Source organism: Salvia splendens, chromosome 10 (genome assembly GCF_004379255.2).
Source record: "Salvia splendens isolate huo1 chromosome 10, SspV2, whole genome shotgun sequence".
NCBI classification, from domain to species: Eukaryota; Viridiplantae; Streptophyta; class Magnoliopsida; order Lamiales; family Lamiaceae; genus Salvia; species Salvia splendens.
Window position 1 is genome coordinate 11,131,769 of NC_056041.1, and position 70,866 is coordinate 11,202,634.

The 70,866-nt window shown below is 37.0% G+C and overlaps 5 protein-coding genes and 3 non-coding genes across 10 annotated transcripts; 5 read left to right on the top strand and 3 right to left on the bottom strand.

The window, feature by feature from the left end:
• Positions 1-3,837: 3,837 nt before the first annotated feature.
• On the bottom strand, positions 3,838-10,783 carry LOC121751257 (transcription factor GTE10-like). 2 transcript variants are annotated; one of them, XM_042145971.1, is made up of 11 exons: positions 10,682-10,783; positions 8,792-10,208; positions 8,655-8,703; positions 8,407-8,565; positions 5,923-5,981; positions 5,666-5,726; positions 5,507-5,572; positions 5,312-5,427; positions 4,796-4,856; positions 4,558-4,688; positions 3,838-4,471 (listed from the first exon to the last, which is right to left on the bottom strand). In XM_042145971.1, exons 2-11 carry the CDS (start codon positions 10,133-10,135, stop codon positions 4,196-4,198), a joined length of 2,322 nt encoding a protein of 773 aa, XP_042001905.1. In that variant the 5' UTR covers positions 10,136-10,208; positions 10,682-10,783; the 3' UTR covers positions 3,838-4,195. The 2 variants fall into 2 exon arrangements, with proteins under 2 accessions (XP_042001905.1, XP_042001906.1); XM_042145972.1 differs by lacking the exon at positions 10,682-10,783 and adding an exon at positions 10,295-10,675.
• A 3,140-nt stretch (positions 10,784-13,923) lies between these two features.
• Positions 13,924-25,739, bottom strand: LOC121751834 (serine protease SPPA, chloroplastic-like). 2 transcript variants are annotated; one of them, XM_042146627.1, is made up of 13 exons: positions 25,200-25,738; positions 24,905-25,088; positions 23,237-23,374; positions 22,508-22,678; positions 22,334-22,437; positions 21,238-21,305; positions 20,587-20,753; positions 18,664-18,733; positions 17,399-17,553; positions 16,548-16,653; positions 15,763-15,850; positions 15,494-15,637; positions 13,924-14,369 (listed from the first exon to the last, which is right to left on the bottom strand). In XM_042146627.1, the coding sequence occupies exons 1-13, from the start codon at positions 25,590-25,592 to the stop codon at positions 14,142-14,144; spliced, it is 2,016 nt and encodes a 671-aa protein (XP_042002561.1). In that variant the 5' UTR covers positions 25,593-25,738; the 3' UTR covers positions 13,924-14,141. The 2 variants fall into 2 exon arrangements, with proteins under 2 accessions (XP_042002561.1, XP_042002564.1); XM_042146630.1 differs by lacking the exon at positions 13,924-14,369 and having other exon boundaries at positions 15,496-15,637; positions 15,758-15,850; positions 25,200-25,739.
• A 1,148-nt stretch (positions 25,740-26,887) lies between these two features.
• LOC121752449 (probable aspartyl aminopeptidase) lies at positions 26,888-31,493 on the top strand. Its single transcript, XM_042147529.1, has 11 exons — positions 26,888-27,024; positions 27,537-27,672; positions 27,918-27,996; positions 28,089-28,291; positions 28,378-28,447; positions 29,432-29,548; positions 29,694-29,849; positions 30,136-30,309; positions 30,697-30,771; positions 30,856-30,996; positions 31,144-31,493. Exons 1-11 carry the CDS (start codon positions 26,955-26,957, stop codon positions 31,363-31,365), a joined length of 1,443 nt encoding a protein of 480 aa, XP_042003463.1. The 5' UTR covers positions 26,888-26,954; the 3' UTR covers positions 31,366-31,493.
• A 1,302-nt stretch (positions 31,494-32,795) lies between these two features.
• Positions 32,796-32,912, top strand: LOC121753446. Its single transcript, XR_006040423.1, has one exon. It is a non-coding gene; the product is annotated as a U5 spliceosomal RNA (small nuclear RNA).
• A 490-nt stretch (positions 32,913-33,402) lies between these two features.
• LOC121753447 lies at positions 33,403-33,518 on the top strand. Its single transcript, XR_006040424.1, has one exon. It is a non-coding gene; the product is annotated as a U5 spliceosomal RNA (small nuclear RNA).
• A 4-nt stretch (positions 33,519-33,522) lies between these two features.
• LOC121753448 lies at positions 33,523-33,644 on the top strand. Its single transcript, XR_006040425.1, has one exon. It is a non-coding gene; the product is annotated as a U5 spliceosomal RNA (small nuclear RNA).
• Positions 33,645-33,986: 342 nt separating this feature from the next.
• On the bottom strand, positions 33,987-38,513 carry LOC121750461 (adenylate kinase 4-like). Its single transcript, XM_042144996.1, has 6 exons — positions 38,235-38,513; positions 36,871-37,016; positions 36,672-36,791; positions 36,425-36,592; positions 36,083-36,172; positions 33,987-34,320 (listed from the first exon to the last, which is right to left on the bottom strand). Exons 1-6 carry the CDS (start codon positions 38,341-38,343, stop codon positions 34,222-34,224), a joined length of 732 nt encoding a protein of 243 aa, XP_042000930.1. The 5' UTR covers positions 38,344-38,513; the 3' UTR covers positions 33,987-34,221.
• Positions 38,514-40,355: 1,842 nt separating this feature from the next.
• On the top strand, positions 40,356-53,515 carry LOC121751692. Its single transcript, XM_042146492.1, has 28 exons — positions 40,356-40,507; positions 40,628-40,802; positions 40,917-41,029; positions 41,203-41,319; positions 41,676-41,822; positions 41,910-42,269; positions 42,364-42,512; positions 42,703-42,824; positions 42,926-43,017; positions 43,334-43,574; positions 43,712-43,769; positions 44,983-45,143; positions 45,231-45,301; positions 45,402-45,575; positions 45,692-45,763; positions 47,214-47,315; positions 47,396-47,485; positions 50,200-50,275; positions 50,411-50,513; positions 50,602-50,671; positions 50,792-50,971; positions 51,526-51,648; positions 51,757-51,840; positions 51,944-52,128; positions 52,241-52,379; positions 52,453-52,512; positions 52,853-52,957; positions 53,049-53,515. The coding sequence occupies exons 1-28, from the start codon at positions 40,400-40,402 to the stop codon at positions 53,160-53,162; spliced, it is 3,591 nt and encodes a 1,196-aa protein (XP_042002426.1). The 5' UTR covers positions 40,356-40,399; the 3' UTR covers positions 53,163-53,515.
• Positions 53,516-70,866: the final 17,351 nt, after the last annotated feature.

Genomic DNA, 70,866 nt, shown 5'->3' on the forward strand with positions numbered 1-70,866 from the left:
TATTTTAAAATACTAATCAATTTCATTTTATAGATAATTAAATTGACAAAAGATAGAAGAGGCGGCAAATTAAATTTCAAATTCATACCAAAACATTAAAATTACAATCAAATAAAATGTACAATGGAGAATTGAAGGGAAGATTGAGTAGTCAAATTCAATCAATATATTAACATGTTTGGTTGTCTGGGTAGGATATAGGAAGATAAATAACACGAGATAGAGAAAACGAGCAAAAGTCAGGCCATTCGCAATAGGGCCGATAAAACTGCCCTATGCGATCGGCGGTTTTATCAGCCCTATTGCATGACAACTGTCGATCGCCCCATTGCAAGATTTTTTCTAAATACCAATCCATAAAATAACATTTTTGTTCTTAGAATTTCATGAGTTATCAACCCTACCAAACATGCGCTAATCGTTAGAAAAAAAGAAAAAGGATATAAGCAAACAACTAATTAATTCACAATTCAAGTTTAGGGTCTACGTAAAACTTAAGTAATTGAGTTTAATTCGGGTTAAAATACATTATCTCCCTTGGGGTGTCATCTCATGTTCATACACTACGTCATAATCGTCAACATAAACAAAAGTGTTAAATTGTTAGGGAGCATTGATTGATATTTTCACTAAAACATAAAATAAAATATGTATACCAAATTTAGTAGAGAAACTAGATTGACTTCATCAGCTTTATGGAGAAGATTTCAAGTTGATTGGTATGGGCCGCTATAAAGCAAACTTAAATTAATTAAGTAGCAAAAATATCTGATAAAAAATTATAAAAGAAAAAAAAAAGAAATTATGTTGAAGTCATTCGTCATCTAATATCCATCGTCCACATGTCCTTCTCAATATGAGATCACGAGACTTGGGTAATCTACTAATTGTAGATTATTAAAACTACTAAACAATAGATTAAGTCGCTATATTATAGATATCATCTGTCGCCATTATACCTACTAATACTAATACATCGAATCTGGATACCATCAATAGAAACCAGGGGCGTAGTAAACATAATTGTTTTTGGTATTTGAGGCTCTATTTTTTACAAAAATGTAACCATTCAATAATCCTAGATTTATGTATGTATATAATTTTGTATAAAGAAACAAATATATGTATAAATTTTATTATTTTATATACAAACTTTGTAAAATAAAACAACCACTAATTTCCACGAAATATTTATTGTCACTATTCACAATATGTATTAGTAGTAGGAGTATCTTTTTTTCCGTTCACGTTCTCTATTTAACATTACTATGGATTTATTACTATTATAAATAGTAATATTAAATTTAAAACGACCGTGAAACTACTATACTAGTATTTACATATCACTTGGATTGTAAGTATTGATTGGTATGTAGAGAAAAAATCCTTATAGTTTCTTCTAGATGAATTTAGGTTTAGTTTCCTGATCCTTGTCGTTTCGTTTGTATTACTTGAATTAATCAAACTCAATTATTATAATCAACTATTGATTACGCTTATCTCTGTGGCAGACACAGATTATGCCCTTAAAACTCCTATAATAGAATAGTGCTCCACATAGTAATAAGCAACATTAAAATTATTGATAAATACGATTCTATCTTGATTAATGTGACTTTTGCTTTCTAAATATAGATAGCAAAATCTAACTCATTATAAAAAGATCCAGTTGAATTCGAACACGTCACTGAATAATCACATTCTTTATTATCGGCCTGGATTTAATATTAAAAGAGAGCCAATATAATAATCTTCTTTTTTGTCTCAATGCTTGTAATAATGAGTGTTTAGCTTAAGATAGAAAACGGCATCTGGGTTCGTGCCACGTGTCCATCTTGGCAGTTGAAAGCTTGGACTATTTTAGGTTAGCTGTTTTTGAGGGAGATTTAGAACTACCAACTTTGAATTATTTAATTGGCTGTCTCATACCTATAATTAGATTTCTTTCAATTTTATAATCCTGAATTAGTAACCTTAACCCTAGTTGATGATTCATGATATGCTTTCCATTGATTACTCTTATGTGTTTCGCTTTAGGCTTACACTTACTTAAAAGGTTGGGAGAAAAATATCATCAACCCATATTAGCAAGGGCCAAGTGGCTTGGTTACAACTTAAATAAATTTAAAATGGATGTCTTGATGAAAGATACTAAAATACTTCGCTTTGCTTTGAAATTCAACTAACTCGTTTTTCATATTGTAAAGTGGTAGTAGTATTTATTTATAATGACACATAGGATAGACCCTAAAAAGAAAAAAAAAATGGTGGAAATTTCCTAAATTTGACTGGAAATCAACGATAAAATCATGAAAATGTACAATGGGAGCTAAAGCTTTCGATAAGAAAATAATATATAGAGATTCTAAATCATTCCTATGCATTGACAGAGTGGGTACATAAATTGTAATGCGCAAACACATGAACTTTAATTCATTCCCAAATTTCAGTATCATGTCTCCATTATTAGGATTTTTTTTCAGTTAAACCTACCATTGAATATTAATCGAGCTAATTAGTTGAAATGATAGTAATTATGAAAGGTCCTGAGATATTCCAAAGTTTCAATACATATTACTACTATTTAGAGGTAGTATTTGGTTGAAGTCCTACTATTGCATCAATTGTATTTTCATTTTATTTGACAAGGTCTAGTTTGTACTATCTTTGTGTGTGGCTGAACTCTCAGCAAATATTAAGGTGATGGCTGATATAAAGTACGTAGATGAAATTAAGATGGGATTGAGAATATAGTGAATTATGAGAATGGATAGATGCCTAATTCAATATTCAAGAAAAAGAATAGACGTAAAAATTAGTCGTTTCTCTTAGTAATGAATTACTAATCCACAAAATTGTATCAACATCAAATTTATTTTGTTCGACGACATTATATCAGAAGTAGATATGCAAAATATACTACACCCCCACCCCATTCAAAAGTATACTAATAAATTTGTCTGAAATTAATGTAACCGTAGAAATAATATATATATGCTTGTCCCAACCACCATTATTGTATGCGAGCTAGCATCAAAAAATGCGAACTGAATTCACAGCTACGTGGCAAAATATACTCATTCCCCATCACTTATGATAGTTTATTCTGGAATAACCAATATGTGAAGAATGAGTAGTTTTGTGCATGCATATGTAAGTATCCCAACAAATTAAAATGTTGAACTTAGTAAAGAATATCGATTGCAAGAATAAGATCCTGTTACATTATTTTCTTTGAAATCCAAAGGAAATGCATCCCTTATTCTTGGGCCTATTATTTAGGCATTAATAATTTCCTATATTCTTCTTTTTGCACTCTGTGTATTACAACTCAAAAGTTTATCTGCTTGCGTTGCCCATACTTGTATATTACTGGCACTGTACTTTTTAATACCTCCTTCATTCCATCATAATTGAGACGGAACTTTTTGACATGAAGTTTTAAAAAAGAATGCATGTTGTGTTAAGTCGATAGATTAAAAAAGTAAATAAGATAAAAAAAAGTAGAGAAATAAAAAAAGCAGAAAGTGAATAAAGTAAAGTAAGAGTGAGAAAAGTGTTACTCCCTCGTCTCAAGAAAATTGAGTCACTTCTTGTTTTGCACTCATTTTTAAAAAATAGTAATAAATAGATAAAGTAGATAAATAGTAAAGTTAAAAAGCAAGAATAATATAGAAAAGACTCTTATTTACATTATTCTCATTTTTACTTTACTATTTATTACGATTTTTCAAAACGAATGCAAAAAATAAAAATACTCACCCTTCTTTGAAGAGAGAGAGTAACATATATAAAAATAACTCAACTATGAGGGAACGGAGGGAGTACACAACAATAGAAGAGATAAGGCCAAAAAATAAAAAGGAAACTGAAAATTGGTATTTACATATATTCTTGCTCAAATCGGAAGCATGACATGTCACTAAACTAGCCCCTAAAACTCTATGGGTCCGGCAAAAACATACACCCATGTGATTACCATTTCACAAGAAAATTAAAAAAAATGCCTTGCATTCGACATCAGAAACATAGAGAAAATGTGGATATCAAATCTTGTACCGTGCAAACCCAATCCACATTCCGATTCTTTTCATCGGAGACCATAAATGTTTTCATTAAACAATGAAGTTTCGTACCTTTAAAGTCCTCACATCAACATATTGAGATAAATTCCGTATAACTCGTAAATAGTCCATCAATCAATCTCTCCTTCCTCTGTATCATATGGTTCGTGCTCGATGCTTTGAGGTTGAGCTTCATCTTCTTCCTCCTCATCGTTCTTCATGTACAGCCCAAGTTTCTCTAGTGGATTACTATTTGCTGGGAATTTGAAACTACCAAGACCATTTTGAGAATTTTCTGGGCTTGCTTCGTCTATAAAGCTCTGTAAATGCTCATTTGGACCAGCTCTAAACATCTCAAGGTCTTCCATGAACTGGCTATTTTCATTAATATCGACTGTCTTCTCCATCTGTAAGGAAAGCAAAGCTAAATTATATTGAAGTGGGCAATAGGGCGACTCATGTCGGTATATACTTAGCCATTACAAGGGGAGACCTGCTGCAGAGCTTGACGTGCAGCTTCTCTCTCAAGTTCTCTTTGCCTTCTGGCTTCTGTTGCGGCTTCTGCTTCGGCCTTTCTTCTAGCCTCTTCAGCAGCTTTGGCCTCAGCTTGGAGTCTTGCTTTCTCTGATCAAAATATGAGTCCATTCCACAACCACGGGAGACTTTTTAGACAAATCTAAGTAACAGCTTAACAGTAAAATAATTTGGAACGGATTTCATTCAACTAAAACCTTCTCTTCTTCGTCTTTCAAGCTCCTCCTTCTCCAGCTTCAGTCTCTCAGAATCCGTTCCCTGCATTTGCAGATATCACGAATGATTCTGGGATTTGAATTTCAAATAGTGTTTTCCTAATAACAACATGCAAACTTAAGCAGAACTAATCAATATTGATTTTTCAATTAAAGGTTTGAGTGTGTTTTCCTAATGACAAACATACAATTAACAATTTTTTGATTAAAGATTTCCTAAGATGCACATCAACAAGCTGAAGGTACAATATACAATAGTTCTTCAAATATTATTTTCATTTCTAACACAGATGAAGGTTTCAATTATAACAAAACATATGAGTATGTGTAAACCCCAGAACATAGATACAGATATCTATTATTTAGATATGTTATCAATAAGGAATTATCCTACATTCCATGAATGAATGGAAATTGATTAATATTGGAGCATGCATTGCAAGGATAAATAACAATCAAGAAAGATAGAATTTGACTAGCCATGTCAAAGGTGCATACTTTCTCGGTTGTATTCTCTTGAGCTTTGATTATAATATCAGCAAACCGGCTCCTCAATAAAGCTGCACGGTATAGCTTGTCAGGGGAGACTTGCCTATCTGGTGGAGCACTCTCCCCTAAAATGTTACAAGCTTGTTGGTGAGATTATGCTGCACATTTAATAGCTCGCACTCTTCATTAGTTATCACTGCTTACCCTCTTGAGGACAATTAGGCTCAATGGATGACATTGGATATTGCTCAGCATTCCCATCCAAGATATCTGCATATGTTTCAGAATATTTCAGAATATATTATAAAAACAGAATTCAAAGAGCATTTACAGAAAATTCATCTTGTACTTCTAAGTTCTGACCTCCATCATTTTGATCACGTAAGTCCTTTTCCCTGGGCTCTTCTTGATCATTTGTAGCTTTCTGAAAGTTAACGAAGAAGGTAAGATACACATAGAATCGCATAGTACTTAGAATCACATACTACTGATCAAAATCCAAAAAGTGATGAATCAAAACCACACAGAAACTTAATTAAAAATAAAAGTAATATATATATATATATATAGAGAGAGAGAGAGAGAGTGTAGAGAAGAACTACAAAATGGCATATACTCACTCCTGCGGTAACTGAGATATTGGTACCATCAGCTTCACAGGCTGATGAATTTTCCGAATCTGCAAACAGAAAGGATATAATTTATAACTTATAAACACACTTTTTGGTTGCGTTAGTTCAACCTACAGATTATTATAAAATATAAATATACATATATATACAGATACCAGAAGCTAAAAAAACTATAGGCTTATTACAGAAAGAGCCAGATTGTTGAAGAGTTTATTTATACTTATAGTTAATTGTATACATCTCTAACTATTTAAATGGACTTTGCAAGGTAGATAGATCTTATTATTCTTAGGTTTAGGTTGTAACCTCATCCTTGTCCCTCTACACACGTGAGTCTTTGTACTTGTATCATACATAGCTATCTTTTCTCCAATATATGTCTTTATTTTATTCTCTTTTATAATGATTAATTCAGGAGTTATAGCAAATAGTACAAAGCCCTCTAGTAGTCCAGTTGCATGATTTCTAAGCATGTGCCTTAGATAGCAGTTTAGAGCACCTATAAGTCATATTTTCCACCCAAAAGACAACAAAGAAAACCAATGCAAAAGAGAGGCCAGAGAGAGGCAGACAAGGAAAGGTAAAACAGTCTGCTCAAAGTAACATGGTGGAAGCAATTATTAAACAACAAAGGACATGTAAGAGAATGACAATTAAGCTTAATGGACAGCTAAAGGGGCCATTCTGCTAATCTGCTGCACATGTATGTTTGAGCAAAATGTGTTTTCCTTTGGAGAGTTGGGTGTCTGTGGCAGAAAATTCAGCACACAATTTATTCGTCAACAAGACACATAAGGAAAACCACCACGGCCAACTAAAGAGTCTTGTCGGAACTTAGCCGGAATGAGGGGAGGAGGTTATTGTCAACATGACTACAAAATTTCAAGCCAGATTGCATGTGCTCATGTGAAGCAGAAAAAAAAGTACACTTGTTGAACGCAAAAATGAAATGACAACAATGCAGAAGCATTGTCATGGAGAGAATCCAACTGAAATAAGTTGACAACTCTCAGTGAAGATTGAAGAATGAAGAAAAAACTAAAAACTTCTGATTAGTACTAGAAAATCCTTGACAGGTATCTACATTTCTGAACAGTACCCTATCCGTTAGAATAAACAAATGTAATCCACAATCTAGCACGGTTCTTCCTAGTGTTCACCAACAAAATGTGCTAGCAGTCTTGGCCGGGTCAATGGAATTTACAAACTACAGCACTTTTCCGACTCTATCCTGATGAACACCACACTGGACCACGTAATCAGTGATCAACCTATCTACAGTTCAAACACTTCATCTCAGACAGCTCTTCCTATCCAGCCATTAAATTCTCAAAATCAAAGTGAAATTCCTGACATTAAATCAGGTTTTGCAAGCTGAAGTTCATATGATAACAGAATTTGGTGGCTCGCATAAAGACGAGTAGTCAACTACACAAGACATACAATGAATCATATCAAAGCACAACAAAGAATTGTACAACAGCCCCCAAATGGAAACTAAAACTGCATAACACACAGTGCTGATGTTCCCAGGTCCAAACTGACACCAAGCATGAAACAAATTTGGAATATAGCATATTGTGCCTTTAATTCACAGTACTATTTAACTATGATAGTTCTAGAAACTATTAATCATTTTCCTAAGATCCACATCAACAAGCTCAAGGTACAACATACAATGGTTCTTCAAATATTATTTTCATTTCTAACACAGATAAAAACACAGTTATGCTAATGTGTACACCATGAAGCCAATGTAGAATGGGAGCTCAACCCTATCAATGATTCAAACAACAACTATTTCACCTTTTCACACAAACAACAGTGCATTTTACATCGCTGGTACTCGTGCAACCTAGCAATAAACCTTTTACTGCATTCACTTCCAAATAACTCCATCTTTCTTTAAAGAATATATACCATTTCACACAGTCAAACAACAATACATCTTTGATCCTACACATTGGGTAATCAACCTTTTACTTCAATCACTAAATAAATCCACCAAATTCCTTTCCTTTCTGCATCTTGAAGATGCAATGTCTTACTATTATGTATTCAGTTTCAAACTTAAGGTCTCAAATCATAATAGAAAATACTAAGAACTAGTAGTTGTGAACTTGTGATAACTTCAAGTTGTTCACATCAAGGAATAATTTTAGTGAACCTTATAGGTAATTTACATCCATCGACAAATCTGCACAATTCCAATTTCAATCCAAATAAAATCTTGAAATTAGAGGCAACTTAACAAGGAGGTTCAATTTGCCACATCAATAATAGATCCAAGAGAGAACAAGTTTACCCACATGGGGCCATCAGATAAATTTTGAACTCTAGTATATTAGTATCAAGCATGGTTTTAGGGTTCAGAAAAGAGCCGTGCATTGAACTTCTACATGATAAAGAGCAGGATAAGAAGGCAAGAAACACAAAAACAGTGCATAAAAAACAGTACATAAAAACACAGACCAGTAGACGAGGAGCCTGATTCGCTACTGGAACTTCTTGAGTCACTGCAGTTACTATTCCTTTCAGCAACATCCTTATCAATCCGAATTGGAGGTGAACTGGACATAGGAGGTGGATCATTTCCACCAATATCCACATCCTCATCAGCTCGCTCATGGTCTGATTGATTTTTCAGGGGTAAGACAAAGTCAAACATGACAATGCTGCGATTAATGTCTAGGTGCAACTTCATCTGGAAAATAAAATACCTTCGCAAGGCAGGTAAGATGAATCTCTAAACCCAGATTCCCTTTGCATCTGTTAAAATTATTCATAAATGAGTACCCATTGAGAATAATTATCAGAATCTGAGAATAATGCAGATACACAAGCACTTGCAGTTTACCTCAGTATCATGGTTCTCTGATGTTGATTGACGTTTCTTCTTCTCCAATAGATAACCATCTAAAAGCTTGCGTAAAGTAAACAGTGTATCATCACTTAGTGCGTCAATGTCGATTTCAATCTCATCCTCAGTTACTTCACTACCGTGCAAAGTGCTCTCTTTCAAAAAATTTATTATGTTGTCTGGCAGCTCAGCCATTAGTTCCTCCAACTCGGTCCCCAGTTTTTGTTTTTCAACATCACTCATTGCAGGCTTATCTCTTTCATACCTTGCTCTTGGTTCCTTAGAAGCAATTTTCTGCTTCTTAGCACGAGGCATATAAGCACTTTCCGGTTCTATAATGACACTTGACTTGGAAGCCGTGGAATCATCAGCTGTAGGTGGAAGTTTCTTCTCAATTGATTTCCATCTCACTTCAAAGTATTTATTCATAATCTCAGCCATGATATGAACATCATGTTTGGGTGGGTTGAATGTCATTGCATTTTTGAAGGTGAGTCTAACATCTGCAGCAAACTCCATGGGAGTGGAATACTGATTTGACAGTAATTTACTTTTTACTGTCCCTAAATCCATTGGATGCTTGATGATATCATAATATTCTGGAACTTTATGAGCTACAACGTCAACTGGCTTGTTGAAAATCCAGGCATGAGGTTGCACCATCAACCGATTTAACAGAGTCTCACATTGTTTCATCAATATAAAAAAACTAGTATTTTGTGGAAGACCTTGCTTCACCGACTCCGTTTTCCTAGCTGCCAAAGGGCCACCTTTTGTGCGAGGTCCATTTCTTCCAGAATGACCTTTTTTCTTTCCTGGTGTCACGGCCTCATCATTGATGGTGGACATGGGCAAGCTTTCTGCCGTAGCAAGTCTCTTTGCTCCAGTTTGATGCTTATGGACACCAGTAGTGTGTGGATGCACCACTCTATCCAAGCTAAAAGAAGCTATCTTCCTGTTAAACTTACGTACTTGTTCAAGCTCACTCTTTAGCTTAATTTCTAAATCCCTTCTCTCTGAAGAGGACATCTTCAAAAGTGACAGTGTTCGAATTGGCACAACAGACCTACCAAAATCATCCGCATTCAAGCCAATGCACTTCCCACTCGGAACACATGTTTCCTGCAGAGAATTTAATCCTGCATCAGGGCGGCCCGCGTTCCCAAAACCTTCTGATTCAGCAACTGTCTCAACCGCATGTCGATAGTCAGGCACAAAACCACTAGAGTAACCCGTAGATACTTTTCGAGTTTTCCCCATCATATCCCCTAACCCCGCCTTCTTCGAAAACTTCTTCGACTCCTTGTGCCCTGTGTAATCTATCGGGATGGTTGGTGCCATAAATTTAAAGCTGAACGAGTACACATCAAATCCTCCTCATCTGAGATTTCAACTGTATGAAACACTTGAATCCCTACCACGTATAACAATTTGTTGTTCAAAAAGCATTCTTTGCAAATATTTCCACCTCTACACAACTTCAATTCACAATCTCATTACCTCTCAATACAGCTTAAATTCGATCGATATAAAAAAGACGCCATAAACAAAAGCTGAAATCTCAGGAAACCCCAATCTAGAACGGTTATGCAACACCAAACCCAAATCCCACTGAAAGAAATTTCACATCTTTGAAATAATTGGACAATTTGAGGGCGAGGCAAAAAAAACGAAACCTAATCTACGTAGAAAGAAAACATACGATCGCAATCATTTGGATCCAGAAAAGAAATTAGAAAAGAATAGTGAGAGGGTAAGAACCGGGTTACCCGAGCCCTTCCGCAAGAACCCTAAAAGCAAAAAAAGGCTGAGATTTTTTGTTGGAAATTTTCATAATCCTAGAAAAAAGATATAAATGCACATACGTGAAAGAGAGAGAGGACTTACTAGTTTGAGAATCGCAGAGGCGCTCGGGCTGCGAGGAATCACGGCATTTTAAAGACGAGAGAGAGCTGCAACAAATATTGACCGCCGATTTCGTGCCGTTTAATCTAATGGCCTAAAATATGAATCGAGTTCAGTAATTATTAGGGGCACGACTCGGCAGAAATTGAGTCACTGTGCGACGTCGTGTCAGTTACTTAAACGTGTCGATCTCAGAGTGTGAAAAACGTACGTTCACTTCTATCGTGAATTTCGAGCTTCGGCTTTTATGGGTTTTCATTTGGGCTTCTTACCTATAATTACAGGATAATTTTAGTGGTAACTTAACATACTACTCTTTTTTCTCCCTATAATTTATTAAAGAGCATTATTAGATCATCCACAATCGTGCTCTTGCTAGCGGCACGGTTGTGAGCCCGGGCGGTACTATTCATGCCTGCTCTCTGGCAAGAGCACAACACCCACAACTGTGCTCTTCCGCAAGGACGAGCACAATTAATATAAAATTCAATTAAACAATAACATTTCCATAATATTAAAATCCATTTAAAAACCATAATAAATATTACAAATTACAAATAAAATTAAAAAATACATAATTAAAATCCTAAAAATTAAAAATTACATAATTAAACTCCTTAAAATTAAAAATTACATAATTAAAATCCTAAAAATTAAAAATTACATAATTAAACTCCTAATAAGACTACGCATCCGGCGGGATCAACCCCAATTGTTTTTGGAGTCCTTTTATCATGGTCTCGTGTGTTTCAAGTTGCGTGGGGGTCATAGATGACCTATCGGCCATATTGAGTTGGCTTAAGAGCATCCACAGCGAGTTGTTCGGGGGTGGAGGTGGCACATAGGGAGCGGGAGCGGCTTCGGGAGTGGCTTCGGGAGTCGAGCCGCGACGACGGTTGGCCGCCGCCTTCTTCCTTCCTTGGGGGCGGCGTTGGGAACCGCTCGGTCCGGCGTCGGGGCTACCCAAGTTAGCTCCGGCGAGTTGGCTAGCCACTTCTTCCGAGCCGGAGTCGGATAGGGCTACCGACCTTGATCGTTTGGAGGAGCCGCTAGAGGAGGATGTTATGCCTCCCTTATACTTCGGGTGCGTCCGCGTCTCATGCCAAACGTTAAGATATTTGAAAGACTTACCGTTCATGGATTGGTAGGTGCTCAGCGCGGCGGTGATGATGTCGACCTCGCTTCGGCCGCTCCCGGCATTCCGGGGCTCCTGGATGAAATAGCCGTAGAACTTGCCAATTTCTTCGTTGGCTCGGCCGATGCAGTTGCGCACCATACTCTCGTTGCGCTCGATCGTTCCGGGCGGCCGGTTTGCATTGTACCGGCTAGAGACGCGCCACCAAAAGTGATCGCCGGATTGGTTCGTTCCAACCACCGCATCTTCGGAGATTTCCAAGTACGCCTTGAACAATCTTTCCATCTCCGCCGGTGAGTACGGTGTGCGGACACCGGCGCGAGATGGAGGAATCGGCATTTGGGAAGGGGCGCGATGCCTAGGCTCCGGTGTCCACCCGTAGCGCCCTTCGGAGGCACCTTAGTCGTCGATTGGGTATGGACGATAGCCACCCGGAACGGCCGAATCTTGGGTTTGAGGAGGGGCCGAATATTCCGTTTCCGGACTAGGAAACGGTTGTGAACCGAACCATTCGGGGTTCCAACCGTGGGAGCCCGAAGGGTTATCGTCTTGGCCGGACATAGTGATGTTGTAGGGTATGAGAGAATGAAGATGAAAATGGATATGAGAGAATGGAGATGAGAATGGATATTGGAGTATGATGATGAGAGTTGTGTAGTTTGATGTGAATTTTTGGGGTGAAATTGAGGGTATTTATAGATGAAAGTGTGTATTTTTGGGGTAAAAAAAATGAAAAATAAAAATAAAAATGTGTAAAAAATGGTTATAAACTGATATATTTTTGGGGAAGTGAATTTTTTTTTTATCGATTTTTTAATAAAAAACCGATTTTTAAAAAAAATAAATAAAAAAAAGTTTAAACACAACGGCTATGCCGTTGACGAATGGGAGCGCGACACGTGTGCGTCCGCTGGCACGGACGTGCTCGATACATCGAGCAGCGCCGTGCCAGCGGCGCGGCTGCAGCGGCGGCGGTCCTTCGCCTTGCCAACGGCGCGGACGGCGGTGGCGACTTTCGCCACCGCTGCGGATGCTCTTATGTTCACGTAAAATAATTTTATTTTTTTATTTTGATTTTCCTACTAGAATTAATTATATATATTTATAATAAAATTTCTTAATATATTTATAATAAATTTTCTTTTTTAAGTGAGGTGCATTTCAGTTTCATTAATCTCTTTTTTCTCTAAATCTCTCTTATTTTACCAATTTTATTAAAACTCGTATCATCAACTAACAAAACTATTTTTGTAGGCAAAGGCAAGTAGCAGAACTATTATCACATAGACCAATATTCTACTTTGACAATCATAAGCAAAACATATTAGAGTTCTTGAATGTATAGTGAAAACCTTTTGAGGGTTGTTTGTCTTGCTTATCATGATATCTTAGGTTATAACAACTTTTTCGATTCAGATTTATGTTTATGTTTAGATCGTATTACTTGTTGGGCTATGTGTATATGCACTAGTTGTACATCTGCACAGGCCTTTAATATGCTTCATATATTTTTTTTCTTCTAATTTTTAGTTAATTACTCCTTTAGTCAATTAACTTTCTATCATTTGGCAAATGCACGTCTCATTTCATCAAGTAGACTATTATATAATCGTAGGATACATACTCCACTAACTTTTTCACCAATTTTTTTCTATCTAAATCGTCTCAATCCATATAATTTTGTGGATTAAACATGCAATTTTAGAAAGTTATTCTATGAGATCTGTCCTCGGCATTCTGTGTCGTTTAAGTCGTAACGATACCCTGTTTTAACCTTCTTTAATAAATAGTGGTCATTAGTTCATTACTTGTTCAATCACATTTACACATAATGTTCTTTCACGGTGGATTCCAATTCGAATACACCCTGATTTTTATGTGCTACACACGCCTACACTAGGCAATATTAAGCATAAAAATTATAAACCCGGGTATGAGATAATCTCTATTGAGATTTGAGTAAATAACATGTAGTAATTAAATTCTTAAAAATACATGATTAACAATCGAAGTAAAATACACGAAACTGAAAGTGGAAAAAAAGAAAGAAGTTAAACTTAAAAAACTAATATCGTAGAACACCAACACATGAGAGAAGATCCCAAGCGATGGAAACCATAATCTCGTATATAAAGCAATTTACAATTGGTCGAAGCAAGGCAGAGTATCCTTAGGAACACATAAACCACTTACCACTACATTCTGCTCTACTAGAAATCGCATGTAACACATTTAAGGATAGGCTTGCCTATACATCTTTGAATAACGTATATGCGTGTTCCTTGATGATGAATAATCATGAAGATACTAGAGAGAACTCAAGTAATCTTTTATCACGGTGAAAATGATGTTGGTATAAGAACCTCCAAGCTGTTCCATCATGATCCCGTCCATGCGGGCTTGAATTCCACTGGACGACGCCATGACCTCAAGCAACTCTCGGATTGCTTTGTCAGCTTCGGCAATGGAGCCTCCTAATCCACCCAAGAGTTCAGGCAGAGACGTTGAAGGTCTTGACAGCTCCACAAGCGTGACCTAAGGTTTATCATGTGTCAGAATTGCCACAACTCAAGGAGAAAAGGGATTAACTATTGTAATTAAGCATGTCCATGGACATAGGAAAAAGCTACATAGTAAATAAACTCAACACCACCAGAAGTTTAGGAATTTAAAGAATAAGTTTGGATCATGTGAAGGATGTTAATCTGCGATGCACAAATTTGAAGTGAATCATTAAGCATTTAAGTTATGGGATCATTTTCAAATGTAGGTTTTTATCAGAGTCTTCAACCACAAATATCAATTAACGTACGTTACTGACTCACCACTGAAAGCATCTCTACTATTAATGAAATCTTAATTGGAGAACGAATGGACACCAATCCACTCACTGAGATTTAAATTTTTAAAAAAAGACCATGACTGCAGTTTTTCTCTTAGCATGCACTCTTTTGTCCATGGGGCCAAGTTTCAGCATTTGTGCAGATGTTGCAGTCATGACTCATGGTGCTGGGCTACACTTGGAAATCCATGTGCAGATATGCTCTAGGACATGAATAGTTAGAAAATTAAAACTTGAAGAAAATTAGTATGGACAAGAGGTCTCAGTAAATACAAACAAACTCAAACCAGGAAGTGCTTCCCTGTGCTTTCATGGAGACACAATTAAGATGAATTATCAATTTTATGTATGAGGGCAACTCCATTGGGATGATGTAGAAGTAATTTTGGGAACTTTGGGAAGCCTGATAATATTTATTAAAGCACCCGGGAAGGTTCACAAAGCCATTCGTAGAGGTGCCAGGGAAAAACTGAATTAGTTTAACTTATTTCTTGGGCTAAAGCAATTAGTTTTCTTCTAAATAGGCCGAAATATATCTATTTGTTCATCTGGATGTAAATGCCCACACTCCACACTTAATGAGGTCATACCATATTTTTATACCAACTTTTACTTTATTCTATCATAGGCATCCTAGAAATCATTGTTTGATTATATTTCTAAAAAACTTACTCACTGTATCTTCTGGAATCATGTAAAGAAGATGACTATACAGTAGATACTTGGGACATGCTTAAATCAAAACATTACTGGTTTGATATTGAGTTCTAATAGTCTGCATCATGAGAATCAATATGCAAATGATAATCAAAGTAACCTCTTCGTCCATTGGTAAATTAGCCTTTTGTTTTGCTATTGCCACAGCTCGAGATAGTCCACCAACTGCGTCAACCAGACCTCGTGAAGCCGCGTCATTTCCTGTCCAAACTCTTCCTTGAGCAACCTCCTCCATCTTGTCTATCTAAAACAAGATAATTTGAATATCAAGGAACTAGGTACTAGAATATTCTTCATCTTATGATTATGTTTCTGTTCAGAAAATATTGGCATCAGATAGTTATGTGTATGTGGTAATGAATACCATACAGTCATTGATCTTGAAGAGGCTGCCTTGTCCCGGAAACCTCTATATGCATTCTGTGCTGACTTTGCAAAGAGTTCAGCTTCATCATCCCTGAAAATAACAAATGACAATGTTCTTGAGTATCCTGTCTAAATAACAACTCATCACTAGCATCAACTATTTGAAACATAAACAGATACTTTCATAAACTACAGTAACACAAGGACCATCTTAGATCATGCTCACCTTGTTGTTTATGACTACATGTTTTATGTTTGAATTCAGCATACTTTCAGTCCATGCAGTAGAGGCAGTGATATTAAGTAAAGCCGTGTATGAGGAAGAATTGCAATAAATTAAAGAGATCTGGCAAATAAACTTTGTAAAAAGGTTCTCCGTGTCTAATTTGAACAAATAGTCAGCTATAAGACTACTTTTGATGTTATATATATTTAAACATGCACAAAGTACAATAAGAAACAAAAAATAAGTCAATAAGTAGCAAAAATCTCTAAATGTTTCTTTCAATGTCACAAATTGCTGTATTTATGTCTCTTTAAGTTACAAAATGAAGAGTTTATTAGCATAGATGTTTCCTTGTATATATAGTCTACTTATTGCAAATTAAAGTCGGTTAAAGGTTGATATTGGTGTTGGGAAGTAAGAGAGAGAAATGGAAATGGAAACTTAAGAGATTGAAAAAGAGGATATGTTGTCTCAGTATAAAATTTCTTCATGTTAGAGACTTTCAGTTAATAGGAGACACCAAATGGGCATACATATGTTTGATACTACAAATCCAATATACCTGAAGGGTCTCTGTTCAGCTGCAGTAAGCTCTGCATATCTTCCCCTAGATATGATCTCCTTGTTGAAACCAATTTTTTCATAGAGATTCCCCAAATTAAACTTTCCTAGGAGAAAAGTAATGAAGTTAGTATATTTTTTAATCACTTACTACTGAAGCAAATGAAACCCCTATACAAAGGATTAAACATACAGATGTGCGCATGAGCAGACACACTAAAAAGGCCAATAAAGAAAAACAGAGGAAAATATACTGAGAATGATACTGGTGGAATACAAATACACTGTAAATGAGAACTATGCAGTTGTGTGTGACGGTTGAGCTGGAAGTCATTCTCCGACAGTCCGACGAATGAAAAAAAATCATGAGAATATGCAATTGACAGTTTGGATATACATCACTGCTGGATAGCATTGTTAAGAAAAGTAAAAGTTTATTTTCCTGGCACAAACAGGGAAATCACGTGAAATTTGTACCAGTCTTTGGATCTGAGATTATCATAATTCCCTTTTTTTTCTTCTTTCTAATTCTCGAATTTCTCTTCGAATCATACACTTGATCTCTGCTAGTAACATGTCTCTTTAGCTTGAAAGGAATGGAAGGATATATGAGGATAGAGACAGGCATATTTGTGATGTGGTGCCCCTCCCTTAGAAACTAAAATTCTGTGAAAATTATCTTATCATATATGTTGTAGATCCTAATATTTGTGTTTGAATGGTTGAGTGTGAACAAACCATTTGCAGATGATGATATCAAAAGGTACTGGTTAAACTGCATTGAAGACCTTGTCCATTAGCAACAATTCTTATTTCTGGCAAGAAGTTAATCAAAAGTAATACAAGGCTAACCTGTCACAACTCCAATTGAACCAGTTAGAGTAAGATTTTCTGCAACTATAGTCTGCGCAGCCATGGCCATATAATATCCTCCACTAGCAGCAACATCAGCCATTGATGCAATTACAGGCTTTGAGGCAGCCAAAAGTTTGATTTCTCTCCACATTCTGTTGATACACAAGAAACCTAATCAATGAATACTAAATTCATGCTTCTCTTGCCCTTCCTTTGTTTTGTAATATGTGTTCAGAGATTCTGTTTAGGTACTTCAAACATGGAAAGGTTTTTGTCAGACATAGTACAAGAAACCAATAAAAGATCCAACATATGGGTATTATGTGTGACTTTGTACATTTGGCCTTGGTAAATAGTTGTAGTACAATAAACGAAGTGAAGTTGACCAAGCCAAACAGAAGAATAGACAAAGTGCAAGATTAATGTAGTGTTACTTTCATCAGAAGGCCACCAATTCGTTTTCTCATGAACAAGAAGGCCACCACGAATTTTAAAATGTTACGATCCCACACATTATTGTTCTGTGGCTTCTGCCTAAGTTTCACTAATGTAGTGCATGTATCAATGTTTTACACTGAATTCATTTCTTCTTGCAACATCAATAACTTTTCTAAAAGGAAAGGATGACCAACCTATGGCTAGAGCACAAGAAATGTGAGATGTCTAACTAGATGTTACCTCTTTAAGGAAGTCTAGTCTATATAGAAAACGTACAATTTATAGCAGCCTTCATCGGCTTTTTATACATAATTTGTTAAATGTGCATATTGGAAATTAGTCCTGAATATGTCAAGCGTGATAAAGAATTGGTGACAGAGAAAGTCTTCGACATTTTCCCAGAATAATTTATCTTGTAATGATAAAGCTTTAATCATGCAGTTTCTGCTACACTCTGTTCATGCAGATGCTAGAAAATCTTCTTCAGTTGTCTCCTTGGCACAGGATATATTCCCTAGTTATATATACTAATGTTTTCATGGTGACCTCATCTCATATATTTCAGCACAACAATAGAACGGTAATAAATTAGCAAATAAAATCTACTAGACAAAATGCGTGGACAAAATTTCTGCATAACAGCGATAGACAAAGATTGGCTGAACTCAACCACCCTTAAGTTAGAAAAACACTAATAATATGAAAAAAGTGAAAAAGATACATCGCAATGAATATTGAACATTTTCAGCCTATGTTAACAAGGAGTAGTAGTAAATAACTGTGAGAGGCGAATAAATAAAAGACAACTAATAAGTAACACTTACAAATCAGATGCAAGGGCATCTCCTCCAGGACTGTCAATGCGAATGACGACTGCCTTGTACTTTTTGGAATCTGCAAAAATCTTGAGAAGATAAATCAGATGAACAGAAAGTATGTCATCAGATACTATCTATAGACAAATTATTCTGCAATAATATAAAGCCATCGATTTTTCTACCAACAAGTTCTCTCCATCCATATAGTTCATCTGATCAAGCTTGAATTCCGGAGATTGAACTCATGATGGTTTCTCATTCATAGCACTTAGATGTGGTAGAGGTAATAAAATGTCCAGTTCCATCTTCTCTATTAAAGGCAGCAAGTTCTGATATGTCCGCGTAAACCAACAGGAAATCCTTAAAGAGGTCCATTTCCTTGTTTTAGATTTAAATCGACAAGACAAACTTTGTATCATAATAGGTCAAATGCTGGATCTGCAGAATCCTCCTGACTAACATGAGCAATTGAATGATGATTTTACCTTGAAGCTCTCACTCTCTCACCACCAGGCACTAACTCTTTACAGAAAGAGGGATTAACTTGAAAGTACCGCCTGGAAACTTGATGAACCACAGTATAGTATGTATTTACCCCCAAAATAATTTGCCAATACAATCAATCATATGCTTGTATTCTTGCTTTCCTTAGGTTTTGAAAATTTATGATACAGCTAGAACAGGTCGCTACCATTAATTCTGCAAGCTTTGACTATCTCTTTTCTGGACACCAAGTTCATCTCTTTTATTTACTTTATCCCTGTCGTTTTTTAGCAGTTTACTCTGTGAATGTGATTATTGGTGGCTATACATTTTAATTCAAGAATGTTGTTGGTGTAGCAAAATTAAGGATGTTTCTATATCCTGGTAGTTTTAAATCATAATGCCGTGGAAGACGTGTTTTTCTTTCTTTGGTTTACGATTATTGAATAGTAATGGGTTTTTGTTCACGAATAATCTCAGTGCTGAAGGACATGTCCTAGTCAAGATTACAGGAGAGCACTCAAAAGACCTACTAGGCCACCATCCGCAACAACCTAACTTGATCCATCAAAAGGCTGGCAGAAGCATCTAAGTTATCACTGCCTCAGCTTTACTCCTGGTGATGGTGAACCAATAGCACATTTCCAGTTTGTTCTTTTAAACTAATAGAGTTTATTATTCAGTTATTTATTTTGGGCCCTACTTGTGCTTGAGCTTCTGTTAGGCTTAGGGATTCCTTTAGTATTTAAACGAGTCTAACGTAGGTTTGAGAATTCACTCAGAAAAATACTGTTGAGTACAGCTTCTCGCTGTGGTCTCATTTGAGGATTTCCATAATTTTTTATTATATCATTACATTCATTGTTCGTCTACCACTCCACCTTGACTCTATCGTGACCTGTAGGGTAACTAGATAGACAAAGTGTGTGCACATAAGTATTGGAAAATTTTACTGGAAACTCAATGGTAAACACTGAAATCCTCAGCCATAATGCTATGCATAGCAGCAACTTCCCAGCAGAAAGTCTGCTTATATATTCAAACAATGGAATCCAAACCATACTAATCTTTAATAAAGCATCGAAAGACTACCTAACTCCCACCCCAGGCAAGGGTTCAAAACCTAATACTAACAACCTGTAAGACTTATTAGTAGAGTAAATAATTAAGAACAATAAATTTAACAATATGTGGAACTGAAACCAGTTTTCAGTATTTCGAAAATAATGGAACCCTGTATCAGATAGTTTGGCCATTTACGCTTACTAATGTACTAAAGGAAAGAAAGCTTATGCCTATATATCCTACAAATTTAGTTACTGTACTTGAAAATATAGATTATGTAGTGCTAAAGCAGTAAATGCAGTAGGTGTCAGTTTTCTGTTCTCACCAACTGCTTGCTTCTACAAGATAGAAGATAATAACACTTATTCCGCACATGCATACCTCTTACGGTGCGAATCTTTTCAATGAACTGCTCAGCAACAATTCCTGAGTTGGACGTACTGAATGCACCACGAACACGGCTAATGCTTCCAGAGGCCCTGATTATGACAATCTGATTTCTATAGCCAGTCAATCCTAAAGTCCATTTCTTGACACGGGAGTATTTCCTACAAGTGCCGGGGAAAGTTATATATTGTACCCACAAAAGGGGAACCGAGTAAATACAAAAGAAGTTACGTCTCATAAAATATAAAAATTAATATGCTGTTTCAGCCATACATGGTAGGTTTTCAGGAACTCATTCTGCTAAACCATACAGGTCAGTTTGAGTTACAAAGTACTATCCCTGAAACTTATTGAAATATGTAAACAGGTTTAACACTGAGATTTTAGCTGAGACGTAAATTTTCGGATAAATAACTTTGGCCAACTTTACTCTATACTGAAAACTCCTAACTGCAGTTGTCAAGACCGTGATTCGAGGTGATGCTCAGGTGATGATAACCATGTATACAACAGGGTGAAATGGAAATTCAATGACGAACCTCCAATATTTCTAACGGAATCCAGGAAAGTATACACAAGCTCCATGCATAATCAAAATAAACATTATTGGATCAGGTGAAAAGGTAAGTGCAACAAAAGAAGTACCTATAGTCAACTGTAGGAAGTTTTTTATCACTAGGAATATCCAGACGCTGTTTTAGAAGTGATACGACCTGAAATGTGAGAAATTACTATAAGATGTGAATGATCATTTTGACATTTTGAGATGTGTGTGAATGATAGAAACAGAAATATACTCAAAAATGACAGACCCACATTTCATGTTTTAACGAATGCAGGTTTATGTTACAATTGTTTGAAAGCATAAAGTATTTTGTTTGTAAGCATGCATATTGTGATTAGGTTTAAGAGCCTTTTAATTGAGTCTACATATGTTGTTCCCTGGAAAAGGTTTGAGAGGGGCTGTCCAGAGCATTAGTTCGAGTCCAGCAAGTAGCTGTGATGGTCCTCTGCAAAGAAAAAACCCTCTTCGGAGGTGGCGATGCGTCTGTAAATATTTTCTGCTCTGCTATTCAAGTAGTTCAAATTAGTCTACTTGTTCTTCGCATTCCTTGACTGTTCTTCAGCAAAGCACCACATACTTCTAACTGATATAGATAAATCGATTACTTGATGGCTCTTGTTAGGCCCAATATTAATATGTTAGGGAAAATTAGTGTTTCATACGTTTCAAAGGCATTTTTGCTTCTTGGACGGAGAATATCACATGACTTTAGTAAAATATATGCTGATACTTGATTCTTCTTCAATTGGCAATAGTCAATACAACATGACATAGACAGCAAAGTAATGTATGTCGGGCACTAAGTCACTAAATCCACGTTTACAGTTGACTGTATCAAGAATTACAGAATTTCATGCCTCAGGATTAAGAAGAACTATTTTGAGTTCATGCTTGTTAAGCTGCTAGGTTTTATAATTGCAATGGTATTTTGAACTTGGTTTCTCTTACTGATTGTTTCCTATTTCTTGTAAATCTAATATACATCCATATGGCAATTTTAAAAAGGTTGAAAAGTTGTAGCAATATAAGGTTGTGTATTCCTGACTCCTGAGACCACAACTCTACCTGGTTTTGTAATTCTGCTCAAAGTTGTAGCAGTATGAGTGGCTGACCTAACAACAGAATATCATATACAACCAATGTTCCAATCTTTAAGAGGAACATAACTCATCGTACCTCATCATCGTATTTTATATCAGTTATCCAGCCATCTTCCTTCAGTCTATTAATTTCATATACTCCTTCATTGATAAAGCTCACAATGTCTTCTTTTTTCTTTCCTGCACAAAGAATCACCACATCAGATGATAAAACACCTCGAGTTTAACCAGGGGAAACTTTCAAAATTACCTTTAGCAAGAGAAATTTTTTCCACCCAATTTCCATAAATATTGTCGAGCAAAGCCGTTAACATCTCACGGTTTTCATCAGATATGCTTTTACGTGTAAGTTGATCTCCAGCACTCTTATATTTACCAATCCGCTGAACTTGAGGCTCGATCCCAATTTTCTCCAGGACACCTACAAAACATTTTTTATGCCACTCCACTGCTGTTAAAACGAGACCACTGTATATTTATAACTGAACTCTTGAGATTTAGTTTAAGGCTTTTACAAACTGAATGATGCATAAAGTACCATTCGCAATTTCAGATATGAAATAACTCCCTCTTAGATTCTTGCAAAGATCTAAAACTGAATGAGAATGAAAACTAATTCAATTTCCCCTCTGTGGTGACTCAAACCCTAACCAACTGTTGGAGGGAAAAGTCTTTCCAACTAAGCTGAAGGATACCAAAAGTTAAATAAGATACTGTTGTCGAATATTTTTGTATGTTGATTCTCCTTAATTATCCATTGTTATTTTAGGAATAGATAACCTTATTTATGTATGAAATGGGTTTTATCTGAAAAATATACTAGAATACTAGGACCAAAGATCTGGTCAAAGCTGAGAAGTGTGTGCCGATGTGACCTCTTTGGCTAAAATATTGAGAGACTATGTATTATCAGGCCCTTTGTTTAAATAAGGAGTTTTGAGAGATTATAGTATACTATCTTGAATTTAAAATAACTGACCTCCAAGGAATGATGCCTGAACAGTCAGCCCATACAACTGAAAGTAAGCACTTGGTGGGGCATAAAGCTCTTCACAAACACTGCCTATGTAGTACTCCTTCTCTCCACATACTGGAACATAGCCCACAATAAACTTGCCTGCATATTGCATGGAAGATTTTATGGTTGAACTTATTGTGCAAGAAAATAGGTCATCGGGATAGCTTCAATATAATAAGTTAATTCAATCTTCATCCCATAGCCTCAATTTACAATCTGTTATTTAATAACTCGTGCCTCGTGAACATCATTATCTTAATTTGTGTTCCATGAACAGAATTATCCATATTGAAACTTTTTACAAGCTCTGAACAAGTTTATCAGGATCCTCTTTTCTAGGGGCAGATTTATCAGGATCCTTGTACAGAAGTTTTCAGCATTTCTGGTAAATATGTTGAAAAAAGTACATGGCATCAAATTAAGAAGTACTAGAAGAATACAATACATCATAAGAAACTTTGGTCCTCAAACAGTCATATATGATAGACTGGAAATGATACTTTTGTATAAAATTTTAATGAGAACCTAGCATGTCTTCTAGAAAATGCACTGAAGTAAGAGAATAAAGTGATATCTCCGAGAAATAGTGTTGTGTTCTCAATGTACTTGAGAGGATATCGGAGAATAATTACACATTAATAAGTTTAACAATATTTACAATGAGATTAAACAATTCAAGTATTTAAACAAAAGAAAATCTTACTTGCTAGTACTTGGATAAAGTCCTAAATACAGATATAACCAACTATAAGACCAACTCCTATATCAACAATTAGAACTCTTTAAATAAAAATCAGGCTAAAAATTGTTTAAAAGAATATCTTAGCGTAAGATATTGTGGAAATATGCAAAGTTGGGCTTTGGAGGTATTAGATGTGTACCACACACACATCATGGTATAATGATCACTCCATGATATCTATAACCAGTTGGCAGTTGTTACTTTTTTAAACTGTGGATCATATTTTTTTCACTTACTGAAAATGGACTTTACCAAGTCAAAACAGCCAATATATCAAGAATCATTCCAGATTAATACTAATCAGTTCAAGGTCCAATCTCTGCATCCTCGATTATATCATTGATTATGCATGCCATTAAATGCCAGTTTTGTGGTAGTGCACAAAATTGGTTTGAGAATTGGGTATCTACTAGTACTAAACTTCAATGACAAACTAGTTCAGAAAAGGCCTCGAGAAACAGCTCAAAGTCTGGCCCTGTTTAGCCTCAGGAAATTTGTTTATTGGTCTTCATGTCAGCAAAAAATTCCAAAATTTTTATTCAGGGTCCAATAGGTGCTCAAAAATAAATAAATTTCATGCATGCCAAGAAATATATGGCAGCAAGCTGGGCACTGGGTCAACCAATCTACAATTTTCCAGCCTTTTGTAAAAGGAGCTTCTAGCCTTCTAGATACCATATATACTGTGTCAAGTCTCGAAATGAAATGCATCTACAAACTGATGAAGAGTTTTGTGGAACTCTCAAGCATATAATGCTATTAACTAGGTACATCCGTATCCATATCCTATAAAAGATCACGGATACAAATATATTCCCATCTCATGAGAAGCTCAAAACAACATTATTCAAGCAAAACTTAAGTCGTCAAACGTTTAACCACATTACCTGATTTCTTGAAGTCCACAACATGCCGGTAAATTTCTTCAACCTTCCCCCACCCACAACTCAACGGTTCAATGTGGAGATAAATACCCGAAATACGAGGATCATAAGCTGCTTTTATAAAATTCTCACAAATTTGAGGTAAAGATAATCCTGAGGAGAAACGGCTTTTCAATTGATCAGATATCTGAGAATAAAAGAGAGGAATTTTTAATTTTGTCACATTATTATAGTAGTCAGATCAATAAGAAACTAACTAGGATGACAAATAACAGTAAGTAGATAAATAAAAGCAGACCTCGCCACGTATCTTCATCGTGAGCACACTGCCTTTCTTAACACGCTGCCATGGCCAAGCGATCAACATTCTGGACTTGACGACCAAATCTTTCCAAATATCATTCTCCTTATACACAAACTCACCACTTGGGTACTCATCATCAACGTGGGAACTAGAATCAGAGCTTGCATCAACCATCAACTCAGCTTCCTCTCTCCCCACATCGGATAGTTTTCCGTCGCTCTCCATCTCAAACGACCTAGTCGAGAAGCGCTGAAAACTGCGGTTCCTGTGGTAGAACAGCGGCGGCTTCTTCTCTAAGTGAAGTGTCGACGGAAGCATAGAGAAAGACGGTAGGCATTTCATCGAACATGTGGTTTGCAGGTGGATTGTAGGAAGCACTTTCGCCATTTTCGCGGAGTTGAGAAGCTGGGGTGATAATGATTCAATTCAATGAATGCTGCATAGGAAAAGTCGAAATGGTGTCAAACTCAATGGATTTGAATCACATGGTGTAGGATTGAGCTTCGTAGCAGATGTTAAGACCTTGATAATTTCAGATATCACAATTATCAAATCCCATTTTTTTATTTATACCTTTCCATTCTTTTTCTTCTTCTTTTTGAATGCTACAATAAATTATTTAATACAATTATCACAATTAACAAAATTATCGTTTGTGTGTGAGTATAAAAAATACAAATATTTATGGGTCAAATGAGATTAGATGAGAATGAGTCATATCTATGTCTCTACTCATTTTGTTAATGAGATTATAATAGTTATTCCATCCACGGTTCATAAAATGTTACTCCTATTTATAAAAAAATTCCCATAAATTTTTTATTCATCCATAAAAATTGCTAGGTTCATTTATATTAATAGAGTCTACTGCATACATAACATGTCATACATTCCACGTAGTAAAATAAAATCTTACTCCATTCACACACCACCAATCATTTTATTGAGTCATGAAAACATACGTGGAATGTTACATAAGTGGTCGGCATTGTCGGGAGTGCAACATTTGCATGAGTGATCAATAGAAGGGTGTGACTATCGAAGTGAAGAAGTGCATAACAATGCAAAAGTGATCGATAGAAGCACATGAGTGCAAAAGTGACTAACAGATGCGTAAGAGTGTGAAAGTGTTGCCTCAAATATCAAAGTTTATTTGGTACAATGATTCACGGGCAAATGCAACGTAGACTTGATGTGAGTATTTTTACTTAGTAGTACATATTAATAAATTTAGTACTGAGTATTTTATTATGATTTTTATTTTGGTGTGTATATTAAATATTTATAGGTTAAATTTCCTTAAAATCACAAAGTATTGTCATGTTTATGACCTATCTACCACCTTTTAAAGTTTTGAATGACAAATTATAATGTTTCAAAGATTTGTAACTATGCCACAACCCATAATGAGTTTCACATACAAATACAATGTAGAGTTGATGCACACATAAATTTGGGTGATATGAATGAAATTAATTAATATTATACTATACAAAGTTCACTATACATCTAGGATCACTTAGCAATATTAGTTTCTTTCAATTTTGATTTATATAATCAACATAAATTTAGTAATATTACAATCTACTACATTATTTTTAAAATATTTTTTAAAATCTAAGTGGCTTTTGTTTATAAAATAGGAGTAATTGGCATCATATTAACGTTATCGAGCAAACTGCTTTATTGACAAAACGCCAAAATCAGCATTTTTTATAGAGCTACAAAGCGAAGAGAAACTCGAGCTCAATGGAAAACCCAGTTGCGATCGATCTTTTGGATTTCTTGAATGCCTCACCAACAGCTTTCCATGCAGTAGGTAATAATTTCTTCAATCATTTCTGCTAATTCATTATCCCGTCTCCTAGTTTTGTGAATAAACTTGATTTGCATTAGCTTCCGATCATCGAGACTTTGCGTGTTTTCTAAATCTGATGAAATTGTGATGAAATAAGACCGTGTTTCTGCTCTCATCAAGATGGGTTAAACGGAGGGGCTAGATTCTGTTGGCTACTGGTAGTCTGGTAGTTTCTGTTTCCTAACTATGCGATGTATGAGGATTTATTGATTGAGCAGTAGGGTTTTTAACTAGTAGAATAACCAAGACTAATTTTTTACATTCTGAATTACTCCCTTTATCCTCGTGTTGGTGTTATCTATTGATATTTACGGAAGAGGCAAAAACTTGTCAGCATCCGCTCTTATTAACTACAAGCAGGGTTCATTTATTCCAATTAGGATTTGATTCGGGTGGCTGCAAAGTTCACTTAAATTCACTGTAGTGTGCCTTTTCAAAAAACTATTGTTAATGGGTATAGTTTATGTGGCTAGACGAAGCGAAGAAGCGACTGAGAAGCGCAGGATACACCCAATTGTCGGAGAGGGATGACTGGAAACTAGAAGCTGGAAAGAAATATTACTTCACCAGGAATCACTCTACCATTGTTGCATTTGCTGTTGGTAAAAAGTAGGTTTTTGTATTTTGAAGCTTCTTGCTTGTTTCCCTGTACCATTTAATTTCAATGGACTCCTGCTTATGACTACACATTATGTAAATAATTAAATAAATAAATTAAAGGAGTTGCAAAAGAAATAAAATTTGTTGTGCTATTAGGTTACTGATGCATTTATATGGGATAAGCTAGTAACTCCATATAAGAATTTTAGATTTGTAAAGAGTGCCTAATTGATTATTGTTTAATTTTTTTGTAGGTATGTAGCTGGGAACGGTATTTTCATAATTGGTGCTCATACAGATAGCCCGTGTCTAAAACTTAAACCAATTACTAAGGTAATGACTGTAGTTCAGTCCTTGCATTTGATGCCTTATATAGTTAGGAAATACTATATGAGTTCAGCAGGAATCTAATTGGCTTGCTTCAGGTTACAAAAGGTGGGTATCTGGAAGTTGGTGTGCAACCTTATGGAGGTGGGCTGTGGCACACATGGTTCGACCGTGACTTGACTATTGCAGGAAGAGTAATAATTAGAGAGAAGAAAGATGGTTCTGAATCCTACTCGCACAGGCTTATCAGGATTGAGGAGCCCATTATGCGTATTCCAACTCTGGCAATACACTTAGACAGGTGCTTCTGTTGGGTATCTTGCATCACTTATTGATCTCTATTATTGTTTCATTGATTTTGTATCTTCTGTTAATTTGTTATGCCAGGGAAGTGAATGAAGGCTTCAAGGTTAACAAACAGACTCACCTTGCTCCTGTGTTGGCTACTTCAGTTAAGGTAATTTAGAAATTATTTACTACAGTACTATTTATTTTGCTATGTGTATGTTGCCAATTATGATTCTATCGATTACTCCTAATGGATAGGCTTTGACTTACCTCTCTCGTCATCACATATTATTTGGGATAGTGGGGCATGAACGTCTTATATTGAAATGGTTCCTCTGAAAACATACAAATATAAACTCTTTTCTTTATAAGCAAGTAAAGGAATCATTTGGCGTTTCTATCATCTGTTAAAAATTTAGAATCGATATGTAATTGTTATCAGGTAATTAGAGAGTAGGTCAGTCATAATGTAGGCACATGCTCTTGTGTTTTTCCTGCAGATTTTTTCCGAAGAGTAGATATCTGATATAGTGTTTATCAAAGTTAGCTTTATAGGAGTAATCTACTAGACTTCTCAGTTAGTATATCACAGGGATTTAATGAAACCGGCTGATGTGGAGAACATTCTTCTTTCAAACCTGAGCTACACTGGGCGATTTAACTTCGTAGCCCGTATGATAAAATAAGATATTGAGAACGTGTGTGGTATCAGAAGTAAAGTGAACTAGATGATCATCAAGTTTCCTTTGGTATTGAGAAATATAATCTTAATAAATTACACCTTGGGTTCTGACGGCTTACATGAGATGCCCTCAACCAACCATGAAAAAGGATTTATCGGCTATACATGGAAATAATCTCTTTGGTGTTACCTTTGACAAAATTATAAATTTTAAAAAAGAATATAGTACTTGGTTGTTTTTGACGGTTAAAATGAGCTAATTACAGAACATAGAGGGATGTGCTGCTCGTGCTCATATTAGATAGGTAACCAAATTAGATTATAAGAGGACCTGTGTATATATCTCTGCTCCTTAGGTGCTTGGCCGAGGTGTCTTGGAGGATGCATCTAGGGCATACTAGATTTACATGAATTAAATCTCCTTTTCTGTCTCTATATATTCTTCTTTTATTCACTATATATTTTGTGCAGGCTGAGCTTGATAAACTGACTACCGGGAATGGTTTCACTGGAACTGGATTGGGTGATGGGAAGAAGATTGAAGGAAACACAAAGACAAACGAAAAGCACCATCCCCTTCTATTGCAGGTAAGGAGCTCCTCTTTCTTTCTCTTCCCTTTGGAGCTCCTCATGCATATAATTTTACTTTTGAGTAAGCATTTCCTCGGTCAGATAATCTGAGATAGCAAATAATAATGTGATTATTGATATTATTCTTTCCCTCTTATTGCAGCTAATTTCTGCCCAGCTAGGGTGTGAGCCGGATGACATATGTGATTTTGAACTGCAAGCATGCGATACTCAAAAAAGCATTGTTGCTGGTGCATTGAAGGAATTTATTTTCTCTGGAAGACTGGATAACCTGTGCATGTCATTTTGCTCTTTAAAGGTTTGTAGCAATTACTTTCACTTGACAAAAGCTTCAAAACCTTATTAAAGAAGACAAAGCTTTAAAGATTTTGTTTCAATAATGCTAGAAACAGTCAAATACTATGGATTCATACTTACTCTGTAGCTCAATACTTTGTAAAGATAAGAATATCTACAGGTTCTGAAACTTTTTACTTTCAATTCGTTTCTCTTGTTCTGACTTTCATGCATACCTGGAACAACTATTAATTTCAACAAACAAAGAGCTGTTATTTACATTTATCTGGTGGTGATATTCAATACAGGCGCTGATAGATTCAACTTCCTCAGAAAGTAGTCTCCAGGAGGAGACTGGCGTAAGAATGGTTGCCTTGTTTGATCACGAGGAGGTTGGGTCTGATTCTGCACAAGGAGCGGGATCCCCTGTGACGTTGGATGCTTTATCACGCATCACCAGTTCCTTCAGCTCAGACACAAAGGTAGAAACATGTCCCCAGTGCATCCTGTTCTCTTATGGATTTAACGTAACTTCATTTTAATGCTATTCCCTCTTATTTGGATATTAAGTATTTTGAGTTCATTGTTGGAATGTTTATTACAGAGCATGGATTCCTGAAGCCTATTTGATAATTCAACTGTACAACTAAGCGATCAGAAACTTTTAAGAATCAATATATCAACCCTTAATGATTTCTATGCAACTAGTAGTACTAATATTGGTTGAAATTGTGATGTATAATCCTTAAATGGATCCTCACTGGCAGGTTTCCAGAAAGTTATATGGCTATTTTGTACCTGTCTTGCAATTTTTATTTTTGTTACCTTCTTATTTTCTAATTGCTACTCAATATATGTTTATCACACAGCTGCTACCAAAAGCAATCCAAAACAGCTATCTTGTATCAGCTGATATGGCTCACGCCTTGCACCCAAATTATATGGTACGGCATTTCCTCTTTGCACTACACGTCGAAGATGTAAACTATTTCTATCAATTAATAACACGTGTATATATCCTTCGTCAGGATAAACATGAAGAAAACCATCAACCAAAGCTGCACGGTGGTCTTGTCATCAAGCACAATGCAAACCAAAGATATGCAACAAATGCTGTAACAGCCTTCTTATTCAGGGAAATAGCAGCCAAGCACAACCTTCCCGTGCAGGTTCGATACTCCTACTACCTAATGATATTTCTACACCCTTATACCATAAAGACCGTGGTGGTTCAGCATGTCCTCAGTCCTTAATCCTTATATCAATTTACCTCTTCATCCGTCTAATGACTTGTTTTGCCAAATATTCTTGTCCAGGATTTTGTGATCCGCAGTGACATGCTGTGCGGCTCAACAATTGGTCCAATTTTGGCGAGTGGAGTGGGCATTCGTACGGTTGATGTTGGAACCCCACAACTTTCCATGCATAGCATCAGAGAAATGTGTGCAGTGGACGACGTCAAGCACTCTTACGAGCACTTTGTGGCCTTCTTTCAGGAGTTCTCACATCTTGATGCTAAACTGGCCGTTGATGTCTAGTTTTTTTAAGGTTTGCTGCTAGTTTGGTTTCCCAAAACGTTTGACATTTTTGATTTTTCAGTAATAACAGACGGAAGGTGTTTCACACTCGCTCCGTAGAAATCAGAACTACAAATTTGTTCTACAAACTTATAATCATTTCGTCTCATGCGTGGTTTTCAATGAAATCAACAAGTGAGCAACTCTCCCACTACTAGGTTTTTTCCTAAATTGAGATCGAAATGACTAAATTCTGAAGTTCAATAAGGTTTACCTTAGCTATCAAGCAAATCACACGATAATAATTAAAAATCGTAGTTGGGGTAGTCACGACCAAATATCATGAAACTGCTAGCTTCCAATAAGTTACAATAGTGTGTGAACTTTGAAAACGTATACCAAATTTGACTTCTGAAATAATTTAAATGTGATTAGTACTATTCGTTTGTCCAATTAATTTTAAAATTAGCAAAATGCACTCTCATCATACAAATGGTGAATTCATACTCATTGAACAAAACGAAGTAAAACTGATATTTTAAACGTTAGGAAAGAACTGAAAATTGCATCAAGGATTATCGCAAGCCAATCTTTCAAAGTAAAAATTGTTATCAGAACCTTATTTTATTAAATACTACTACAAAAAGGAGTAGAAATACGAAAATGTATAAAAAAGAAAAAGAAAGACATAACGCGGACTTGGACTTTAGAGCATCCACAGTGGGACAGACGATAGGTGTTGGAGCATGCATCGTCCGCGGTATTGTCTGCCCCACTGCGGGCGACGCTGAGGATACCACGGACGATGCAAGCACGGTGGGCAATTGTGAAAGGTCCGACGCGTTTCTAGTATAAGGAAGTTATCGCCGATGTCATGTATGCTTGCATCATCTTGCATAACATGATAGTCGAACACGAAGGTGGAAGAGTCACCGATTGGGGCGATGATGAAGGTGGATCTAGCTCCAGCACGGCGACTCCGGCCCACGTTCGAGGATTATCGATGGGCTACAATGAGGTTGTATCTAGACAGGCCTCAATGCGCAACCAACAAGACCATGCTCAGCTCATAAACGACATGATTGAAGAAGTTTGAGACCGTAACCGCTGTTGAGAATTTATAATTTTTTTTTATTTCGTACTGTAAAGTTTGAATTTTCAATGAAATGAAGTTTTTTTTTTCCAATTTTTGTAGTGTTTTAAATATTCAAATAAATAAAATGCTTAGGGCGGACTATGCCTACATGGCATCCCACTGCAGGTGAATGGGTAGGAGGATAAAATGCTGATGTGGTGGAGCATAGGGCACCCTATAGGGCGGACTATAGGGTGTCCCATTGTGGATGCTCTTAGAATTATAAAGAAGTGCGTCCCACATCGACGAGAGAAGCATGATGTATAGCGTGGGATGTGCTATAAAATGACCGCCGAAATCCACGTGTAAAATATGCAGCCGCTCATTGAGCACATAACGAATTTTTTTTTCGCCTTTTACTAGAGAATACCGTGGGCTCGTCGCTATTAAGTGGCATACACCATTTCTTGGAGGGTTGTCTATACGGCAACCCAACTAGTTTTAGTTCAATTTTCATTTTATCTGTCTTCTGGGTTTTGTTAATAAGCCTAAAAGCTTGTCCAAAGGAGCTTTCTGTTTGCTAGTTGGTATCCATCAGTTAAACTTTAATTGTAAATTTGCACAGTGCATTAATTATTCAAATGATGAAACTGTGATACATACATACAGAACAAAACGAAGTAACATCGATATATTTCAAACTCTAGGGTAGAATTAAAAATTGCATCCAAAGGATTATAGCAGGAGATAACAAAATTTTCCAAATAAAATTTGTTATCAAAACTAGTACATTTTACGAAATAAGTAAAAGCTAAGAGTAAAACTATGATTAGGAAAATAGTAGTAGTAATAAAAAAGAAAGACATAAAGCGGACGTGGAATAACATGGATTAATAGATAAGTCAGTCCCACATCGGTGAGAGAAGTCTTATATAGCGTGTGCTGTATTATAAAATCACAGCCGAAATAAATTGAAATCATGCAGCCGCGCGTTGAGCACATAGCGAACTATTCTATCATCTTTTACTAAAGAATACTATGTGTTTGTCGCTATAAAGTGGCATACACTATTTTTTGGAAGGCCGAAATAAATTGAAATCATGAGGCTGCGCGTTGAGCACATAGCGAACTATTCTATTGCCTTTTACTAAAGAATGAATACCGTGTGGTCGTCGCTATAAAGTGACATACTCTATTTTTTGGAAGGTTGTCCTTATCGGCAACCCAACCAATTGTAGTTCAAATATATGTTTTGGATTTTGTCATCAATCCTACAATTGTTGTTCCAAGGAGCTTACATTTCGTAGGTTAGTATCTTTTGTTAATCTTAAATGTAAAAATTCTGCAGAAGTGTTGTTTAATAGTAATATATTAGTGATAAAAATCAAAACTCATAGTAGTAGTATATTTTTACAAGTAATTAAACGAATAAGAAATAGTACTGGAGCATCGAATATGAATTTTTTGTATTGACTTTTCTATTAGAATCCAAGTCATTCATGAATAGTGGTAGTGCGTTAATATAGTTCACATGCTTACACATACTCACAATAGTTGCAGGGTCTCATGAGATAAATTTCTGTAGTTCTAGAATAGCAAATACATTTCAGTTACAAATAAATGGTCTACCTTCCAAAACCTGGTATGTTATAGCAAAAGATTGAGACACAGTTAAATTGTGACAACTCAGCAAAAAAGGATATGATCCTAGAGCCTCTCAATATGATGTCAAAAAATGTATCAGGATAACAATGTGTTTACAGTTTATTGATTAGTTGACAAACAAAATCCCTTGCTTTTAATCAGGAGAGTGCCTTCTTGACCTCTACCGTCACCTCTTGAGGAGTTTTCTCCGCATGGAGGTTTGCAACCACGCCCAATTTGCTATAGTAATCAATGACCTGAAAATGTACGACGTTAACAATGTAAAATAGAACAGGTTAGAAGAAAATGCATCATAGGAATAGATCTAACAAATATCATAATATCAAGGGAATTTGGCACAGAACTACTTCGAGCTCCAATTAGGATGAAATGGTGTAGCTTCAGTTTTGTGCAAGCAAAGGCATCAACAATCAAGATATACCTTAAAGTAACTAATCAAGCAAATCAGGGTTATAGTGGAATTGCCTGCACCCAACTAGGGACTTCAGAGAAATATTGTGTGGAGAAAGGTTGTTACCATGCCTATTGAAACTTTTCCAGCAACTACTGAATTACAGTTCAGCTTGATGAACTTCCCAAGCTGGGCGTCTCCAAAGGGTTCTAATGATACTAGCAAAATGGACACATCCCTCAAATTCAAATAAAGTTCACCATTTTTTATTTCTGGTGCCTAAATCTAAGGGTAATGTTTAGTTCATTCCCAACGATGGCCACAGTTGTTTGTTGATTATGGAGAACAAATGTGGGGTGGATGAATTTTTGTAGAAATTTGTGTAGAATGAGAATCAATTAGGTGTTTTGTAGGAGAAAAATGAAAAGCAATGTAACATGAGGCATGTCCCTGAAGATATCTTTGTGGTTGTTTGTCATAAAATACTTCCAACCATCTGTATTAAAGCAAGAAAGTTTTTACAATATATTCTAAATAACATAACGGGCATCCTAGATCTCAACAAAAAATATCCTTTTCCTAATATAAGTCTGCCAAAATTTTAGTATCACAATAATCTGCACCTTCTTTGCAATTAAAAATGAGATGCTTCTGATATAACTGGGTTTACTATAAAATGAGTGTACTGAAGGATCGTAAAGAATGTTAGTAGGCATCTTGGTAGAGATGATATGACTAATTATAAGAGGTTCATCTATATGTCTTTCCCATTTAGATATTTCTAAGTGGCATCTCTCAGAAGCAACGAGAATGAGTTGAGTAGATAAAACCGAACCAACATTACAACAGTATCAGTGCATAAAGAAGTTGGAGAGCATAACAGAATCATGGAAGAGTAGCAAAATCTGCTGATGCTGGACTTCGGATGCAGTGCTTCTCTACTCAAAACTACAGTGCTTTATGCATATAATGAAGCCAGATAAAACTATAGAGCAAAAGAACATGAGAAAGTTCAAACTTAACCAGTGAGCTCAGTTTTAAAAATTTTAATCTTCTTATAAGGCCATCTCCAACGATCTAGTCTCAATTTTTATTCTTAATTATATACTCCATAAAGCTTATTTTAACTAGTGAATAGTACAAATTAGAACTACTTATTTTAATATAATAAACATAAGTTAAAGAACCATTTGGCATTCCAATATTTTATTTTGTTGTGTTATTTTTACAGAATAGTCAACAATTCTGTATGTGCAGTGAAGGCACCATAGGTGTTTGATTTTGTGGTGCTTTTTTAATTCCTAGTATCACTCATCAGGGAAACTAACCAGGTATTAAAGTGACTTCAGGTTTAATAAAATGTTTGGAAACTTATCTTTCACTATTTTATTTCTAGCCAGTAAATAAAAACACATGGTATTTGTAGGAAAAACATTTGAGACAAAAACACCAAAATGTGATCTCAGTAGCATCAAAAAGTTTAGCATACAAGAGAAGAAATAACAGCTAAAATAGCATGCCCAGAAATACGAGTCTAAAGAAGTCTTTATGGGGAGGGGTTGGGGTGGGAGAAGAAAAGCGGAAGAGCAAAAAATAAAAAATCATACTGGTTTAGTTTGCTTGTGGAAAGCTTCAAGCCTTGACTTTAGAACAGCTGCAGTATCATCCTTACGTTGAATCAATGACTCTCCAGTTACCTTCAAAACAATTACAGAAAATCAGAGTCTAAGCCTCAAAGATGATTAATGATGAAGCAGCCAAACATGTTTATCCCAAAGAGAAAGAAAAAAAGTCATTAGCATTAAAATTAAATGACTACTCAAATAAGTAGCAATTATAACTCAAAGATCAAACCTGGCAACATGAATTTAGCATAACGAAAGTAAAAGGATGAAAATGACTTCTCATTTGCAATGATGACCAAGGAAAAGTGGAAAACATTATATTACATCATCTACACCAGGAACTTTGGGAGGTGCAAATTTGGTGTGGTAGGAACGGCCACTGGAAGGGTGGATCCAGCGACCAGTAATTCTCTCCTCCAAGATAGCATCATCGATTGCAAAGTTCAAAACCTTGTCAACCTTAACTCCACGTCTGGCAAGCATCTCATCAAGCTGAATATAAGAAAGACCCGGTTCAGATTATAAATGTTATAGCTTACCAATTCAATAATATTAATCAGACAGTGTCAACCTTTTTTGCTTGGACAACTGTCCTTGGGAATCCATCAAGAATAAAACCTTTCTGACAGGAAGGTTTCTTTAGTGCATCATCTATTATCCCAATAACCAAATCATCAGAAACAAGTTCTCCCTGAGAAATCATAAGTAAATAAAATCATGGTGACTTTTTCTGTCATCTGAAGTTAAAGCAGATACAGTGTCACATGTACCTTTTCCATGGCCTCTTTCGCCTTGATTCCAAGGGGAGTCTTTGCAGTGACAGCAGCTCTCAACATATCCCCAGTAGCCAGATGGCATAAACAATACTCATCCTTCACAATTGGTGATTGAGTACCTTTTCCAGAACCTGGTGGACCTGCAGTTTTAAGTTACCAAGGAACTAGATTATTGCTTAAAGACTTGAAGTATCTTTGGAGAAAGCATGTTTCAGAAAAAACAGTTCCCCGGGAGACTGTTTCCAGAAGATTGTGTACCAGAGACAATAGGAAGAACGTCAGAGTTTTACTGTATGCCATCTCACCAGCTGAGGAATTCTAGTGGAGATACACTAGTATACCAAGATGCTCTTGCTGGTACTAGTTATCAAACTATGATTAAAGAATATGATAATTCTCTTTTTGACAATATGACATCTTATTGCAAACATGAATATGATAATTCTCTTTTTGAAAATATGACATATCTTATTGCAAACTTGAATATGATAATCCACCTTTTGAAAATATGACATCAATCTTATTGCAAACTTGAAATTGACGAACATAAGGATTCCTATATGTTGAGACAATTTTACACAATGACTTTATCAATCATCATTTGTGTTTCATTCGTTTAGTGCCACCAGCTAATCTTGCAAGGCAATTTCAGCTTGCTCTCCCATAAGTCCAAATAGTTCAGGACTGTGCATTTGATATAAACTTCCAACTATTTTGGGTAATAGTATGCACTTCAATTGTTCAGTAAACGCTTTTAACTGAAAATAAGTCAAGCTTAACATTTGGTTTTAGGTAACCAAGCCTCAAATATAATTTCACATAAAACCAAACAACTCTCTGACTCTATAGGAAACCGCTCAAAGCTGCATGCATTTTGGTTGTTCATGAAAGGAGGCTATGCCACGTTTTACTTGAAACAAGTAGAGTTAGAATTTTGAAAATTAGCGCCAAGCCTCAAACGCAATGCCAATTGAAACTTGAGAAATAATGACGTTACAAAAACAGGATCGGCAAGATAAACACACTAAGCTGTAGAGATGCAGTTTATAGAAACAAATCTTAAGGAATTGAGCCTCAGTTTGTCAATAGAATACAAATTAAAAGCATCTTCATTCATCACTCCGGTCAACGTTCAATGCACAAGTTCCTTCCAAGCCCCAAATCCAATTTCCTTTTCCGAAATTGGCAAATTGTGAGCCCAGGTACTCATCTATATCAAATCTAAGCCACATAGACTCTTAACAACATTTCAGAAACAAAAATTCCATTAGATAAAGATAAAAATAAAGAGAAATAAAGCAATAAAAAGGATATGGCAATGAAAAAGCACGTATGTTCGGGAGAGAGAGAAATATTACCAACTAAAATGAGACGTTTGTCAGGCTTGGTTTGGCATTTGAGACGGCGGAGGAGCTCCGTCATGAGATCCACCGATGGCATGTCCTCGAGATTCGCCGGAGCAGACATTGTTGCTTACTTTCTCTCTTGTGGAAAAGCGGATGAGGACTGAGTGCCAAATGCCAATGCCTATTCAAATCACAAATTCTTTACTTGTGTTTTTGGGAGTCGGGAATTTGGGATTTTCAACACCGCATTCAGGCGGAGGCAGTCGCATGCTGAGGTTTTTTTTCAAAATGACAATTTTGACCCTCCCAAATCCCAATCGACGTAGAGTTTGTAATGTTTAATTTGAATATAATAATGATATTATATTACTGGTAATACATGGTTTTGAATTTTGAAATTTTAGATTTTAATTTAAATCCGTTTATTTCCAATATTTATCTTTTATTTTAAAAATAAGTATTGGGGGTAGAATAGTGTTCCAATATTAATTTTGCGTGACATGAGATTACTCGCTGAGATTGTTCTCTAAATAATTGTTTGATTTTTTGGCATCATGATAAAATTGTAAATATTGTGAGAATTAGTACTTTAAAGTTCAGCATACGTTATTTGAAACACACGAGAACAAACAAATGTCAGCAACAAAGATATGCACAACTTTCCTTTAATCCCTCAATTGAATATATTGTATGCATAAAAAATACAAACCAAATGCTTCATCACCACATGATGGAGTGATGCAGCATCGTGCAAATGTACTCTCCAATGTGGAAGCATGTGAATAATGTATTTCCTAATTGTGCATAAATATGTTGTAATGCACGACTTGGTCTCACAACATATCCATTTAGGTAGTTTGAATAACAATACTCATGTAGCCGGATATTTTAACATCCTATAATCTCATCCTTGGTTGTGCATGGAAAATAATGTTGCATTTTTACATTAGAGAATAGCGGCAAACAAACATTGTTTGTCAGCCATCTCGAAGATTCTTATGCAAATCATCCATACCTAAAGACCAAAAGGACATATTTTAACATCCTATAATCTCATCCTTGGTTGTGTATGGAAAATAATGTTGCATTTTTACATTAAAGAATAGCGGCAAACGAACATGGTTTGACGGCCATCGAAGATTCTTATGCAAATCATCCATACCTAAAGACCAAAAGGACGGTTTAGAAATAAAATGATGATTTTAATTGACATATCAGATTCAAAGTATCAAAAATAAATATTGAATCTAATAAAATGTTGGGTCAAATTAGAATAACCACTGATTTTAGTAACATAAAAACTCTAAATATAAAAATTAAATTTATATTATAAACAAATGATGTAGTCACTTCATCTATTTATACACAATCACTTCAAACACTGAAACATTAGCTTCTTATAAACAAATGATGTAGTCGTTTATTATATTCACTATTGTGAAAGACAGTAAGTGTAATTATTTTTAAGCTCTTATATTAATGGCTAATTTTTATCTTAATTATCTAAATAATGACTATTTCTTCTGCTCTGTCTTGCAACAATACTCAGATGTAAAATAGAATTAGCAATTAACATGACATTCTTCTTAAAAACAATTAACATGACTCTCTTACTATATGTCTACACTATTTTTATTGCTAAGACGATTTGGTCACTATTTATCTAATTAAAAAAAATCATTTTTTTATATTTCATATAGCGATTAAATTAATAATTATATACATATCGTACATATGGACTGACTAAAATTGAGATGTGTTTTTTAGATTTATTTTTATTTTTATTTTTCTGTTTTATGGGCATTCTTATACTAAGAGATGGAACGCCAGAATACTAAAATAATAAAGATGTTCTTAAAAAATAAAAATAAATAAAATAAAATAGTAATGTCATTTTACTTCATGGAGTAATAACTAAATTGGTGATATACTGATATATTAAGACCCCCCGAGTTGACAAAAAAACCCGACCCGATCCATTCGCCCATCAGAGGAGTTATTTTAATACCCCGAGAAAGCCTTATATTATAAATTAAACCCCTAAACTCTTTTTATTTTTCAATTTTCCCCATCTTGTTTTCCTTTAAATGACAGATAAGAGAGTGATGTCCATATAAATAAATATTCCCTCTCTCTAAAAAGATAAACGAATTCCAGAAAGAGAAGCGGAAGCTGAAATGGTGTCGACGAGGCGAAGTGGATCCCTGCCGTCGAATAATAGTAAGAGATCATCTTCGCCGTCCGATGATAATCACAATAAACCTTCTTCTCCCAAGCGTCAAAAGGCACTCTCACTCTTTCCCTCTCTCTCTAAACGCACCGAGATGCACCGCTATTGCTTTGTTCCTTTCTGGATTGCACCAATCTGTTCTGAGTGGTTTTATTTTATCTCCTTTTGAGTGTAGGGCGCGACTAATAGCATTAATCCGAAGGCGTCGGAGTCCTCGCCGGCGGAGAACCCAAAGGAAATAAGCTCGGCTGATCCGCCGGAGCTCCCCGCCACCACCGCCGCCGATGCCGCCGACACAGCTCCTGATGCCGCCGCCTCAGTTTCTGTTGCTACACCTGTGGTTCCCGAAGGTTGCTTCTCAGTTATTTCTGTTTGGAATTTGTTGGAATGTTGTCAAATTAGCTGGTACCCGAAATGTGCATGCCTGAAAATGGTTGGAATTCGTTGAAAATTTTGAAATTTAGTTGCTGCAGCTACTGCATTGGAGAAGCCGAGGAGTTCGTTGCTATCGCGGAAGCAACATCAAAGTTATGAAACAACCTCCCCTTGGTGTAAACTTCTTACGGAATCTCCGCAGGTGATTCTAGTATGCTGTTCGTTATATTTTATTGTTTGTGGTGCAAAGCTGCGTTCTTGTTTTGAATTTCTTATCTTATTTGTATATTTTAGTTGTTTCAACCACTCAACTTCTTGAAGTTTCGATATTAGTGCTGTGCTAAGTGAATGCTAATGTTATCGATATATTTGCAGAATCCTACTGTTTCTGTGTATACAACCAATTTCTTGGTAGGCTCAAGCAAACAAGCTAATCTTTTGATTCGGGATCAGACTATCAGTGCGATTTTATGCTCCATACGTCTTGACCAGGTATTCTTATATTTCGATTTTCTACCACTATTTTGATTTTTATACTGTAGGATTTAGGACAAGTCATGCATACTTGTGCTTAGAGGTTTCAATTTTTTTTATGCTTTTCAGTTATGAATGGTGGATAATAGTAATTTGGAGTAGTTAGAATAGGAGAGTATATAATATGCTGGTTATGTCAAGTACATGCAGCCGTTCTTATCAAGTCTGCAACCTTTCATCAATACATGATGAATAAGTTGTAGACACATGCCACTTAATGTTTTGCTCGACATACTCTACATCTTGTAAACTCTTGTGGTCTGAAATGCTAATTTTGTGTTACTGGACATTTTTCTCTTACTGGGAATGATCAGCGTGATGATAAACCTGTTGCGGTGCTTGAAAGTCGTGGAAGCAAAGGATGTGTTCTAGTGAATGGAAAAACAATCAAGAAAAACACAAGTTGTGATCTCAGTTCAGGGGATGAAGTGGTGTTTGGCTTTCTGGGAAGTCATGCTTATGTATCCTTTAATTTATTTACCATTGCTATGCTCCTTCTTTCATGTGTCCAGTCATCCTTGTGGGATTCCTTAGTTTCATCCATATAGATTTTCCAACAGCTACCGTATGATAGTGTAATCAAGACCCCTCCTCCAGATGTTCAGACTAATATAGGAAAGTTCATTCCTGTTGAAAGACGAGGAGATGCATCAGCTGTAGCAGGGGCTTCAATTTTGGCGTCACTTTCTATGTGCCCTGATCTATCACGTGTAAAGCCCACTTCGCAGGCCAGTGGTAAAAATTTACGAGGAAGTGATCTACCACCTTCCTCGCCCATTCTTAATGAGGATGATCTTGATGGCCAAGAAGTTAATTCAGCTACCAATTTAGGAAGTGAGGTAGCTGCTGAAGATGGGGCTGTAAGCAAGAATCTCCCTCTTGATGGCAATGTAGAATCCGGATTGGAGGCAAGTCACATAGTTTTGGTGGAATAACAGAATTTAAATTTGATCTTATGGTATTTATTTTCAAATAACTCAGGAGTGGACATTGTTTAAACAGGAAGACAGAGACTGGGTTAGGGATCCTGCACCAGCATCTCAATCAGTGATGTGTTCACGGAGTTCAGCATTTAGAGATGACTTAATTGCTGCAATTTTGGATGGGCGAAACCTGGATGTTTCATTTGATAATTTTCCATACTATTTGAGGTAGATCAGTCCATTGCATAGACTACATACATTAGCAAATATCTTATTTATAAAACAAAAACAAATTAAGCAAGCATTCTTCTTATACATACTTCTTGCAGTTGATGTGGCAAATTGATCATCACATATATAAAGCACCCACCTTTGTGATGGATTCTTAATACTTTTTCACTTTTCATGTAACTTGCAGTGAGAGCACAAAAAGTGTGCTTATTGCAGCTTCTTATATACAACTAAAACACAAGGATCAAGTTAAATTAACGTCTGAGCTTCCTACTCTGAATCCAAGAATCTTGCTTTCTGGTCCAGCAGGTATCTGGTTTGGCCATATCTATCTAAATTCATGTTATCAGGTTTGCCTCTGATCTTTGTAGCATCTGAACTCTTACAATGTGGTTACAATTATTTTCCAGGGTCTGATATTTATCAGGAGATGTTGGCAAAGGCACTGGCTCATTACTTTGGGGCTAAATTGCTCATATTTGACAGCCATTCATTCTTGAAAGTAAGATTAGAGACATTACTGCATCCTTACTTATTTGTGCATTTGATGATGTTGTTGTATAGTTATATTTGGAATCAGGACAAAAGCAGTTATCTTCTTTGACTGAATTATGTTCTTGTAGGCTATTAGGTTTACTTGATTAAGTACTGATGAAACTCTTTTATTAATCTTATTCCATGCTTTTATTTTAAATTTTAAAGGAAAAAAATGAAGCAACCCCAGTGTCAATCGAGGATAGTGATAGTTTGTTCGAATGTTTGATACTTTAATGGATGTTGAGCTTCATTGCAATTTCTTGGTTATCCTCGTGCCTTAGGGTTCTTCAAAGGATGTTGAGCTTCCTAAAGTGGGAAATAATGTAGAGAAAGTGAGTAATACCAGCAAACAAGTTCCTGAATCCTCAGAGCTTGTTAAGGACAATGAACTTTCACCTGTCGAAGCAGATACCAAAAATTTGCTGAGTACTCCTCAGCCTTGCTTGGAGTCGCCTACAGAAAGGGAAACTGATAATGTTCCATCTTCAGCAAACACGACGAAGAATGTTTCTATCAAATTTGGTAAGTACGATATTTTGGCGAATGTTTAGTCTGCTTTGCCAGAATGTGTGTTAACAGGCCACTTCAAAGGGCCATATATATAACACAATGTATGTAAATTTAAGTTCTAACATGTGCCTGATTTTTGAAAATCTTAGGTGATCGGGTTAAGTTTATTGGCCCAGCTTCTGCTGGTTTATATTCTAGTTCTGCCAGGTATTTTTTGTCATTCATTTGCAATTGTTCTTGCAGAATATAGCTCGAATTATACTAAAAAACTCTTTTATGAAGGATAACCTTGCTGAAATTTTCAAGTGCACTCCAAGCATATTGGCTTGGACCTTGTTGTGATTTTGCATTTATATAAAATCGTAGACTAATGAGATCTCAACATTGTTTACCTTCAATTTGGCATAAACCCTATCAATAGAGTTTGCTCTTCTTAAGACCCTTTTCCAACCAATTGATTGTAATCAGTTATACTTGTGATTGCGTTTCTCGTAGTTAATGCTTGACTAAGTCACTAACTTATGGTCTTTTTTTTGTACAAAAGTTACCAATTTTGCTACTGATCGCGCTTCACAGTTTTCTAATTTCCAATGGATGAGATTCCATGTTGCTTCTCATTCGACTATTTCTCAAGTTTATCTTATTCAGTTTATTCATGAAATCTTAGCTTTGATTTTCACCCAACCCTTGGAATATTTGTATGCTATTTTCATTTCACGACTTCCTACAATTGCAGTTATGTTTTAGTTCTGACTCTTTATGCGTGGTAATAATTACTACTCCATCCGTCCCATTGAAGATGATCCACTTTCCTTTTTGGTTTGTCCCAATCAAGATGACCCATTACTAAAAATGGAAACACCTATATCTCTACTTTATTCTCTCTCTCCACTTAACCCACAAAATAAACATACATAAAATCCCATGCTTCCCAAGGAAGGGGTCATCTTCCTTGGGACGGAGGGAGTATTACTGATTAAAGAAATGGGTGAAGCATTAGAAGCCAAATTTCCTTTTTTGGAGGCCATTGGTCTAGGGTGTCGGATACGAACTTATTGATTACAGAGTTTCAATGCTATTAAATCACATCTTAGCTGGCTTCAGCTTAGATACTTGAATTTTTTGTTGGATTGCAGTCCCTGTTAAAGGCCTTTTAAGTGATGGTATATTTTTACCAAGATGAAAGGGTTCATTGTTTCCAGACATCACCATGTTATTAAACAAATACTATATGTTTTGCAATCATATTCTTATTCTGTATCTCTGAAGAGACACCTTATTTGGTCTCTTTTGTATTTTTGGATTCGACCGATATTGCATATGTATACTAGTCTAATATATTGATATACAAAGGCACATATGTGCTTTTATTGGTGGCTCCTGTTCTGTTACAAGACATTGTGAGTTAACAGTCTTTTAGCTTGGTTTTTAGAGGTCCTACTCCTGGAATGCGAGGCAAGGTTCTCTTGCCATTTGAAGATAATCCCCTGTCAAAAATTGGTGTGAGATTCGACAAGCTTATGCAAGATGGTGTTGATTTTGGAGGTCTCTGTGACAAGGGTCAGGGATTCTTCTGCAATGGTGAATTCACCTTCTCTGCTGTCCTCTTATCTGCGTTGTGTGAGTTAGTTGATCTCGTATCTCAGACATTTGTCTCTTTTATTACAGCCAATGAGCTTCGGTTGGATACCTCTGGTGTGGAGGATTTGGACAAATTACTCATAGACACTATGTTTGAGGTGGGGTTGCATGATTTAAAATAATTGAGTTAAGAATGATGCTTTTGTATGCCTCATGTGTTTTCTAATACTAATCTTTGTTTTCTCTCTTTATTTGTAGACGGTGTTTGTAGTAAGCAGATATTCGCCCTTTATTTTATTTATGAAAGATGCTGAGAAGTCAATGGCAGGAAATTCAGAATCATATTGCACATATAAGAATAAGCTGGAAAAGCTTCCTAATAATATTGTAATAATTGGCTCACAGACTCAGACAGATAATCGTAAAGAAAAGGTACTCAGTATTGACCATATCCATTATACTGGCAAACCATCTCTGAAGGCATTCACACCTTATAATTTCTTGTTGTGTATCCGAATTATTTCAGTAATTGGTTGCTTCCTTTGCAGTCTCATCCTGGTGGTTTGCTTTTCACAAAATTTGGCAGCAACCAGACTGCTTTGCTTGACTTGGCTTTTCCTGTAAGAATTTGTTGATACAGTTCCGATAGTTTTATTAGTTGGTTGGTTGTGTGTTGAAAAAAGTAATGATTTTGCAGTGAACAGTCTTGAACATGTATTATCTGCAAAATGTGCTAACCCCTTATATTTGGCATATTTTAAGAATGTTAACAAGTTGCAATTCGTCTATAGTAGCATGTGGATTATTCATTTCATAATGAAGTATGGAAGATCGATGGTTGAATGATTAGCATGGAGAACCCCAAAAGATGCTATCCAATCACTTTATTAAGAATTAATCCTGGAGAAACTATTGCATCACTTCAATACACCTTTAACATAAAGTGGTGTTTTTTCCCCTTAAGCTTTGCATATGGATCTTTTTTGTTTATCCTTTTGTTTTACAATAAGTGGTTGGATGATGCCAATGTTCAGTTTCATTTTTTTATTTGGCCTCATTATGAAGGCGCAACAAAATATCTGTAAGTGTTATGGTCGATAGATTTATTATGTATTTATGTTTTATAATAATATTGTATGGTGCTGCGTAAATTAATGAATTTGGAATAAATTGCTTTTCACCAAAGTCATTACAATATACTATGATCTGTTTGTCATAAAATAATCTGCCACAATATTTTAAAAAGAGTAAATTGCAGCTTCAGCCTTTTCTTCATACTGAGATTACTTAATCAGAATTCTATTTATATTTGATAAAGTCAAGTTAGTAACATCCAGTTAAACATTCCCTCTATGCATATGGTTTAAATTTTTTTGCCCTAAATTAATGTATACACCTTCATGAGCTTATCTGTTAGAGTATCTTTAGCTATGTAATTGCAATATCAATGAGCCAATGTATTCAACTCTTTAGTTAATCTAATGTTTGTTTGACAGATTAAATCAATTACTTTGACTATAAGTACAATGAAGTTGAAGTTAATGGAAGTGTATTCGCTGAAATGTAGCTAATTTTGGAGCTTTTTGTACGAATTGGATTACGAATGTGTTTACAGTATTCTAGATTATAGATACACTATAAATTGGTTAATTATTTAACTTATCAGTCGATTGCTTACCTCTTTTGGTATATTAATTTAATAAGGTCTAAGGAGGATGTTGTTGCATTTGGGAGGGGATACTCTAGCATTATAATATCCCATCAAGTAACTTTCAACTGTTTCTGTTTTAAATGTTCACTTTTGGGCAAGGTCTACAAAGAGTCGAGCAGTCTTTGTTCAGACTTCTCCTTTCCCTTTTTGAGGTGTCTTCTGGATGTTCCAAGAGAATATTACCTGATACCTTGTTCACTTGTGTTGTTTTTCTGATGGACTTTTGTGTTTGAAAGGCCGATGTTTTCTGGATGATTAAGTAATCTCGTTTTAAGAATTTGGTTTCATAGAGCACAAGCTCATAAACCATGGTTCGTGAGTGTTTTATTTGCTAATATAATGATATATGGCAACTTCAGGATAGTTTTGGGAGGTTGCATGATAGAACAAAGGATGTTACAAAGGCCACTAAGCTTCTCTCCAAACTTTTTCCTAATAAAGTTACAATTCACCTGCCCCAGGTTTGTTCTTGGTTTCCTTAATAGCCACAGACTGGTTTTGTGCCATTCGTACTGTGTGATAATGCTTATGAATGCTGCAGGATGAAGCACTCCTGGTTAGCTGGAAGCAGCAATTGGAACGGGATGCTGAAACCCTAAAATTGATCGCAAATCTGAATAACTTACGAACTGTGAGGAATTCTTTTGATCACAATAGAACTATATTCCTGTTTTCTATTTTTTATTTCTTACCTGTACATGCTTATTTTGCCTAATAAAGAGCATCAACCAACATGCTAAGTCTATAACGAAATGAATGTTATGAATGTCGTATGGCGTCTTTACGACAGTTGACCAAAAACTACCACAAAGTTATGGCGCTCGGCATGCCGGTCGATGAATAAATAAATAAAATATTATGAAAATATTCCGTATCATAAAAATATGGACATTTAGGATGGCACATGTTTTTATGCACAATTGGTAAAATAAGAGAGTTAGAAAGAACAAGTAATTGGAGAATTGTTTGTGGATAATGGGGCCCGCCTCATTAGAAAATGAATATTTCAATCTTAAAATAACAATTAAAACATAATGTCATGAACCATGACATAATATGTCTAATATTTGAAGTCTTAGCTAAATAATTAAAATGTAAAGCATCATACATCAATACATATTAAGTCTAAACTCACATCTCATCAACCTCAACATAGTCATCCCTGTCCTCGCCATTATCATCAACATCCAACGAAACAAATCCTTCTCCCTCTTCACCTTTGGATGCATTAATATTCCCAACATGTTCTTGCTCAAATTCTTCGTTTTGGATTCTTCATCTACAAGCCTTCTCTCTTCAACCACCACTTCCAATTTGCCTTTCCCTTTTTGTAGATGGGTTGTAGTACTTGTGTCTCTCTTAGAACCTCTATTACAAATTGATGTAGGGGACTCTTTTCTTTTCTTGGACCTAGTATATTCTAAAGGCTCTCCAACCCCTGAAGTCTTGTACACAGTATTCCAATCAAGCAAATCTTCATTAATAAACAATATTGCCTACAACATTAGCATCATCCAACTCTCCAACTAACCACTCGTTACACTCATCAGTGTCATTGAGCGAAATTTGATCAATTGTATCTCTATGGTTGTATCTGTCATCCAATTTTTGGTAATATCTCATAATTCAAATCATGCATCTACTTGCTCGAGCCCATTTCTCTTTTTTGAATGAATCTACTGCATTAGTATAATTATAGGTTTGTTAATTATAATTAGGCGTATTTGCTAGAAAATTCCTAAACTTTCATCAAATTCTGGTTTTGCATACCATCTTTATAATCCGTCTTCTATAATTACTGAACTATTGATTTGTTTAGATTTTGTAACCAATAAATTTTTTTGGCTCTAATATGGGTTAATATAAATCAGAATTCAACAAATGAAATTATTTTATCTAGTATAATATGATATTCTTTTGTTGCTTGAAACGTGACATTGTTTTGGTTGACATCCGATAGTGCCAAGTAAGTCATCTAGCTATGCTAGTGTCGAAATTTTGATTGGTTGCAAAATTAGAATAAATCTATATTTGGTTGCAAAATCATAACAAATCAATACTAGTTTGGTATTTATAGGCGGATTTTACAGCTGGTATGCCAAACCAGAATTTGGTATAAGTGTAGGTATGTACAGGCAAATTACCCATTATAATAGTATTATAGTAATTGAAAATCTAAATATATTTTGAAAAGAAACTGAATCAATAGACAGACATAAAACATGAGGCTAAACAGACGGCGCAAACTAGGGCGGCCGAGGTGGATAGATAGGGAAATAGTAGTGTTTGCGTTTAAATGTGGAGGAAACCTGAAAACATATTAAAACCCTATTTCAAGTGTGAAATCAGGTCGGATTTTAGTAAATGAGTCTGATTTTTTGGGCGAATGAACCGTGTTTAGGGCTAATGGCTAAATAGAAGGCTAAGCCAGTAAAAAAAGCCGCCATAAATGTCATGGTGCCGCCATCAAATCTGCCACAAATCGTCATGGCGATGGCGTTTTTTCAAAATTCTCTTACAGAAAAGTGCCACCGCAGCTTTTATAAACATTGAAGAAATGGACCTTCCTTACGTGGACAAATTTGTGCCAACTATTAATATTAATGGACATTTAGATAATAGTGCTATAAAATCAACTTTGTATTAAGCCAATTTATGTAATCTTGGAAACTTGCCTCTTTGAACTCAATGTCTAACCTGAGCATACAGTTGCATACCTAACGTTCAAACTCGATTTCTTTTTTCTAAACTTGTAGTATATCATATTACGAGATGTGTTGCTGCATCAACCCCCTCCCAGCACCTAATGATGGTAACCAAATTATCAAGCAAGGAAATTCCCAAACAAAAGACAAGCTGTTTGTTTTACCCCAAACAGTTCCCTTAATTTAATTGTAGAATAACACAGAGAAATATATCATGCTAAAAAAAGACATAAATGTGCTGTTATCAATATTGAGAAAACTCATTATTGGGTAGTAAAGAGCGCAAATGAAAGGATAAAGCAGTCTATTGATGAAAAGAGAAAATACGTTATGATTTTCCTACTAGTGAGGTATTCCCTAGTAATAGGAAAACAAGATTTTTGTCTCTTCTTCCTTATACTAGGAAAGCACTTTACTCTTTAGCCAGTTGCTTTCTTCCATCCTCAAAATCGAAGTACTATATAGGCATAGTACCTCATGAAATGGAAAATTGCAGTAAAAGAATGAAAATAAAAAAATGACTGGAACCCCATACATTTAGAAAAGATGAAGGTTGGCCTTGAACTGTCTAGTATTAATATCCTATGAATTCGGGCTGCTAGTGCTTTATTAAAAATATGGCTATTGTTCTTACATGCAGGTCCTCAATCGTAGTAGACTGGAGTGTAATGAGCTTGAATCCTTGAACATTAAAGACCAAACACTCACAATTGAGAGTAAGATTATCTTTTACTTCCCCTTATCAACATTCTAAATTTTTTATTAATTTTTCAGTTGACGCACTATGGTTTTATATCAAATGAACAAAAACTTGTTGACAATAATTGAAGAGTTTGTGAAATATATTGAAGGTGCCGAAAAGGTGGTTGGTTGGGCTTTAAGTCACCATATGATGACAAATCCTGAAGCTGAAACAGATTTCAAAGATGCCAGGGTTACTTTGGCTATAGAGAGGTAATAGCAAGTTGTCACTTAAAGTGTGATGGGTTCCTCAATGCGCATAAACATGGAACTAAACTGTTTACGAAACCTTTTGTATCAGCATCCAGTATGGGATCGGAATCCTACATGCAATCCAGAATGATTCCAAGAGTTCAAAGAAATCCCTGAAGGTCCTACTAAGCTGATGGATATTAGATTATAGATTTAGCAAAGCTATCTTTTTGGTTGATTTTTTTGAATGCTCGATTACATCTTTGTTGATTACAATATCATGTTTTTCCAATTCCCAGGATGTTGTGACTGAGAATGAATTTGAGAAGAGACTTCTAGCTGATGTAATCCCTCCCAGCGATATTGGTGTGACGTTTGATGATATTGGAGCACTAGAAAATGTCAAAGATACATTGAAAGAGTTGGTGATGCTTCCTTTACAGCGGCCTGAACTTTTTTGCAAGGGCCAACTGACAAAGGTAACATCTCTATTAATTTTGGCTAACAAAATTAGTTATCAGTTTCTAGTTTGATTTTGCCACTTTTGACAATAATTTTGGGTCATTTTTTTTTCTCTCAAAAACTTTTTTGTTATTGGGTTCACTTCAACTTGTAGATTCATGTTATATTTATTCTGTTTTGCACATATGCCTCATCATTGCTTCTTTCCCCCAACTAGTGCTCTTTGTAAAATCATGAGGCAATACTTGCCAAATCATTCCTTTAGTTTTAATATTTCTGAATTATCTGTGAATGGCAATATGATCTATTTCTACTGTATTCTTGATATGTAACAACAGACTTATGTACAAGACAGTCAACATTTTCTCATTAACTTATGTTTGTTACAAGCATGTAATCTGCATTCTGTTTGGAATTCTCTCCATGTTCTAAAACTGCTGATCTTCTCAAATCTCAAATATAGTCTCTCTCCCCTGTCGGACTACTTCATAGATTACTAATAGATACATTACCAGGCTTTTATTTACATAATTATATGATATCACAGTAACTTCAAAATTTTCTCTTGCAGCCCTGCAAGGGTATACTTTTATTCGGTCCCCCTGGAACAGGAAAGACAATGCTTGCAAAGGCTGTTGCAACTGAAGCTGGTGCAAACTTCATTAACATATCAATGTCCAGCATAACATCTAAGGTGTTTAAAATGACTACTTGTGTATAACTTTTATAGGATGGTACTAGATACACACATAGCATTCATATAACTTGTTTAACATCTACTGCTTATTTCTTGCTCTTTCAGTGGTTTGGTGAGGGCGAGAAGTATGTCAAGGCTGTCTTTTCGCTGGCTAGTAAAATTGCTCCTAGTGTTATATTTGTTGATGAAGTATGGCACGCCACCTTATGTTTCATCATTCTCATCACATTCAGTACCAGTTCTCTGATTTAGTTTTCTTGTGGCCTTCTCTATCCCCCTTCTCCTTGCCAAGGTTGACAGCATGCTAGGAAGAAGAGAAAATCCTGGAGAGCATGAGGCCATGCGCAAAATGAAAAATGAATTCATGGTGAACTGGGATGGGTTACGAACAAAAGACACAGAACGTGTTTTGGTACTTGCTGCCACAAACAGGCCCTTTGACCTTGATGAGGCTGTGATTAGGCGACTGCCGCGCAGGTAAAGCAAGTTCAGCTATCTTCTGAACACCTAGTATTGGACACAAATAGACTAATGGCATTGTGAATCTAATCTATCATTGATGTTTTAATCTCCTACCACTTCTTTGTAGATTGATGGTGAACTTGCCAGATGCTGCCAACAGAGCAAAGATACTAAGAGTGATACTAGCTAAAGAAGACTTGTCTCCAGATGTGGATCTCGCTTCTGTTGCAAGTATGACCGATGGTTATTCAGGAAGTGATCTTAAGGTCAGACTGCGTCTTTTTTTGTAAAGAATTATTTGTAGGACTGGGCCACCATAATATCTGTTTTTCCTTTCAGAATTTGTGTGTGACGGCTGCACATCGCCCAATTAGAGAGATTTTGGAGAAGGAGAAAAAGGTACTATGTTTCTTCGTTTAATGCTAACAGCTATGATATACTAATCCTGAGGGAATGTGCAATGTTATTGGCACATAAGGGTTTAGCATAACCAAGGGTTATTTTTATGATACTATTATGAGTTATTTTGCGGGAATAAGTACACCTTTTTTTAATCATATTTTGGATACATTCTGTTTCCATAGTTGCCTGTGCTAGCCATTCCTGATTTCGGTGTAACTTGACATGATCGAAAATTTCTTGATATATGTCGTCATGATTGTTTGACAATATGTTGGATATTTAACCATTCCCATTTCTGGAAATTCTACTGTTGACTTGTAATGGGCGTCAATAACAGGATCAAGAAGCTGCTCTTGCTGAAGGTAGGCCTCCACCAGCATTGAGTGGGAGCACTGATATTCGTTCGCTAAATTCAGAAGACTTCAAATTCGCTCATGAGCGGGTGAGTGAAGAATTATTAAAGCCTTACTACTCTCAGTCTTACTGGCTTTGTGAACTAAACTTTTAACATTTAATAATTTTGGCAAAAATAGGTTTGTGCAAGTGTCTCATCAGAGTCAATAAACATGACCGAGCTTCTTCAGTGGAACGAGCTATACGGTGAAGGGGGGTCCAGAAGGAAAAAACCCCTGAGCTACTTCATGTGATGGCCTTCTTCGACTGTTTGTTCTCTCTCAACTGAGCTCTTTTTTTTTTATGTCGAATGTGGTGTGGAATCAAGCCACACCAATTGTATAATGGGAGTATAGATTTTGAAGTTTTACAATAGTTTTTGTTGAGATGGTGAAAGGTTAGAATAGCCTCGTAATAAGTTAAAATGAATGGCTTGTTTTGTCTCCCCCCATCTCGGCTGGAAACGACGACTATGTTGTTATCCCTCATTACTTTTTATAGGGTCTGAGAAGAATTAGTCGATCCTGCGCATATAGTTGTTTCCATTCTTGATTGTGTTGTTGCTATAACTAACAATAAGAAATTATAGTTGGTTTTTGATGTGTAATTTTGGAGTTCAATTATCAAGTGTTTAGTCATACAAGTTTGATTAATTAACTCTAATATTACAGCAATACTGCAAGAATACAGTGTCGATTGTAATATTTCGAGTGTCGATCCACAGGGAAGGAATTGATTATTTAATTCTAAAACAAAGAAAAGACATACTAAAAGATGATTTGTTTTGTAGATTTTGATTTCTAAAAGTTGATGACAAAATACTACTGCAAGTTAACTAAGGAAGACTTTTCAAACAGGAAAAAGACGTCACTCCAAGTTGCTCACGAGACTTGTATTATTCTACACCGATATTAAAAGCACATATTTGGGATCAACAAATCAACCTAATCGCGTGCACTGAACATGTCTACGACGTATAGTTCACAGTCAGCTGAACACTTGTTCCATGAACCAACTTTCAACGACATTTAATTCCTGCGGATGCGCGGGAACGAACGTCGTCTACTATAATCACTTACCTAATCCACTATCAATTTATCCCCTGAACAGTTCTAAATCGAAAGCATACCAACAAACGATCAATCCTAAGCTATGTTAAAGAGACGATAGCAAAGGAATTAACATCACTACATCCATAGCCAAAAACATAGTGAATAAAATTAAGCACATTGTTGGACACAAACATATGAAATTAATGGTGTAAAAACATCCATACAAGCCTAGATTACAACTTGGAGCAACATAGGGAGCTTAGCCTAAAAACATGGTGAAATATGCAATGAAAACCGTAGAAAGCTTGCTCTCGTTGAGTGGAATTGAGATTCTGAAACGGAGCGTCGGAATGATGGCAGAAACTCTGAATTCGCCGCCACCTCTTTCCTCAATTTTTTTGGTGTATCATTAAAGCTCCCTCACGTCACATCTATCTCTTTCTCCCCACCTTTTTTTCTTTTTCTAATCCTCCTGCCAACTCTCCCCTTTTTCCCTTGTCACGTCCCATCCGTTCCCTTTACACATTTTTCAAACCGCCACAAAACTGCAATATAGCAGTTAAAATGAACTACCCGGCCGGGTTTATTTTACAGCTGAAAATTAACCCGGCCGGGTACCTTATTTTGACCACTTTCTGGAATCTTCGCGTTCTAAACATCACACCCGGCCGGGTTAATTATTAGGCATAAAATTCACCCGGCCGGGTGGCCAATTTTGAGAGCTTTCTGGACAGCTTTTCACCCTCCGAGCTTCCTTCTTTGTTTCACCATTTACTCCTCTTCCTACACCATAAAACACACTTTTGCAAGCATCAAACTATATAAATCATGTAAAGTTATAGGAATAACAATGTAAATTTGATTCACATCAAAAACCCCCAAACTTATTTACTTGCTCGTCCTCGGGCAAGATCATATAAAACACAACACTTTGAAGCTCAACTCACAAAAGTTTTTTTTCAGAAGTTTTTTTTTTTTTTTTTATAAGAATGAATCACGTAGAGACATGAATGACAAAGTCGAGACCCCCAACAATTTCAATCAAGATTTCCCACTCTCATGAACCATCACTTATCAACTTAGAACTTCAAGTCAAGGTGCATTTCAAAGTAAGTCCAAACATGTGATCAAACAACTCAAACCGTCATCATTGACTCGTCAAGCATTACTTACCACATAGACTCACGGATTTCAAATCAAACTTCATTAACTCTACCAAGTTATTTACAAAGCATCCACAAGCATCAACAAAAAGGTCCAAGGTCTTAATTCAAGGTTGTAATGGGGCTAGGGATGAGGTAAGATAAATATGGATAGTGAGCTCAAAGGCTACACATTTGAGTGCCAAATTCTTCCCTCCTACAACTTCCTTCCAAAGATCAAACAAGATAAATTTTACAACCAAACTCACACTCCCCCAAACTTGAGATCTATTCTAGACAAGATTACATCAAACAAATGTAGAAGCTCTATCTTTATTCCATCAAGCTTATTCTTTTTTTTTCTAAACAAGACCTCGACTCTTGCAAATTTAGAGGTCGTTTTTTTCTTTCTTTTTTTTTTTTGTTTTTTTTTTCTTCTCTAAGAACTTCATTCTTTTCACTTATACATTACATCAAGTCTAAAAATGTCTACACTTTTGCAATACACCACCCAACACTCAACATTCAACCACTAAGCTCAAACTAGTATTTAGCACCCAAATAGTAGCAAGGTCTTTCGATGAGGCTAAAATGAGGCTTATTTAATTGGCTAAGTGATAGGCTAAGTGTTTACACAATAAATAGGAAATTAAGCTCAAAGTGGCTTCTAGGGGATCATTTGATGGACTAGGCATGTGATTATTTGGCCATAGAGTTCATCCTAGTGCCTTATCCTCCCAAATCGTTGACACAAACGAACGCAAGCACTTCACTCGATAAAGCAAATCAACCCAAAATAATTTCCACAAGACATGCGATTTTCATACTCTCCTCAACTCAAGAAATCGGATGTAATCATGACATGCTCTTTCAAATAAATTCATGCACCCATTCCATTCATCCTAAGCTTCAAAGTTCAAATAAAATCAAGCAAGATTTCCCAACCAGAAAGCCGAAGATCTAACATGCACCCGTCAAATACATGATTCAAAACACATTTAGCAAAAAATACACCCAACAAACATACATCATGCATAAATCAACCCCCCCAAACTTGAATGCATCATTGTCCCCAATGCATGCAAAGAAGAACATTAAAAGTAAAGGGAAAGAGAACTCCCCCAAACTTGGCGTGACGTCCATAGTGCATTCGGGTGGGAGGGCGGGTGTATCTCCAATTGTAGGTGTACTCTCTCATAAGCTCCAATGTAAGCCCTTTCTCCATGTTGCTCCTACACAAACAACAAACAAAAACAAAACACACAAAAAGAACACTCAATTCAAAATAAATGTTGGAGGAAAGAATTGAGCAAACAAAACCTCCAACATAAGAAATCAAAAATAAAAGAAAAAAAAAAAAAAAAAAAAACTTGGGTTGCCTCCCAATCAGCGCCTTTGTTTATAGTCGTTGGCTCGACCTTCTTCATTCTTGATCTACACTCTTGAGTCCACTAGTGTAGTCACTTCCTCTGTCTCCATGCCTCCTTCAACTCCAACATAGGCCTTCAAACGTTGGCCATTCACCTTCCAAATGCTACCATTCTTCTGATCCCGAACATCCACAGCACCATAGGGGTATAACTTGTGCACCACATAAGGACCCCACCATCTAGACTTGAGCTTGCCCGGAAACAGTTTAAGCCGAGAGTTGTACAAAAGGACCAGTTGTCCCTCATGGAATTGACGAGGCTTAATGGCTGCATCGTGAATCTTCTTAGCCCGCTCCTTGTAGAGGTCAACGCTCTCATAGGCACGGAGCCTAAACTCATCCATCTCGTTCATGTCGCACATCCTCTTCTCGGCTGCAGCATCATAATCCAAATTAAGCTTTTGCAAAGCCCAAAAAGCTTTGTGCTCAAGCTCTACCGGCAAATGGCAAGCCTTCCCAAAGACCAATTTGTATGGCGAAGTTCCAATCGGGGTCTTGTACGCCGTTCGATATGCCCACAAAGCATCATCTAACTTTTGAGCCCAATCCTTCCGAGACGGCCTTACAACTTTCTCAAGCACCCGCTTTATCTCACGATTGGAGACTTCAACTTGACCACTTGTTTGGGGATGATAAGGGGTAGCAACCTTGTGCTGGACACCATACTTTCCTAGGAGGTTTTCAAACAATTTGTTGCAAAAATGAGTTCCTCCATCACTGATAATAGCTCGTGGTGTCCCAAAGCGGTTAAAGATGTGATTTTTGATAAACTTCAACACCACTTTGGCATCATTGGTTGCCGAGGCCACTGCCTCTACCCACTTAGAAACATAGTCAACAGCAACGAGAATGTATTGCTGCCCATTAGACTTGGGAAACGGTCCCATGAAGTCTATTCCCCAAACATCAAATAGTTCTACCTCGTGAATGTTATTCATCGGCATTTCATTTCTCCACGAGATATTGCCGGTTCTTTGGCAACTGTCACATCTCTCTACATAAGCTTTTGCATCCTTGAAGATCGATGGCCAAAAGAATCCGGACTGAAGCACTTTAAAAGCCGTTCGTCGTGCTCCAAAGTGGCCGCCATACAACGAATCATGGCATGCAGACAAAATCTGAAGGTGCTCATGCTCTCCAACGCACCTTCGAATAACTCCATCACTACAAATGCGGAAGAGAAACGGATCTTCCCAAACATACGTGCGGGTGTCACTCAAAAATTTCTTCTTTTGATTAGAAGACAACCCTTCTGGTATAATGCCCGTGACAAGGTAGTTCGCCAAATTGGCAAACCACGGCACATATGTTTCCCGAGCCTCCACTTGCAACACTTGCTCGTCGGGAAATTTCTCATTTATCATTTTCTTTCTTTCATCTTCCGTCTCTTCCAATCCTTCTAATCTAGACAGATGATCGGCTACCAAATTCTCGGTCCCCTTTTTGTCTTTGATTTCCACATCAAACTCTTGTAGTAAAAGGATCCACCTCACCAACCGAGGCTTTGCATCTTTCTTGTTCATCAAGTACTTGATAGCCGAATGATCCGTAAACACTACCACCTTCGTGCCAAGTAAGTAAGCACGAAACTTCTCGAAAGCATACACTACTGCTAGCATTTCCTTCTCTGTCGTGGTGTAATTCAGTTGAGCTTCGTTGAGTACTTTGCTAGCATAGTAGACGGCGTGTAGAACTTTGTCTCTCCTTTGGCCTAGAACGGCCCCCACAGCATAGTCCGAAGCATCACACATCAGCTCAAACGGCTTTGACCAGTCGGGTGTGATAATAATAGGAGCTTCGACTAACTTTTTCTTCAACAATTCAAATGCCTCAAGGCATTTCCCATCAAAGACGAACTTGGCATCCTTTTCAAGCAAGTTGCAAAGTGGCTTTGCAATCTTTGAAAAATCTTTTATAAACCGTCGGTAGAATCCCGCATGACCAAGGAAACTACGGATGCCCTTCACATTCGTTGGGGGAGGTAACTTCGAGATCACATCAATCTTCGCCTTATCCATCTCCAACCCCAACTCTGACACCTTGTGTCCCAACACTATGCCCTCCTTGACCATAAATTGACACTTTTCCCAATTTAGCACGAGATTTGACTCCTCACATCTTTGTAGGACCCGTCTAAGGTTTTCTAAGCAAAAGTCAAATGAGGATCCAAAGACGGAGAAATCATCCATGAAGATCTCCATGATGTCTTCATTCATATCGGAAAAAATTGCCATCATGCATCGTTGGAATGTAGCCGGTGCATTACACAAACCAAAAGGCATCCGGCGGAAGGCATAAGTTCCAATAGGACATGTGAATGTCGTCTTTTCTTGATCTTCCGGGGCAATTGCAATCTGATTGTACCCCGAGTATCCGTCTAAGAAGCAATAGTGGGAATAACCCGCAATCCTGTCGAGCAACTGATCCAGAAATGGCAACGGGAAGTGATCTTTTCTCGTCGCCGTATTCAACTTTCTATAATCCATGCAAACTCTCCATGAGTTCACCAATCGAGTTGCCAAAACCTCATTCTTCTCATTGACGGTCACGGTTATTCCCCCTTTCTTTGGTACACATTGTACCGGGCTAACCCACTCACTATCGGAAATGGGATAGATCATCCCATATTTCAGCAATTTCTTCACTTCTTTTTCAACCACTTCCTGCATAAGTGGGTTCAACCTCCTTTGTCTCTCTCTTACCGGCTTAGCTCCATCTTCCATCAAGATTTTATGCATGCATATTGCGGGGCTAATTCCTTTGATGTCGGCAATGGACCAACCTAGAGCTTTCTTGTGTGACTTCAGTAGCTCTATCAACTTCAATTCCTCTTCATCATTCAACATCGCCGATATCACAACCGGTAAAGATTCATCCTCACCAAGGAATGCGTATTTCAGATTTGTCGGGAGTGGCTTCAATTCTAGCTTTGGTGGTACTTCAATTGAAGGCTGTACATCCGCCACGAAACTATCCACCACACATTCATTCTCGAGACTTGGTTGATCAATTTGAGCATCCTCACTTTCATCAAAATCAAAATCAACTTTAATTGTCGAACCAAAGTCTCTTTCCAAGCTCCCCTTATCATAAACGCTTCCTTCTATACTTGCCGAGCAACGCATCTTATCAAAGATACACTTGTCGAGGACGTCAACTCTAAAGCACGCTTTTGCATCACTAGGATGCTTCATCGCTTTCTCCACGTTAATGGTCACTTGCTCACCATTAATTCTGAACGTGACTGAGTTGTCCTTTGCTCCAAGCAACACGTCCCCCGTGGCAAGAAACGGTCTGCCAAACAGAATTGGCACCTCTTTGTCCTCGGGCATATCCAATACTATGAAATCAACGGGGATGACGAACTTGTCTACCTTGACCAAGACATCCTCTACTATTCCAGTGGGCTTCACAATGGAGTGATCAGCCAATTGTAGAGCAATGTCGATGGGTTCCATCCTCTTCTCTAATCCAATGGCACGTGCCGTTTTCAACGCCATCAGTGAGATCCCCGATCCTTGATCCAATAGACATTTGGTGAAAATTGTGTTGCCTATCTCACAAGGAATCACAGTGTCGATTGTAATATTTCGAGTGTCGATCCACAGGGAAGGAATTGATTATTTAATTCTAAAACAAAGAAAAGACATACTAAAAGATGATTTGTTTTGTAGATTTTGATTTCTAAAAGTTGATGACAAAATACTACTGCAAGTTAACTAAGGAAGACTTTTCAAACAGGAAAAAGACGTCACTCCAAGTTGCTCACGAGACTTGTATTATTCTACACCGATATTAAAAGCACATATTTGGGATCAACAAATCAACCTAATCGCGTGCACTGAACATGTCTACGACGTATAGTTCACAGTCAGCTGAACACTTGTTCCATGAACCAACTTTCAACGACATTTAATTCCTGCGGATGCGCGGGAACGAACGTCGTCTACTATAATCACTTACCTAATCCACTATCAATTTATCCCCTGAACAGTTCTAAATCGAAAGCATACCAACAAACGATCAATCCTAAGCTATGTTAAAGAGACGATAGCAAAGGAATTAACATCACTACATCCATAGCCAAAAACATAGTGAATAAAATTAAGCACATTGTTGGACACAAACATATGAAATTAATGGTGTAAAAACATCCATACAAGCCTAGATTACAACTTGGAGCAACATAGGGAGCTTAGCCTAAAAACATGGTGAAATATGCAATGAAAACCGTAGAAAGCTTGCTCTCGTTGAGTGGAATTGAGATTCTGAAACGGAGCGTCGGAATGATGGCAGAAACTCTGAATTCGCCGCCACCTCTTTCCTCAATTTTTTTGGTGTATCATTAAAGCTCCCTCACGTCACATCTATCTCTCTCTCCCCACCTTTTTTTCTTTTTCTAATCCTCCTGCCAACTCTCCCCTTTTTCCCTTGTCACGTCCCATCCGTTCCCTTTACACATTTTTCAAACCGCCACAAAACTGCAATATAGCAGTTAAAATGAACTACCCGGCCGGGTTTATTTTACAGCTGAAAATTAACCCGGCCGGGTACCTTATTTTGACCACTTTCTGGAATCTTCGCGTTCTAAACATCACACCCGGCCGGGTTAATTATTAGGCATAAAATTCACCCGGCCGGGTGGCCAATTTTGAGAGCTTTCTGGACAGCTTTTCACCCTCCGAGCTTCCTTCTTTGTTTCACCATTTACTCCTCTTCCTACACCATAAAACACACTTTTGCAAGCATCAAACTATATAAATCATGTAAAGTTATAGGAATAACAATGTAAATTTGATTCACATCAGTTTTGTTTTCCTTGTTAGTATTATCGACTATTCATATAATCTTTCTCAAAAATGGAGTCGGAAATCTTCATGTTTGGTTGTGACACAACAAGATTGCTTTGATTCCATATGTATAGTAACAAACAAACGATGTTTGTGTGAGATTGTGTAACCGTAATTGCAGGGTTTTTCTTGGAAGTAGGAGCATTCTTTTTTGGATAATCACTATTTCTGGAAAGGAGGAAGGATATGTACTCGAAAGTGCTAAACCCAAATTTCAAAATAGAAAAGGCTCCACAGTCATGACATAAAGCCCTAGCACTAGAATGTGGGTCCGTTTTGTCAATGTATCCTGGCCCGTTTATACAATGCAAAGATTACAGTGTATTTCATAATTATTCATCTCACTCTGACTAATATAATTCTAAATGCTCCCTCCGTCCGTGAATAGGGGTCCTGTTTTTTCATTTTAGTTCGTCCGCGAATAGGAATCGCGGTTCATTTTTATCATAAATGATTATAGGGTCTCATATTACACTTCATTTAAAACTAATAGTATATACAAATGAGATTCATATTCCACTATCTCTTTTCTAGAATTGTACTTATATTTCTTAACATTTCTTAAAACTCGTGTCGCCAATGAATGAGATTTCTAATGGCGGACGGAGGGAGTATATTTTATTTGACTTATCCCATATTGCATACCATTATTATCTTATGTAATGAATCAAATATTACTATCATAATGTAAATAAAAAAACTCCTTTTATCTCGTTAAAATAGTTTTCTTTTTTTATTTGGTCCGTCCTATTAAAATAGTGACTTCAATTATTAATACATTTTTCTCTCTTATGAGTTGAGTCTCATTCTCCATTAATAATATCAAAATTACTTTTTTCTTTTTTATATTTTATTAATTTGGGGCTAAAACACTTGTTAGCATTAAAGTTCATATTTTTATGAGACGGAGATAGTGATACTTTGAATCGGATTTGGTCGTCCCAGGTTGGGCCCAATATCACGGCCCTTAAGCTAAGCCAAAATTAACAGATATTCTTATTGCGACTTTGCAAGTCTGGACAAAAAACATCATCACTATCTATCTCAATCAATTAATATATTTTTTTCTCTTTAACCAAAAATGAGCAAGTCATCCTAAATCCCTAGAGGAAAAAGGGGCAAAGGTAAAGCTCTTTTTTTCACCTTTTGGCCTTCTTTTTCATAAATAAACCAGTTTAAAAAAGTGGAAACTTAACTGGCTGGCACGTGCTGCCAAGATTATGTGGGCAGACAATCTTGAATTGTATATGAGAAAAAGAAAATAAGAGGAAAAAATTGCATAATGATGGGCCTAAAGGGAGCTCTCACGTGCCAAGATGGGCTTTAAGAAAAGAGGGCCGACACACTTAGGCCCACCACTACTCATTAAAGCTAAGGCCCCAATTCCAAAACACGCACAGCACGTGGATTTCTAATTATTACATGCAAATCTTCATTTCAATTATTAAATCTTAGGAACCATGTGATTTCCAAATAATTACTTACTTTCCCAAAGTTAGCTTCAAATTTTCTTTTAGCATGTATGGATAAATATAATTACAAAGGTACGGACTATTTATTTTCTCTTCACCTTCTTTGATTGGTGTTACTATTTGACAATTATAAAATTCCTCAAAATAGAGGGGATTCGACCAAAAAATGCCTCGACAATTTTGATTGGAAAGTACGAGTTGAGTTTTCGTTTATCATAAATTAACATGTTTAATAGCTGCTTCGAAGTCTGCAATAGTTATAAGAAAATGTGAATTTTGAATTCTAGAATTTATAAAATAAGAGAGATCTAAACGGGTATATATATTGAAAATGACAAATTATAATAGCGTTATTTTGTAAAAAGATGGTTGCTTATAAGATTTTGTGAAAAATAAGTTGGTCAGGAAATTAATTTTTGTGGAACTTATAGCGACCTTTTCGTTCCAATATGTGCTGTATTAATATCTTCTTAGTAAACTCGATACCAAGTCAATAAGAATGGTTAATTGAAGATCAAATAAAAGAAAACATAAACTTTAAGCTGATAGCTTGCATATTACTCCATATTGGTTATCAGTTTTGAGACGATGTTTATAATATATGCCTCAATTAATTTTGAGTTTTCTGGAAAGAAACCTTCATAAATTTATTTATCTTATAATTGTTTTTATATTTATTTATTTTATTTGTGTTTTAATTGTCAAAGTATAACACCAATGATGTAGTTTTATTAAAATAAGAAATACAGTTTTACTTAGATTAGAAGTGGACGCTATATATAAAATAGTGGGGCTGTGATAGGCTTTAATTGCCTATCTCGAAGAAAAGTGGTGATTGGCTTGTAATTAGAGAGAGATTAGGAAACATCGGTTTTCCCAAGAGGGAGAACTGTAGGCTACGGAGATAATGATAAATATGAATTTAATTCATTCTACTTAATAATAATGAAAGACTACACACATATTTATAATATGGGTGGGTATAAAAAGATCTCCTATAAACTAGGAAAGTAAATCAAAGCAAATAAAATCCTAACTACTAGGGAAAGTAAATAAAATCATAATAACTAAATAATACTAAAACATAAATAAACTAAATAAATATACGGAGAGAATATCAGCTCTCTTCCGGAATAAAATCGAATATCAAGATTCATTCTACTTAATAATAATAATGAAAGACTACACACATATTTATAATATGTGTGGGTACAAAAAGATCTCCTATAAACTAGGAAAGTAAATCAAAGCTAATCAAATCCTAACTACTAGGGAAAGTAAATAAAATCATAAGAGCATCCACATCGGCGAGCTGCAGCTCGTCCATCCGTGCCAGCGGCGCGGCACCGCTGTCCGCCGTTGCGCTCTTGCCACTGGCACGGCGCTGCTCGATGCATCGAACACGTCCGTGCCAGCGAGCAGTATACGTGGCAGGCGGAGATTGGCCAACGGCATTGCCGTTGGCAATCTGATTTTTTAAAAAAATCGGATTTTAATTAAAAAAATCCGATTAAAAATAAAAAAATATTTTCCCACTTCCCAAAAAATTATATCCGTTTTCTACCCACTTTTAATTTATTTTTCAATTTTTCCCCCAAAAATACAAATTTCATCTATAAATACCTCTACTTTCGCACCAAAAAATTCACACCACACTACACAATTCTCATCTACATTCTCTCATTTTCATTCTCAATTCTCAATCTTTCTTCCACTTCTGCAACATAACAATGTCCGGCCACGGCGATCACCCCCCGGCTCCCACGGTTGGAACCCCGAGTGGTTCGATTCACAACCGTTTCCTAGTCCGGAAACGGAATATTCGGCCCCTCCTCAAACCCAAGGTTCGGAAGTTCCTGGCGGCTACCGGTCTTACCCGATCGACGACGAAGATGCCTCCGAAGGGCAATAGGGGTGGACACCCGAGCCTAGAGCGAGGTCGAGCGGCCCCTCCCAAACTCCGACTTCTCCTACTCGCGGTGTCCGCACACCGTACACTCCGGCGGAGATGGAGCAATTGTTCAAAGCATTCTTGTCAATCTCCAAAGATCCGGAGGTTGGCACGAACCAATCCGGCGATCATTATTAGTGGCGCATTTGTCACCGGTTCAATAAAAATCGGCCGACTGGAACAATCGAGCGCAAAGAGAGTATGGTGTGCAACGCCATATACAGAGCCAACGAAGAAATCCAAAAGTTTCAGGGGTATTACCTCCAGGAAGAGCGGTCGGCGGGGAGCGGCCGGAGCGAGGTCGGCATCATCAGTTCCGTCTTGTCGACCCACCAATCCATAAACTACAAGCCGTTCAAGTACCTCAACATTTGGCAGGAGACGCGGTTGCATCCGAAGTACAGGGGAGGCGTAACATCCTCCTCTAGCGGCTCCTCCAAACGGTCAAGGTCGGTATCCCTATCCGACGCCGGCTCCGAAGACGTGGTGAAAGCGTATGAAAGTAACAGAGAGGCTCTTTCGTACGTATGCACAGAAATTGATCAATGCAAGCGCTCGGTCAAGACACCATGCTTCTTAAGTCCACTGGAGCACAAGGTCCAGGAACTCAAGAGAACATACAGTGCTTCAGTCGTTGGGCACTCTCAACTCCCCTTTCAAAAAATAATATAAATCCCTCAACCCGAATACTATGAATTAGTATAGGGAAGTGGGGTCGATCCCACAGAGATGGACTCGCAAAGTAGTGCTCAGAGGCTTTGGACAAACAAATGGCTGCTGCCACGCAAAAGGGTTGAGAATTTTAAACTAACTCTAGACCTAGGCAGGAAATGTAAATGCTAGACCTAGGACATATTAAACTTGTAAATTCAGACTTCAACAGCAAGAAACATAACCACTTCCTAGACAGTGTAAACAACTACCTAATCTAGCTAAACAGAAGATAACTGAAAGTGGGGACCATAATTCCAAAAGTGGCAAGTACGGAAAAAAAAACTGCAGATAACAAACTCTGACGCTAGCTCGCAGCGAAATGTATCCTCTCAACCGAATTAAACTTGCAGATGAACAAAACAGAGCACAAAGCGAGATTCGAACAGAATATAGAAATTTGGTCGTCGGAAACTTGCCACAAAACAGAAACACATCAGATCTGCGTACACTAGACGGAATGAAAGAAAAACTCGTAAACTAAGCATGAAAATCAGATCGAAACTACTCAGATTCACGTCAGAATACTTGATCCACTCCGGATCCAAGACATCCGAACCCAACAACCAACAAATCCAGCAAATCCAACCAAAGTTCTTCCACAATCCAACTCCAACTTCCCAGATCTGACCATTAACCTATAATAACTCAGAAAACAGCTGCGAAAGGCATCCAACTCAGACAATTTAAAACACCTAAATCTCAATAAACGAAGCAATCAAACTAGAAATCAACACAATCACCATAACGGAAAATCAAACTTGCATTTAAACCAGAAACTATTTGGTGAAAACAGAGAACCGAGCTTCGAACAACGAAGCTCGGCAGAGTAAGTAAAATACGGAAAGCGGAAAATAAATTGTTTCTTCGCTCCTAACAAGAGCGGTGTTACACCATATCGGAAGCTAAGATGAAACCCGAACGTGTGAACTGAGATCTCCTCAAACTAGTATCAAGTGTGTGTGTGGGAAAGTGAACTAGGCAACAAGCTGTGGTGAGGTCTCCACCGAGAAAATCCCTCCAGCTTGCATGCTTCTGCCTTTTATAGATGCGGACATAGCCCTTGAGTCTTCGTAGAAATCCCTATTCTACCCTTCAACTCTAGAGCTTCCTCCGTCGAGCAATTCTCTTCATAATCGTTCACTAAATCGCCAGTTCCTCGACCTTGTGATTTTTTTGTCTTCTTTCTTGGACCTGGCGAATTCCTTTACACACCTGGCTTAAAACGTGCGTTAGCCCCAGTAAAATCACGAATTAAATCCCTAGACCCATGCATGAAATTAGCCTTATCACGTGGCTAGCCAACTTGCCGGAGCTAACTTAAGTAGCCCCGACACCCGGCCGAGCTGTTCCCAACACTGACCGCAAGGAAGAAAGAAGGCGGCGGCCAACCGCCGTCGCGCCGCGACTCCATCCGCCCCCGATCCCGAACCCGCTCCCTATGTGCCACCTCAACCCCCACCAACTCGAAGAAAAGTGGTGATTGGCTTGTAATTAGAGAGAGATTAGGAAACATCGGTTTTCCCAAGAGGGAGAACTGTAGGCTACGGAGATAATGATAAATATGAATTTAATTCATTCTACTTAATAATAATGAAAGACTACACACATATTTATAATATGGGTGGGTATAAAAAGATCTCCTATAAACTAGGAAAGTAAATCAAAGCAAATAAAATCCTAACTACTAGGGAAAGTAAATAAAATCATAATAACTAAATAATACTAAAACATAAATAAACTAAATAAATATACGGAGAGAATATCAGCTCTCTTCCGGAATAAAATCGAATATCAAGATTCATTCTACTTAATAATAATAATGAAAGACTACACACATATTTATAATATGTGTGGGTACAAAAAGATCTCCTATAAACTAGGAAAGTAAATCAAAGCTAATCAAATCCTAACTACTAGGGAAAGTAAATAAAATCATAAGAGCATCCACATCGGCGAGCTGCAGCTCGTCCATCCGTGCCAGCGGCGCGGCACCGCTGTCCGCCGTTGCGCTCTTGCCACTGGCACGGCGCTGCTCGATGCATCGAACACGTCCGTGCCAGCGAGCAGTATACGTGGCAGGCGGAGATTGGCCAACGGCATTGCCGTTGGCAATCTGATTTTTTTAAAAAAATCGGATTTTAATTAAAAAAATCCGATTAAAAATAAAAAAATATTTTCCCACTTCCCAAAAAATTATATCCGTTTTCTACCCACTTTTAATTTATTTTTCAATTTTTCCCCCAAAAATACAAATTTCATCTATAAATACCCCCTCTTTCACACAAAAAAATTCACACCACACTACACAATTCTCATCTACATTCTCTCATTTTCATTCTCAATTCTCAATCTTTCTTCCACTTCTGCAACATAACAATGTCCGGCCACGGCGATCACCCCCCGGCTCCCACGGTTGGAACCCCGAGTGGTTCGATTCACAACCGTTTCCTAGTCCGGAAACGGAATATTCGGCCCCTCCTCAAACCCAAGGTTCGGAAGTTCCTGGCGGCTACCGGTCTTACCCGATCGACGACGAAGATGCCTCCGAAGGGCAATAGGGGTGGACACCCGAGCCTAGAGCGAGGTCGAGCGGCCCCTCCCAAACTCCGACTCCTCCTACTCGCGGTGTCCGCACACCGTACACTCCGGCGGAGATGGAGCAATTGTTCAAAGCATTCTTGTCAATCTCCAAAGATCCGGAGGTTGGCACGAACCAATCCGGCGATCATTATTAGTGGCGCATTTGTCACCGGTTCAATAAAAATCGGCCGACTGGAACAATCGAGCGCAAAGAGAGTATGGTGTGCAACGCCATATACAGAGCCAACGAAGAAATCCAAAAGTTTCAGGGGTATTACCTCCAGGAAGAGCGGTCGGCGGGGAGCGGCCGGAGCGAGGTCGGCATCATCAGTTCCGTCTTGTCGACCCACCAATCCATAAACTACAAGCCGTTCAAGTACCTCAACATTTGGCAGGAGACGCGGTTGCATCCGAAGTACAGGGGAGGCGTAACATCCTCCTCTAGCGGCTCCTCCAAACGGTCAAGGTCGGTATCCCTATCCGACGCCGGCTCCGAAGACGTGGTGAAAGCGTATGAAAGTAACAGAGAGGCTCTTTCGTACGTATGCACAGAAATTGATCAATGCAAGCGCTCGGTCAAGACACCATGCTTCTTAAGTCCACTGGAGCACAAGGTCCAGGAACTCAAGAGAACATACAGTGCTTCAGTCGTTGGGCACTCTCAACTCCCCTTTCAAAAAATAATATAAATCCCTCAACCCGAATACTATGAATTAGTATAGGGAAGTGGGGTCGATCCCACAGAGATGGACTCGCAAAGTAGTGCTCAGAGGCTTTGGACAAACAAATGGCTGCTGCCACGCAAAAGGGTTGAGAATTTTAAACTAACTCTAGACCTAGGCAGGAAATGTAAATGCTAGACCTAGGACATATTAAACTTGTAAATTCAGACTTCAACAGCAAGAAACATAACCACTTCCTAGACAGTGTAAACAACTACCTAATCTAGCTAAACAGAAGATAACTGAAAGTGGGGACCATAATTCCAAAAGTGGCAAGTACGGAAAAAAAAACTGCAGATAACAAACTCTGACGCTAGCTCGCAGCGAAATGTATCCTCTCAACCGAATTAAACTTGCAGATGAACAAAACAGAGCACAAAGCGAGATTCGAACAGAATATAGAAATTTGGTCGTCGGAAACTTGCCACAAAACAGAAACACATCAGATCTGCGTACACTAGACGGAATGAAAGAAAAACTCGTAAACTAAGCATGAAAATCAGATCGAAACTACTCAGATTCACGTCAGAATACTTGATCCACTCCGGATCCAAGACATCCGAACCCAACAACCAACAAATCCAGCAAATCCAACCAAAGTTCTTCCACAATCCAACTCCAACTTCCCAGATCTGACCATTAACCTATAATAACTCAGAAAACAGCTGCGAAAGGCATCCAACTCAGACAATTTAAAACACCTAAATCTCAATAAACGAAGCAATCAAACTAGAAATCAACACAATCACCATAACGGAAAATCAAACTTGCATTTAAACCAGAAACTATTTGGTGAAAACAGAGAACCGAGCTTCGAACAACGAAGCTCGGCAGAGTAAGTAAAATACGGAAAGCGGAAAATAAATTGTTTCTTCGCTCCTAACAAGAGCGGTGTTACACCATATCGGAAGCTAAGATGAAACCCGAACGTGTGAACTGAGATCTCCTCAAACTAGTATCAAGTGTGTGTGTGGGAAAGTGAACTAGGCAACAAGCTGTGGTGAGGTCTCCACCGAGAAAATCCCTCCAGCTTGCATGCTTCTGCCTTTTATAGATGCGGACATAGCCCTTGAGTCTTCGTAGAAATCCCTATTCTACCCTTCAACTCTAGAGCTTCCTCCGTCGAGCAATTCTCTTCATAATCGTTCACTAAATCGCCAGTTCCTCGACCTTGTGATTTTTTTGTCTTCTTTCTTGGACCTGGCGAATTCCTTTACACACCTGGCTTAAAACGTGCGTTAGCCCCAGTAAAATCACGAATTAAATCCCTAGACCCATGCATGAAATTAGCCTTATCACGTGGCTAGCCAACTTGCCGGAGCTAACTTAAGTAGCCCCGACACCCGGCCGAGCTGTTCCCAACACTGACCGCAAGGAAGAAAGAAGGCGGCGGCCAACCGCCGTCGCGCCGCGACTCCATCCGCCCCCGATCCCGAACCCGCTCCCTATGTGCCACCTCAACCCCCACCAACTCGTTGTGGGGGGTTTGGCCCAACTCAATTTGGCCGATGGGTCAAATATGACCCCCGAGCAACTTCAATCGCATGTGGCGATGATACGGGGTCTCCAAAGAACGTTGGGGGTATTGCCGGATGATGACTAGTCTTCCCCGGATGTAATTTTTACGCTTAAATTGTGTAATTTTTATTTTTTAGTAGTTTAATTATGTAATTTTTATTTTTTAGGATTTTAATTATGTAATTTTTATTTTTTAGGAATTTAATTATGTAATTTTGTAGTTTTATTGTAATTTTTAATATTATTCCGGGTATTTTTAATGAGTTTTAATTTTGTGGAAATGTTTTTATTTATATTGAATAATAGAATGGTGGGACCCTTGTGCTCGTCCTTGCGGAAGAACACGGATGTGGGTGTTGTGCTCTTGCCTAAGAGCAGACAGAAAAAGTTGGGCCGGACCCACATCCTTGCTCGCTGGCAAGGGCACGAATGTAGATGCTCTAATAACTAAATAATACAAAAACATAAATAAACTAAATAAATATACGGAGAGAATATCAGCTCTCTTCTGGAATAAAATAGAATATC

Excerpts from the sequence above, each read along its gene's own strand:
- LOC121751834 (XM_042146627.1), bottom strand. The coding sequence starts at position 25,592 with ATGGCGAAAGTGCTTCCTACAATCCACCTGCAAACCACATGTTCGATG. Across the intron at positions 23,375-24,904 it reads TGTGGACTTCAAGAAATCAG|GCAAGTTTATTGTGGGCTAT; the intron begins GTAATGTGGTTA and ends TGCAATATGCAG. Across the intron at positions 20,754-21,237 it reads CTTCCTACAGTTGACTATAG|GAAATACTCCCGTGTCAAGA; the intron begins GTACTTCTTTTG and ends CGGCACTTGTAG.
- LOC121752449 (XM_042147529.1), top strand. The coding sequence starts at position 26,955 with ATGGAAAACCCAGTTGCGATCGATCTTTTGGATTTCTTGAATGCCTCA. Across the intron at positions 27,025-27,536 it reads AACAGCTTTCCATGCAGTAG|ACGAAGCGAAGAAGCGACTG; the intron begins GTAATAATTTCT and ends TTATGTGGCTAG. Across the intron at positions 30,772-30,855 it reads CCTTGCACCCAAATTATATG|GATAAACATGAAGAAAACCA; the intron begins GTACGGCATTTC and ends ATCCTTCGTCAG.
- LOC121751692 (XM_042146492.1), top strand. The coding sequence starts at position 40,400 with ATGGTGTCGACGAGGCGAAGTGGATCCCTGCCGTCGAATAATAGTAAG. Across the intron at positions 40,803-40,916 it reads TACACCTGTGGTTCCCGAAG|TTGCTGCAGCTACTGCATTG; the intron begins GTTGCTTCTCAG and ends TTTGAAATTTAG. Across the intron at positions 47,316-47,395 it reads TTACAATTCACCTGCCCCAG|GATGAAGCACTCCTGGTTAG; the intron begins GTTTGTTCTTGG and ends TGAATGCTGCAG.
- LOC121750461 (XM_042144996.1), bottom strand. The coding sequence starts at position 38,343 with ATGTCTGCTCCGGCGAATCTCGAGGACATGCCATCGGTGGATCTCATG. Across the intron at positions 37,017-38,234 it reads CAAACGTCTCATTTTAGTTG|GTCCACCAGGTTCTGGAAAA; the intron begins GTAATATTTCTC and ends TTAAAACTGCAG. Across the intron at positions 34,321-36,082 it reads TCCACAAGCAAACTAAACCA|GTCATTGATTACTATAGCAA; the intron begins GTATGATTTTTT and ends GTACATTTTCAG.
- LOC121751257 (XM_042145971.1), bottom strand. The coding sequence starts at position 10,135 with ATGGCACCAACCATCCCGATAGATTACACAGGGCACAAGGAGTCGAAG. Across the intron at positions 8,566-8,654 it reads ATCTTACCTGCCTTGCGAAG|ACCATGAGCGAGCTGATGAG; the intron begins GTATTTTATTTT and ends AAAATCAATCAG. Across the intron at positions 4,857-5,311 it reads AAGAGAATACAACCGAGAAA|GGAACGGATTCTGAGAGACT; the intron begins GTATGCACCTTT and ends CTGCAAATGCAG.